The sequence below is a fragment of the Tinamus guttatus genome, unplaced genomic scaffold (assembly GCF_059628265.1).
Source record: "Tinamus guttatus ecotype Peru unplaced genomic scaffold, ASM5962826v1 Tinamus_guttatus_pri_ptg000563l, whole genome shotgun sequence".
NCBI classification, from domain to species: domain Eukaryota; kingdom Metazoa; phylum Chordata; class Aves; order Tinamiformes; family Tinamidae; genus Tinamus; species Tinamus guttatus.
Window position 1 is genome coordinate 414,471 of NW_028289097.1, and position 68,422 is coordinate 482,892.

The 68,422-nt window shown below is 52.1% G+C and overlaps 5 protein-coding genes across 5 annotated transcripts; all 5 read right to left on the reverse strand.

Moving 5' to 3' along the window:
- Positions 1–6,744: 6,744 nt before the first annotated feature.
- TNNT2 (troponin T2, cardiac type) lies at positions 6,745–16,903 on the reverse strand. Its single transcript, XM_088534533.1, has 17 exons — positions 16,866–16,903; positions 15,886–15,896; positions 15,752–15,769; positions 15,069–15,098; positions 14,111–14,167; positions 13,471–13,501; positions 12,757–12,794; positions 12,150–12,171; positions 11,099–11,159; positions 10,843–10,959; positions 10,394–10,471; positions 10,023–10,133; positions 9,472–9,581; positions 8,898–8,988; positions 8,215–8,255; positions 7,469–7,474; positions 6,745–6,806 (listed from the first exon to the last, which is right to left on the reverse strand). The coding sequence occupies exons 1-17, from the start codon at positions 16,901–16,903 to the stop codon at positions 6,758–6,760; spliced, it is 909 nt and encodes a 302-aa protein (XP_088390659.1). The 3' UTR covers positions 6,745–6,757.
- Positions 16,904–21,281: 4,378 nt separating this feature from the next.
- LAD1 (ladinin 1) lies at positions 21,282–30,549 on the reverse strand. The gene is made up of 10 exons (XM_010213472.2): positions 30,208–30,549; positions 27,287–27,427; positions 26,172–26,670; positions 25,405–25,548; positions 24,644–24,693; positions 23,684–23,756; positions 23,164–23,295; positions 22,697–22,786; positions 21,575–21,652; positions 21,282–21,318 (listed from the first exon to the last, which is right to left on the reverse strand). The coding sequence occupies exons 1-10, from the start codon at positions 30,243–30,245 to the stop codon at positions 21,313–21,315; spliced, it is 1,251 nt and encodes a 416-aa protein (XP_010211774.2). The 5' UTR covers positions 30,246–30,549; the 3' UTR covers positions 21,282–21,312.
- Positions 30,550–37,980: 7,431 nt separating this feature from the next.
- On the reverse strand, positions 37,981–41,112 carry TNNI1 (troponin I1, slow skeletal type). Its single transcript, XM_010213465.2, has 6 exons — positions 41,062–41,112; positions 40,574–40,705; positions 40,396–40,485; positions 39,898–40,074; positions 38,357–38,467; positions 37,981–38,087 (listed from the first exon to the last, which is right to left on the reverse strand). Exons 2-5 carry the CDS (start codon positions 40,697–40,699, stop codon positions 38,360–38,362), a joined length of 501 nt encoding a protein of 166 aa, XP_010211767.1. The 5' UTR covers positions 40,700–40,705; positions 41,062–41,112; the 3' UTR covers positions 37,981–38,087; positions 38,357–38,359.
- A 12,317-nt stretch (positions 41,113–53,429) lies between these two features.
- On the reverse strand, positions 53,430–54,661 carry PHLDA3 (pleckstrin homology like domain family A member 3). The gene is made up of 2 exons (XM_010213473.2): positions 54,301–54,661; positions 53,430–53,551 (listed from the first exon to the last, which is right to left on the reverse strand). The coding sequence occupies exons 1-2, from the start codon at positions 54,650–54,652 to the stop codon at positions 53,430–53,432; spliced, it is 474 nt and encodes a 157-aa protein (XP_010211775.1). The 5' UTR covers positions 54,653–54,661.
- Positions 54,662–59,769: 5,108 nt separating this feature from the next.
- CSRP1 (cysteine and glycine rich protein 1) lies at positions 59,770–67,083 on the reverse strand. The gene is given in 5 exon segments (XM_088534426.1): positions 59,770–60,196; positions 60,544–60,637; positions 61,989–62,099; positions 62,874–63,052; positions 66,945–67,083. Coding segments are annotated over 5 exon segments (573 nt in total). The 5' UTR covers positions 67,057–67,083; the 3' UTR covers positions 59,770–60,119.
- Between the last annotated feature and the right edge of the window lie 1,339 nt (positions 67,084–68,422).

Consider the following 68,422-nt stretch of genomic DNA (forward strand, 5'->3'; position numbering starts at 1 on the left):
AAGCTGAGCAATTGTGACTTTTCCATAGCTGCCAAGAAATGCCAACAATTTCCAGAATCCCTTAGTTACATTTTGCAATGATGATGTTTGGATGACTGCAGTTAATCACAAGGCTCAGGAACTTGAAGTGCTAATTGTCTCAAATGGCAAATAACCAGGTGCACAGGAAAAATTCCCTTCCTGCCACACTGTGTTATCCAGCCAGGACCCTGAGTCCATGATTTTACTCTGTCCATCTGAGACGTGCACACTTCTGCCTTTCCTTCTTAGCTTCTGACAGGGCAATTCCATCTGAATTTCAAAGCGTTCAAATCACTCTCTTGGACAAAATCTCAGAGGTGGAAAAAAAAAGCTTTCAAAGTCAAACTTTACATTTCAAAAATATCTTGTTCCAGAAAACTGGCAGAACTTGAGAGCTGCAAAATTTATGTGAATTTTGTTTTCTGCCTATTTCATTTTGTGGCATGGCATAGAGCTGATGTACTAGCAGATTGCTGGCATTACAGCCCTGAAACCCTGCCTGAACAGTTACAATTATTCCTCTATTTTTACAGTTAATCAAGGGAACATTTGGTTCATAATCAGAAAAATCAAAGTCTTTCTCTAGATCAAAGTGTTTTGTCTTGGTAATAACATCCAAGTTAGATTTATTGCTCTGTGAAGGCAACACTGTGTTTATTTACATGTGCAGACAAAAAGTTTGAGTGGCTCATAAGGATTCTGAAATCAAAAAAGCAACGTGAATAGAATAATTTGAATATTTGCATTGTGCCACAATCTTGCATATCAACTGCGGGGCATAGAAGGGAAATTATAAATCAAAGTTATATAAAGACAGTGCAGGATGTTGCAGCTCAGCTGGGGTTTAAAATCAAAGTGCAAAGCCATGTCAGGCTGAGCAGAGACAGGAGCTTGAACCTTCCGTGTCCCTCATGAGTGCTGTGACCACTAAGGTATTAGATAAGGGATGCGTTGCCTTCACACGCTGCTCTTCCCTGTGTCCTTTATTTAAGGCTCAGTCTTGGAGGCAAGCCAGGAAGAAAACTGTCTCCTTGGTGGATCCAAGCACCGAGATGCTCAGCAGCATCAGGATTGATGGTTCATCAGCCTCAACCCAGGCAGCCACAAAGCTCCGAGCGGTGCTCTAGCAGGCAGGGATTCAGGCAGGCACGATGGCATCCCAAGCAGGAGGCAGGCAGCCCTGGGCATCTCATGCTGCGCTTGAATAACCTGCAATAGACCAGCTGCCTGTGTATTAACGGGACATATTGTCACAGGGAGACAAAAAAGCAGAGCCCACATTTCAAAGCACTTTGGATATAAGTTTTTGGCACGGTTGGTTTGGAAAGGAGAAGTTTTTCAGGCTGTGCCTTTAGAGACATAGACCCACTAAGAGTGCTTAGGCTTTGGTACATCAGTGGTCATTTCCTCTTGAATTGTGTGAGTGATGTAAATATGATAAATAAAAAGAGAGTATTCTGTGAAGGCAAAATACAATACATCTCCACATGCATGTGCATGCAGGGCCTGGTACTGTGGCTGCATGTGGGTGTAGGGGATTTCACCTGCATGCCCATGTGTGCAGATGGCATGGGCATTTTAACGCCCATGTGTGCATATTTTTGTCTGTGCATCTGTATGCAAGGGAGCACCCAGCTCTGCACGCTTTACAAGAACTAGCATTTTTGAGTATTTAACCATATCTGCAAGCTGTGAGTATGGAGCTGTTTTTGCCTATTTTGCAAATGTTTCTGCACATGGCAGCCTAGTGAAGTCCTTCCTCTGTGACTTGCAAAGCCACAGAAGTGGCATTCATAGACTCTCCCCTTCTCCATATACCCCTCATCTCTGAGAACTGACTATCCCCCTGCCCCTGCCCCTGCCCGCCAGAGCCTCATCGGGAGGGACTGCTGTTGCAAACCATCACAGGAGCTTAGGTGCTTGGTATCGCTGCAGGTCAGGACATGAGACACAGAACCACCTTCACCAGTTGCCCCTGGGACCTTCTGGATCCAAGGCCTGACTCCTGCTCTCGTGACATCTCAGCATCCCAATGCTCCTGCCAGTGATTGCTCCATTGCTGCCCTGCATCATAGGAGAGCATAGATCACACCTGGGACTTCAAGTGAAACCTGGGCATGAGAGCACATGCAAAAGCAGTGACTCAGACATCTCCAGAAAGCTTATTTTCCTTCCACAAAGCACCAATAAAATGCAGCTTCCAGACAACAGTTAAAGCCTCTTCCTTTCCAGCCCAGAACATTGTTGCTGCTTTGTCAGCAGGACTTGCCTTATGGACATGGGTGGTTGTGTGCCTACAGTGCATTAAAGATCTAATTGATGAGTTAATGCACCTCTGGAATCAGCTTAAACTGTGGCAACTTTAAACAATTAAAGGAGATTAATTGATGCCTATGATTTAGCTACTATAGGCAGTGATTTATAGGGCTTACCTATTAATTTAGAGTTTTACAGAGAATTAGAAAGTAAGCATAAAACCTTGCTATGTCAGATGCTTGCGTGAACAAATGGACCTGCCGTGTAGGAGACTGCACCAAGAAGGGCCATCTCATAGCCACATAATGACCTGGCATGCTGGAGAGCAGAGCTCCAGCTCTGGAAGGTGTTTCAAATTCAGTTCTCATATCCTTTTTATCTCTCTTAAGATATGTCCTGTTGTCATCCTTGATCTACAAAATCATCAGTCAGAGATTACTCTCTCTTTAGTAGTCTTTGCCTAGCATTTGCCCATTGTGTGCAGGGGGGTTGGACTAAATGACCTCTAGAGGTCCCTTCCAACCTTAAGCATTCTATGACCTTGGCACAAATTCTAAGCAAAAACGAGCTTTGCTGGCCTTTAATGTTCTGGAAGTCACAGGGAACATGTTCCCTATGTGAGGCTGCATCTGGAGAGCTGGAATCTCTGTGTGCCAGCCATGCTGCTCTTGCTCACACTCATGCGGCATCAGGGCCACCTCAAAATTAATGTGCAAGATGAGGGGAGTTGTTGCTCCAATGTCTCCAAGGTGGAAACAACAGTATCCTTCATCCTGTGTGGATACTCCAGCTGCATGGAGCCAGTCCCCATGTTAGCCTTCGGCACTGCACACCAGGTCCTGACCATCAGGCTACTGCATCATCCCACAAGTCCTCGTGGACCACCCCAGCTACATTACGGACTGTAATGCTGGTAGCCTGGGCCCTTGTGTAACCTTGGCTTCTTGGGACATGCCTTTGGTCAGCTGGCCGCAGGACACCAATTCTGAGGAACAGCTGGACCCCAAAAATCTCCTGTGCGATCCTGGGCATCACTGCCTGCTCTGGTTAGTACAGTCTAGACAAAGACATGAACAGGTTGTTTTGTCTGTAGCGATAGTGTCAAGACCCAGCTCTTCAATATGTGTGTGTGTGTGTGTGTGTGTGTGTGTGTGTGTATCTCCAAGAGTGGTCCTGAAGCTTGTGTAGGTGGATAAGTGTATGAGGCCACCTTATGCACAGCTTTGGTTTAGCACCATCATGGCAAAATAAAATATCCAAGCCAATGTTTCACCATCACTCTCTATGCAACAATTGCATCCTCTTTTGCATGCAACCATTCCATGGTGCAGGATGCTGGGGAGGATCCTGGACTGGAGCTGCACCAACAGACCAGAAGGCAGGAACAAGTGTGAGAAGTTTGTGAGGTTCCTGATGCTGCAGTCCAAACTGATGTGACAGCAGTGTTAAAGACAAGAGGAGGAGGATCTCTGCATTAGGATGGCAGAAGCCTCCGGAGCTTCAAGGTGTGTTGGATCTTGCCAGGTCTGAGGAGGCCAGAGGCCTCCTGCATGGTGCCATGGGCTGGGGTCCCATATTGTACTGAGTGCATGGATGCAATCTGGATCCTGCATGGTGCTTTGGTTAAATATGCCCTAGAGGTCCCTAGTTCCTTGCGTTGTGATCTCAACATCCAAGATGCTGACCAGCACGAAGCACCCAGCACCAGCGAGCCTGGGCACGGGACCCTGCAGCCACCCGCAGCGCTGCGGAAGATGCCACCCCTGTAGCATCCGGAAGGCGACGCAATGGGCTCTTCTAATCCTAACCCAACCCTAAACCTAACCCTACCCCTAACCCTAACCTAGCCCTAACATAACCTTAAACCTAACCCTAACCTAACCCAAAACTAACCCTAAACCTTAACCCTAACCCTAAACCCTAACTCTAATCAAAAAATAACCCTAACCCTAAACCCTAGGCCCAGCCCTAACCCTAATCCTAACCCTAACCCTAAACCCTAACTCTAACAATAAACCCTAAGCTTAAACCCTAACCCTAACCTGAATCCTAATCCTAAACCCTAACCCCTAACCCAACAGTGACCCTAGCCCTAACCGTAACTGTAGCCCTAGCCCTAACACTAGCCCTAATCCCAAACGCTAAACCTAACCCTAGCCCTGGACCTAACCGTACCCCTAAACTAACCCTAACCCTAAACCCTAATCCCTAACCCTAGTCCTAGCCCTAACCATAAACCTATCCTAACCCTAGCCCTAAGCCTAACCCTAAACCCTAACCCTAGCCCTAACCTAACCCTAAACCTAACCCTATCCCTAACCTTAACCCTAACCCTAGCCCTAAACCTAACCCTAATCGTAACCCTAAGCCTAACCCTAAACCCTAACCCTAGCCTAACCCTAAACCCTAACCCTAAACCTAGGCCTAGCCCTAGCCCTAACCCTAACCTAACCCTAAACGTAAACCTAACCCTAAACCCTAACCCTAGCCCAAACCCTATCCCTAGCCAAATCCTAAACCCTAACCCTAAACCTAGGCCTAGCCCAATCCCTAACCCTACTCCTAACCCTAGCCCTAACCCTAACGTAACCCTAACCCTGACCCTAGCCCTAAACCTAACCCTAATCCTAACCCTAAGCCTAACCCTAAACCCTAACCCTAACCCTAGACCTAACCCTAGCCCTAGCCTAACCCTAAACCCTAACCCTAAACCTAGGCCTAGCCCTAGCCCTAACCCTAAGCCTAACATAACCCTGACCCAAACCCTAAACCCTAACCCTAGCCCTAATCCTAGCCCTAGCCCTAAACCTAACCGTAATCTAACTCTAACCCTAACCTTACCTTAACCGTAACCCTAACCCCTAAACCTAAACCCTAACTCTAATCGTAGCCCTAGCCCTAATCCTAAACCCTAACCATAACCCTAACCCTAGCCCTAACCTTAGCCCTAGCCCTAACCCTAAAGCTAACCCTAAACCCTAACCCTAACCCATAACCCTAACCTTACCTTAACCATAACCCTAACCCCTAAACCTAAACCCTAACTCTAATCATAGCCCTAGCCCTAATCCTAAACCCTAACCCTAAACCTAACCCTAATGTAACCCTAACCCTCTAACCCTAACCCTAGCCAAACCCTAATCCTAGCCCTAGCCTAACCATAAACCCTAACCCTAAACCTAGGCCTAACCCTAGCCCTAAACCTAACCCTAATCCTAACCCTAAACCCTAACCCTAAACTTAACACTCAACCCTAACTCTAACCCTAATGAAACCGTAACCCTAGCCCTAACCCTAACCTAATCCTAACCCTAACCCTAACCCTAAACCCTAACCTTAGACCTAACCCTAAGCCTAGCCCAAGCCCTAGCCCTAGGCCTAACATAACCGTAACCCTAACCCTAACCCCTAAACCTAACCCTAACCCTAACCACTAACCCCGCACCACTCTGCTCTGTCCAGGCATGTCCTGCCCAAGGAGCAGTGCAGAGCTTAGGAAGGGTTGCAGGGCCAGGCGCCCCGCGCGTGCCGACTCACACCGGCACAGGGAGGTGCGCTTGGGGTGCCGGCCTCGGCGCGTGTGGAGCTGGAGCTGGAGCCAGGCCTGGCGGGGGGCAGCCGTGCTGCAGGAAGCCGGGGACGCCTCTGTGCCCCCGACGGCTGCAGTGCCGCATCCACAGGGTCCTGCCTTTGCCTGCCCAAAATGGGGGGGTTTCAGCCCGAGCTGCATTTTCTGCAGGTCAGATACACCTGTCGAGATACACGGCGGCTCCTTCCATCGCCTCCTGTCATCATTGCAAGCTGTCAGAAACATTCTGAGGAGGCAAACTAAGTCAGCCCAGGCCCCTTTGGGCATCATTCCATCATCCAGGGAGCAGAGGGCTTGGAAAAGACTTGCTGGAAGGTGCCTCTATCCATGCTGCTCCACAGCCCTGATGTGGAGAGGAGTGAGGGGCTCTAATACAGCAGGAACAGAAGTAGCCCGAACTAGGATCACCCCAAACTTCCCCAGGAAACGTTCTTCAGGCCTTGTTATAGAAACCTACCCAGGAACTCAGGTGTGAGAGGCTGCAAGGCCAGACATGTTATTGAGGAAGTCCGAATAATCAGGATACCCAGGTGGCCACCGATGCCCTTGTACCCCAGTGCCAGGAGAGGAGTCTGCAGTTGTGTTTGCCCATTAGAGCATTGCTAGGACTGGTGCCTCTTCGCCCTTGGAGCTTCAACATGGAGACAACATGCACACCCCCTCACCAGTCTCTTTATTTACAGACACAACATCAGCTCGAGGGGTGGGAATGAGAAACAGCACCTCACAAGGACCTGCCACCCTGACAGTGGTGCGACCGCAGCAAGGTCCTTGTCAGGACTGTGCAGGTGAGAGAGGGATGCAGGCTCCGTGACCTAGGGAAACCAGCTGGCTGGCCGAAAGGTAAAATGTCTCTCCATGGCTAAGCCTCACCTTTGCCTTCTAAACCATCTATTTCCACCGGCCACCCACCATGGTCTTCCCCCGGGCAGCCTTTGACCTGGAAGGGAAGCAGAAAGGCATTAGTGAATGTGAAAGGAGAGAAGAGGTGGGCTCCATCTGAGAAGAACTGGGGTCCATGCAGAGGGTCTCATCGGGCCGATCTGTCTCTGGTTGATGCTCACTGCCCACCAGGGACAGAGATCTCCAGGAGCATCTTGCTCAGGTTAGGCCTTGGGACCCAGATTGGCCTGTGCTTTGGGACTGCATGGGAATAAGCTCATGCATTACACCAGGTGCTTCTGAATAACCCCGATTCCCTTCCTATGTTCCTCCCTCTCAGGGATTCCACAGAGAACACATGAAGGATTCAGATCTCTGTCTGCATAGGAATAATAGCAAGTGCACAATCTCTCTCTCAAGTACTAGAATCCACAAGAGCATGTTAGCCACGACTCACTGAACCACTCAACCACCACCAAGGGAAGAGCTGCCCTGCACAACAGTTAGCAGGGAGGAAGAGGAGGTGGGTCAGATGCCTGGTGAAGAACATTTCTGGCCAGACACTTTATCCCAAGAGTCACTGACCCTGCTCTGCCTGCTGCTCACCAGGATTGCCTCCTCCCCTCAGCCCTGCTTCATTTCTAACTTCATTTCAGCCCTGCGTGTCCATGCAGCTCAGCAGTGGGAGACACACAGCACTCATGAAATGCCTGTACTCACCCTTTACTGCAGGAACAGGCCATGTTGGGGCAGAAAAGAAGAAAGACTAAGTGTAAGCAAGAGGGAAACTGCCATCTGGCACACAATGCAGGCTAAACACATATCTTCTGAGCAGACATGGCAGGATGGGATTGTAGGACCAATGTGGGATTGTAGGACCAGGTGCTCCTGATGGTGAGGGGGGGTGGGTTAAATAACAGCCTCTTCCCTGAGAATGCTATGAAATGTCCCCAGATCCTCTGCAAGGGACACAGAGGCAGGATCCCCCTCCTTGCAGAGCTCTGACAGCCCAAGAGATTTCCCTTCCCATACATGTAGGAGCTTCAGGATCTTCTCTGGGATAACGGACAGAGATACCCTCTATGCAAGGACAGGGACTGCTGCAGGCTGACAAGTCCTCTAAAACACTGCGGCTCCACACCAGAGCCTCATGCAGAGATCCAAAGATCTCTGTTCGCAATTCATCCCTAGCAAGACCTGGAGGGAGAAGATGATGGAGTTTGGAGGCAATGGGGGCCCTTAAAGGGAGCAGAGCAGCAGGGACCAAGGCTGCTGGACTAGACCTGCAGGTCCATGAGCAGCAGGTACCAGTGGCACCAGGTATAGGGGCAGGAAGAAAAGCAAGAGGTCTGTGATAGCGACAGACACCAGGAGAAACACAGGGAGGGAATTGTGTCAACCAGGACAGGGCATCTGGAAGGGCAGGAAGAGAGGAGGAAGGATGTCTGGCCTGGCCATTTACTTACACTTTCTGATGATCACTAACGCGGTTTCGGAGAACGTTAATCTGCAAGAGAAACACAGGTGTATGGTGAGGACTGGCAGGATGATTCATCCAGGGATTGGGTGAAGGTGGACCACGGCTCTTTCCCTTCCCTAGGGAGTTCTTGTCTGGCTGCACAGGTTTAAGCACAGGCACCCACGAGCCCCATCCACTACTTCTGGTTCCAAGCCAGGCCAAGGAGCCTCAGGTACTGCCATGGATGATTCTGGGCCTGAGAGAGCTGAGCACCAGAGGACTAGACTACCAGAATACTGGAAACTGCTTAAGGTAAATGCAGTACAGTGAATCAATGCAGTGAAAAACCCATGACAGTGTGAGGGATGTGCCCCCAAGAGCTGGAAGCCACCAGGCCACCACGCAGCCCAGCTCATAAGCTGGGAGCCCTGGCTTTATAGAGCAGGGATTGACTGGAATTCATTTCTTTTCCCCCTAGACTTCCAGATATCCTCCAGCATTTCCTAGATTTATGCCCAGCATTCACTACCTTATTCCTAATGAAAGCACAGGCCTTTTCTTCCGATGCCATCAGCTTTCCTGTGACAGCATCATGAGCCAAACAACCCACTTCATATCCCAAATGGGGAAGCAAAGAGATGGAGGAGATGAGAGTAGAAAGGGTCGCTCAGGGATGCCTTTGGGTCTCACCTCATATTTCTGCCGCTTGAACTTTTCCTGCAGGTCAAATTTTTCAGCCTCCAGATCACGGATGCTTTGCCACAGCTCCTCGGCCGTGTCTCTGTGGGAAGAACTGACTGTTGTGAGTGCACAAAAAAGTGGGGCACGGCACATAGGGTGTCACTGCAAGGGAACAGGGAAATCACCCTCTTCGTGGCATGAACCATATCTCCTCCTCTCCCACTATGGGTCTTTCTGAAGGCTCCTTGACCAGCCAGGCAGTAGCTGGCCAGAAGGTGATGCCAATGTCACACATACGCAGCGCCATGGGTGAGGTAAGGATACACAGGGGACACACAAGTGTCACGCATGTGAGTGTGGCTCCCTCTGATGGCCAGCACCGCCAGCAGCAGCGGTGGCCCTGCAGAGCCACGGGTGTCCATGCCCCGGGTGGGATCTTGTGGCCAATCACCCAGCTGTGCCATCACCCTGCAGTCCATACCGCAAGCCCAGGGCACCCACCCAGACCCGGGCAGTGCTCCAGGGGGTGGGATTTTGAGTGGGGGGCTCCGTCGCAAACGCCCCTCCTGCAGCCCATTCTCACCTTAGCTTGTCTTCACCAAGGTGGTCAATGTTCAGGGGCTTCCGCCGCTCACTGAGGATCTTCTTCTTCTTCTCCCTCTCTGTTTGCTTCTTCCCACCCTTTTTCTCTGTCTGAAGAAATCAGCAATCACAAGGAAGGAAATCTGCCCAATCACCCCTCCTCCTCTCCTCCAGCCCAGCCCCAGCTTCTCCTGTCCCTTCCTGGCTCTACCCCAATGCCCATCCCTTGTTTGGCCTCCAGTGCCCTCTGCTTTTGGGACATGAGAAGCACATGAGTTCAAGGAAATGTTGACAATACTGGACAAGACAACCCTCCACAACCCATCTGGCCCTTTAACAAGTCACCTTTCTGCCCACTCGTGCTTTCCCCTGCTCCTCTTCACCCTTTCCCCATCCCTGGGGCCAAGGTTGGACTCCCCTAGCATGTGGGCTCGCCTGGCATCTGCAAAACGAGGCACTAAACTCAATTTGACCTTCTGACTAGCCCCCAGTTGAGCCCTTCCTGAGGGCACCAGCAGCCTCATACAAATCACCCTTGGGACAGAATGAAACCTTCTGCATGTAGCCTCCAAAATGCAGCATGTTGGAGAAAGCTTTCTTCTTCCGGGCCTCTTCTTCGGCCCTCTTCCTGGCCTCCTCCTCCTCTTTGCGAGCTTTCTCTTCCTGCAAGGGTTAGAAGTGGGTTAGGAGAGGATGGGCAGAGACCTTGGAGACAGGGGCCCTGTGCATCCTGACAGCTCCATTGTGGGACTTGCACTAGAGGAGCTGCCGCAGCAGGGCTGGATGCACAGAGGTGCTCAGCAAGGGAGCATGGCCACAGCTCAGGGATAGGGAATGCCAGACGCTCTGGAATGGTCTGGTGAAGGGCAAAGACAGCCTTGAGGGTGCACTCGATTCACGCTGGCCCCAGGAGACAAACTCACAGCCATGCGGGCTTGGCGCTCCTTCTCCCTCTCACTGCGGATGCGCTGCTGCTCTGCCCTCTCTGCTCGTCGTTGTTCCTGTGGAAGGAAAGGGCATTGGCCTGGGCATGCCAGGGAATTTTCATCCTCTGGAACACATCTCTGACCAGAAGCCAGGCTTTGTGAACCCCAAGGGCAGATATCCTGCTCCCACTTCTTCCAGGGGAGTGCATGGACTGGAGTCCACCATGGAAAGTGCCGGTGGGGCAAGTCTGCAGCATTGCACTAGCCAGACAAGGGAATTTCCAGGTACCAGGACACAAAGACCTGGCTCAGACTTCAGGCCATCTCTTGCAGGGACACAGGATGCCTCAGGTCTTGCTGTCGAGGCTGTGGGGAAAAGATAGTGCCTCTTTGCCCACTGGGGAGAGGGTAGACATAGTGATAAAGGGACAAAGCAGCAAGCATACAATCCTGTCTTTGAGGGACATCAGCTCTTCTTCCTCCTTCTTCCTGCTCTCAAAGTGGGCTTCGATGAGGGCCTGCAGTTCATTCAGGTCCTTTTCCATACGCTTGCGGTGGATATCCTGCACCAGACAAAGGAAAAGTGGAGACTGACATTCGCACAAGTAAAACCTGCTGGAAGTTGCAAGAGCTGATGGGCATGGTGAGGAGGAGGGATAAGAGAGGAACACCCCATGGAATGGACACAGGGGTACTACTCACATCAAAATCCACTCTCTCCCCATCTGGGATTTTAGGGGGCACCAGGTTTGGCATGAAGAGCCTGCAATGAAAGGTGATTAGGAGGGCAGTGAGCCAAGTGGCCTGGGGCAGGATGGGCCTTTCATCTGTGCACTGATGCAGCCAGCCCAGAGCTCTGAGCTTCATGGCCACCAGGGATGCAGAATGAGCATGTTTTGAGGACAGCAAATTAGAGCATGCTAGGTGAAGGCTGCCAGCTGGACAGCCTGGGAGGAAGACCTCTACCATTCCTGGGAAGCACTCCAAGGTGCCTGCATGGCTGGAATAATGCTGCAAGCAGCAGGCAAGTTCGCTGGCCTCGTCTCTTTGCAAGGGGCCCCAGGACTGGCTGCCACTCATATTGCTCACTTGAAAGAGTGTGGAGGAACTATAAGATCCAGCATAACCTGACACACAAGTCACCTCCCTCTCATCACCTACAGCATCGAGGGAGGGCAGGAGACCCTCAGTAGGGGCACATAAAACGTCAATGTATGTATGACAGCTGTATGAGATCACAGCTGAGGTCAGATCTCCTTCCCAAACCACAGCATCCAGGTGCTTTGTGAGAATATTCTAGGTTCCTGGGAATGGCCTGTGGTCCCCTTGCTTCAAGCATCCCTGGTCCTGTCCCAGGGATGCAGGTGCTACAATGCCCCATCCCACTCCAACCATGGCTGGGAGTGCAACGGGAAGGAGAAATCCTGGCCATGCCAAGGGCTATATCCCAGGGTGTGTGGAGGAGGACACAAATGTGTTCTAGCTGCAAAGTGGGATTGTAGCTGGACTTTTTCCAACAAACACATAAAATGCTTCAAAAGTGCCAGTCATGATCCATTCTCAGGATTCCCTTCATATTCCCTATTTGTCTATGTGTTCCTCTCTATTTTTTTTACCTATACTTTTGTGTTTCTGAGGCCTCAATATCCCTTTACAGATCTCAGTGGTACTAAGCACATCACAGAGCCTCTAACCTAGCACCAGAAAACTCATAATTCACACCTGGAAATGGAGAAAATGCACCAACACTTACTTGGGCTTTGGTTTCAATTCACCTGCAAGTCCACAGGAACCAGAGAGAAAGAGAGCATTAGTGGAACAGAGGCATTTGCTTTCACACTTCAACCCAAAGCCCAAAAAACTGACCCAAGCTGCCTCTTTCCTGGCAGCACAGGCTATCACCCTCCTGTGGAAATGTACATGTGGAGACATCCAGCTTTGAGAAATGTGCCAAGTTCTGGGATACCCACTTTGCTGAGGGGGGTCCAGAGCACCCTCTCTCCCAAGATTTGGCAATTTTGCAGGTCACTTGATGGGCAGGTCCCATCCCAGCTGCCTGCTCAGGCCAGGTAAGCCAGCCTGCAAGCACAGATGGAGCTCAAGGCAATTGTCCAGCTCACCAGTGTCCTGCTGGTCTCTCTGCTCGGATCCCCAATGCAGGTGGGAGCCCCAGCATTCCTGGGACTCGTGATCTGCCAGGGCTCGGCCCAGGCAGGAGCAGTGACACCCCCAGCCTGTCTTGAGCCCCGTTCCAGCTGAGCTCTCCTTTCTCAGCTGTCAAACTAAGCAGAGGACTATGGTGATGGGTGTAGGGACACTCTTCTCCCCTCACCCCCCCAAAATGAGGATGGATACTTCACCTTCCTCAGGCTCCTGCTCTCCTTCCCCCTCTCCACCTGTGGAAAACATGGTGTTTTGGCTCCAGAAGACCATTCCTGATGTCCATCCAGACCAAGCATGGCAGCAGGGCAGTTCAGACAGGTTGTTCCCCCCTACCCCATGCTTATTCTCTCTGGAAAACCCATGAAGGAGTCTAGGGCTTTGGAAAAGATCTTCATGGTTTCTGTGGGAGGTGACCCAGCTGCCAGGACTCCAAACTGAGGTTTCAGGGCAGATCTGGCCTCAATAGGATCTGAGGATCCCGATTTGAGGTGAGCAGGAGTGTTGAGGGGCTCCAGGATGAGTGGGGCTGGAGCAGATCCCTTATGGATGTTGCTTTCCCCCAAACAGGCTGAGAGCACCTCAAAACCCCTCAGAAAGAAAATGGACACCTTGCAAGAACTCAGGCTGGAAAAGTAGGAGCACTGCCCTTTCCTTCTTCATTTTGGGTGAATTTTTTTAAGGTAGGCAGCACAAAGTTATCATTCTTGCCTCCTGCAGGCCCTCTGTTGCCCTACAAGACTGGCAAAAGAAGGGGCCAAGGGCAGTTCTACTGCGTTTGCTTCAGGTTCGCTATTATAATCATCAGTGAATTTGACCCTGAAAATCTTCATGATAAGGAGCTAACATCCTGTGGGTGTGGGATCAGGACTGAAATGGCCAAAAATGGTCCCTTCTCCACTCCTGCTATATCTTCTCCTGGTGCCTTATTTTCATCATCTTGTTCTGTTTCAAAAGCAATAGGGAGAATACAGTAAGAGCATCCACAGACATGTTCTACCACATCCCCATCCAGCATGAAGGGGTCCCAGCACCCTGCCTTCCCCACCATGTTTTCCACATCAGATCTGATCCTGCCCCACCAGAATTTTCAGATCTGGGACATACATGAGATAAATTCAGTTTACCCCAAAGAAGTTTCATGAAGTCCAGAGCTCTTGTGTGGATGTGTCTGTGAGACACATCCAAGCATGACAACACCAGTGGATTTCCCAGTTTGAGGAAAAGGTGACCTCTTATTGAAACAGGCTTACCTCTCTTTTGGCACTACTTCATTGTAGCAGACATGAACATTTTGGAAGCAAGTCAATCAGCAGAGAACAGTTATCCTCATGCTTGTGCACCCAAAGATCTCGACATTTGGTAGGATAAGGAGAGGACAGCTCAGTTTTGCCGCAGAAAAACGGGAAAGCAAAGCTTTCTCTTGTGACCTGCTGTCACAAGCAACATGGGGCCATCTCAACCCATGCTTTGCAGCACAAGAGGGAGAGCTAGCACCCCAGCAAAGGGCAGCAGCTTTTTGGAGCCAGCTGAGCCATGGAAGCCACCACACACCTTCTTCCTTGGTTTCTTCCGTTTCCTCTTCCACTTCCTCTACCTGTTCTTCCTGATCTGTGGGATAACGGGCAGTGTGAGTCCCACAGCTGGAGCTCCCTCTGGCTCCCTACAGACTCAAGCAACAGGACAGGCTGCTGCATTGAGCCAACCATGGACAAACCCAGGAGAGAGGCTCAGAAGTGGAGGTAGACACAGGAGAGAAAGAAAAAAAAAAGACAGTTCAGAAAGGAAAGGAGCCTAACTTTTAATCATGGGCTGGTCTGTGTGCTTAGGTAGGGAAATTTATTTATTTATATTTTTATATATGCACCTTCTAGGCTAGTCCCTGGCTCCCTCTCCTACTCTATGTGCACCTCTGCACTGCCACACACTCAGGTACTACAGAGTGAAAGGACCAGGCACCATCCAGGGCTGCTCTTGCAGAAATCCCCACTATACAGAGATACTAAATCAAAATACCCTCCTCCTCAGACCACAGGGCAGGGTGGGAGCAATTCCTCTTGCTGTCCTGTATCCAGCAAAAACAAGCCCTGCCGGCATTAGAGAAGGTGCCTTCAGCTGTTCTCCGTCCTATTTATGATGCTGATGGAGCATCTTTTCCACTGGAGGGAGCAGTATCCTCACAAGAGTCCTCCACCAGCCAGAGTGATGCTGGGACCCGCAAGGTCTGGGAGGCCCTGAAGAATCCTTCCCATATCCCAGGAGAAAGAAAAAGAAAGAAGGCACAACAAACAAGCTGTGGGCACATTTGCTTCAAGAAGGAAAAGTAGAAAACACAGAAACTGAAGCAGATGGGCATAGCACAGCACAGCATGAAAGTGGAATGCAACGAGCAACATAGAAGTGGAAGAATGAAAGAAAAGCATTTCCCAAACAGGGAAAGGCAAAAGGACATGACAACTCACAACATATTTAGCACAGCAGCAGAGACATTAAATAAAGGTGTAATAACTACCATCTTCTTCCTCTATCCATTCTTCCTCTTCTCAGCCAGGGAGGAGTGAAAGGAATAAGTGGAAAGGTTAGTCAGATGTTATAAAGCTGTGGAGTCTACTATGGTACGCAGTGAGATGAGGACTCTGGTATTGCACGGTTTTCTCTCGTGCTGCTTTTTTGCTTTTAACACTGTGGATATTTTGCCGTGCAGTAGCCCAGGCCATCTCGCAGGGCTCTGAAGCACTAAAAGCTTTAAAGCTTTGCTCAGCAAGGCCCACAGTGCAGCCCAGCTCAGCATGCACAGCCCAGCTGAAGTGTCAGAGCTGCTGAATGCACAGCAAGATTTGCTTCCTCATCAGACTGAAGCAGTTGGAAATTTATGCTTGAGCATAACTAACAAATTCAGCTGAGGCTCCAGTTTTAGGTAGAACCTAAAACTGTGGCATTTAGGAATAAGCAGCAAAAATCTGAGTCTGCATTTCTATCGCCTCTTCCCTGTTCACTTTTGGGTTTTGATAAAAGAACTCCCAAGAACATCTGGGCTCCACCTGAAACATCACTGGGAACCATATGGAACGTGATTTCATAGACCATTTCTGCTCATGATTTATCCATTGCAGTCAAAAAACTTACCACCACAAACCACTCACGCAAAAGACTGAACCAACAGCTATAGTCTCTTGGTCCTTGTAAAAGACCTACCTTCTTCAACATATTCCTCTTCATAGAGCACACATGTGCAGGGGAGAGAGAAGGCAAAGAACGTATAAGTTATTGAAGTTGTTCTAATCATTTCCCAGTTTCAGCCTCCACGTGACTGCAGATGCTCCTCTTACCTTCCTGCTCCCTGCAAAACACAATGCAAAGTTAAATTGATCCACTGAGCTAAACTGACCAGTAGTCCAAAAGGGAATTAGGAATTCCTTCAAGAGTGGATCAACCTTTTCCACAGAAACGGGCAATGGAATTGTGGCAGACCGGTGTGTTGCAAGCAGTAATGTGATAGAGGGAGAGGGAAAGACCCAAGTCATCCTGCAGGCTAGGATGCCAGGAGCTGAAGTGATTGACTTGCACTTTGACACTGGTCACTGTTTCGCAGCATTAACTTCTTTGAGAAGATCAAGTGACTATGGCCCGCAGCTCTAGACCCAAGATATCCCATGTCCTGCCTTAGCCCCCAACTCCTTTCCTGCCTTTGGATGAGCTGCACAATCCGTCCTTTCGTGTGCACAGGGAATACCAGATATGGGGGACAGACCCATTGATGAGATATGGGAGGCTGTGGGAGCGCTGAGAAAGAGGCAAAGGATTCAATCAAATCTACTTTTTGACCTGGCAGATGAGAAAAACCAGGAGCTTTGTTCAGGCTGGCTCCTATAGCCACACAGCTCCAATGTGGAGCTCCTTCTCTCTGGGGCACAGGCAGTGCCCTCTCATCCCAGCAGTTCCTATTGCTCCCAAACTCAGACCTCCTTGTAGGAGGCTCTAAGGTGGAACTAGGACCCCCACAAGCAACGGAATGATGAACTTGTCCTTTTCCCAGCTTTGTCTCACCAATTTAGATGACATCACTTTTAGTGGATTGTCCCCTTGCTGCTTTTGTATGCATACAGCTCCTAATGCAAAACTGCCACTGCAGGGAACCTCAACACTAGCTCAGCAGAGGAGCAGGCAGGCACAGGAAAGGCTCCCAAAGTGAGACAGAGTAAAAAACAGAGCTGATGCACCATGAATGGCACCTACAAGGGGAGCTGCAACCCTGTGGAAAGGCAGGAATAAGGAGGGGATAAAAGATGTTTAGAAACATGGCACTTACTCTTCGTATTCTTCAACAATCTCTTCAGAGTCCGACATGACTGGTTATCTAGCAGAATTCAAGGCAGATTGGAAAGAGTGAATGTCAGGAGCTGAGACAAGGGCAAACACCCCCTGTACTGTGGAACCTCCCCAGAGTGTTTCTTGACGTGAGCTGTCCCCAGCCAGGCTGTGGTATCTCAGCTGAGATAAAACCCCCTTTCCCTTCCCTCCTGTCCCAGGATCAAGCTCAGCTCAAATAAGAACCGGGAGATTAGACACACTTTCATGCAACACTGATAACTCTGGAGTGGTGTCCAGGACACATAGCCTCGCCAAAGTGACCACAGGGTGTTGGATTGCTCAGAGCATGGGAAAAGAACCCAATTACAAAGCTCAACTTGCTTTGCTTCCCTTAACATTTGTAGCCTGGTTGGGATACAGAGATTTGCCCTGTTATCTCAAATTTACAGCCCTGAAAAGCCAAAAACATGAGATGTCAGTAGAAAATCCTACTCCAGCCCTTGCAGAGCAGAGAGTGCCCTGGGCTCTGCTATAGCATCATTATTCTTGTCTCTGATTCTGAGCTGCTGAAGGATACTGGATTAGTTACATCTTCCTCCCATACCTTTGCTTCTTCTTCTTCTTCTGCAAGGACAGGAAAGCACCTTGCAAGTTCCTCAGTCACAAAATACCACAGAAATGACAGATCTGGCTTTGAATAAGATCTCAGTCACCTTAAATCCTCTTTCCTCCACTCCATCTGGGCCTTGTCTTAAGTAAGAGCACACCTGAATCTACTCAGAGTTTAATTATTTCCAAAACCTGGGATCGAGCATGGCATTTACTAAATATGAGGTTCAGTCTTGTAACAGCATCACAAAATACCCAGGAAAAGAGACAGGGCTGGTGACAGAAGTGGATTTAACAGAAGCTGCTAAAGCTAAATCTTTATCTAGATTTAGATAAAGTGGGAATCAGTCACAGCCCGATTTAGTAATAGAGTTAATAATTGGTTTTAGGAGTGCAGCTAGAGAGGTAGAAATGGCCATGCTCCTCTTCCCAGAATGTCTGTGTCCTTCCCAACCACGCTCAGGTGGACTCCAACACGACATCTACTCATCATCCCACACCTGTCCAGCTTCCCCGCTGATGCTGCATCACCAGCTCCCTCCTTTATGGCTCTGCAGCCCATGTCTGAGCACTGCTTAAAGCCTCGTCACACTCTCACCACCGCTCACATTCATGCCAAACCTGGGCAAAGTGGAGATGCAGCAGGACAGTTTAAGGCAGTTCTAGAAATAACTTCCATGTGCTAAACCACCTGTTCCCTGAGCAGCTCCGCTTCACATCTCCTCTTATCAGATGTCTGGGAGCAACTGGTCCTGGCTGCATCTGTTCAGCATTTATTACTCGTGATGGGTGGGACAGGCCTCATGATCACTTACTAAAGATGCTGACCGCCTGAATCCGCAATGGGAATGTGCAGGCACGGGAAAGCTGCATTGCAGTATGAGTGCCTTTGCACACTGAGCTCTGTAAGAACCTCACTTCAGAGCCATGACTCAGACTGTGCTTTCTGGAGACAAATGATGTCAGGACTCATTCTCATCTGCCTTGGTTCTCCACCTGCATTTTCCATCATCATTTCAGACTTTTCCTTCTCTGCAACAGATCTTAGCCTTGGTTCTAAGCACTCAAGACTTGATGTGATCTTGGCACAAGGGTGTAGATTCTCTCCAAGCCGGCGTAGTACAAACACATATTTGTGAAAATATATTTCTACACTTCCCTTCACATCCCCTTTCATACATCCCCACAGAGCAATTACTGACAAACAGCAGGAAAACAGGACTGCTAAGCAAATACATAAGAAAAGCTAACGTTATACGGCAAAGGGACTCTTAAGAGTTATTTATCTACCCTAGAAACAGGTTAAATCTCTGGATTAAAGCTATAAAACCTTGTTCTTAGGGAGGTAATAGAAAGGAGCAGATATATTACAGAGTTACAGAGCAAACATTACTGATGGTAAGTAATCTCCCATTATCAGCTGTGGGTTAAATAGTGCAAATATCCTCCCCCTCCTCCAAATCCCCTGCTCTACAAGCCTGGGGCAGGCTGCTCCCTCCTCTAGTGTGAGTTTTAATCCCCCATAGTTCACAGTCCCTGCTTTCCTCCAGGCTGGCCATGATCTCCAGTGTCACATCAATCCCTCCAGCATTGGTCACCTCACTGCTGTCCCACACGGCCAGGTCAGGTCACACACACAAGTCTCCTGCCTCTAATCCACCCTGGCTGACAGGAAACCAAGGGCCATCACATCCATCCTATCTCACCCAAAAGCACAGGGAACAGGGACCTTTATCAGGTGTCCCCAGCACTGTGGCAACCAGGATCCTTCTCAGCCACCTTGGCATGAACCAGGGGTAACTTGAACGCAGCAAGATGCATTGCAAGCAAAAAACCCACTGAAGAGGGTACTGATGCTCTATCTGAGGACATGCCTTGGTGGCAGAAGGACAGTCACTCATCCAAGCAGAATCATGGCCAGTAACTGCAAGCCAAATCCTTCTCAGGTGTTTAGCCGCCGCTCTTTCATAGCAGCGACTGAGCATCTTTAGGCACGAGCAGACGCGCTCTCCCCGCCTGGCGCCCTTACCTCTCCCCCGGGGTGCAGGTGAGATCCCACGGAGCCCACTGGAAGCTGGCGGGCGTCTGAGAAATGCTCTTGGGAAGCAGGAGGCTTTAAGGGGGCTCCAGAGCCCACCCCCGGACGGGCAGCGCCGGGAGGAATGTGCCCGGCGCCCAGCGAGGAATGCAACACTTGTGAGCTGCTATTTTGGCAGCCACAGCCATGGCCCCCTCTACAGCTCCCTCTTCCCCCCCTCGGGAGCCCATATAAGCCCAAGCTATTGTGCAGCCTCAGAGATTGGCTATTTTAAACCCGCCAGACCAAGATACGCAAGTGCTCGAGGGGCTGACACAAGCCAGGCAGCTGTCACTTTCTAGGGTTGGGGACGCTGATAAGTGAGTGCTCCCACAAGTGGAGGTCTGGACCCTCTGCTATAGCCCAACCACCAGCTAACGCTCAGCCTCCACACTGCTCCCAAGAAGCTGTAGCACAACGGCATGGGTCACACCAAGCTGGATGCTCCACCAGGATGGTTTCTCGGGAGCTCCCAGACACATGTGTCTTGGCTCTGTCCACCAAGACTGCTTGGTCTGCACAGCACTGACACCAGCACAGGTGGGTTTTGCCTTTGTCCCTTGCCAGAACAGGTGGGTTTTGCCTTTGTCCCTTGCCAGAGGAAAGGAAGCACCTTTCCTTTTCCCAGAGCTGGAGTACGCCAAGCAGGAGCATCTTAAAAAGAATCTTTTTATTATTATTATTAGAAAACAATATAATGAATGGAGGAAAACAGGTCCTCTTCAAAGCCTTACAAGCAAGATTAAGTTTAGGGTGAACAATAGAGTCCCACACTGAATTTAGACACTGCAGTAGCTGCTAGAGGCACAGCCCTAGCCCACGGCCTGGTCCCTGCACGAGGACCTGAGCATCATTTCATGTGCTGGCCTCAAGAGAGCACCTCATGTCCACTGATGGCAGCTGTTCCCAGGCAGGCTCAGCAGGCCAAACAGGCAGGAACCAGGTAACTTTGGGTCCCCATAGCCAAGGATAAATGGTTCCTGAGGAGTGGTGAGAGGGAAGATAAAGTTTGCAGGGGTCTTGCACTCCACTAGGCCCAGGACTGGACCTGTAAACAGGTCATGGCTATTCCACCCTCCTCAGAAAGGTTCACTGCTTGTAGGGGGCAGGAAATGAGGGGGGTAGGATGGAGGAGGGCAAACCTCCTTCTCCTGCTGAACTGTTGCTGGAGTGGAGCACCAGGGCCATCAGGTCTACCTCCCTCCATGAAACATTTTCAAATTAAGCCTTTACAAGCAGCTTTCATCTGTGGCTGCGTCTCCTCCAGCAGTCACAGCCCGGGAGAAAGGTTTCATCTGCCTGGTCCCCCACCTTCACCCCACATGAGGCTGCCACCAGACAGGGACAACATGGTCTGCAGCTACAACTGCCCTGGCCAGGCAGCCTCTCACCCACCACCAGGACCTTGCTGCAAGGGACGTGTTAGTTCACCCTTTGCAAGCAGAGTTATGGGGCACATTCCAGGAGCAAAACACCGGAGTATTGTGGGGAGACGGGGCTGGACTCTGCCTTCAGCATCTGCAAAGGGCCTCAAGGCCTGGATATTCACAGACAGGCAGCGGGGGGAAGACTGGAGGCACAGGAATAGTCTTCCAGCCTTCCTTCCCAGCCCACAAGCAGGGGACCCCTGGCCACCCCTGGGATCCACCCCACATGGCGTGCAGGGGACTCTCGTGGCAGTGGGCTGCTGGGTGATGGGTATGGCCGGGTTTTGTTCTTCAGAGCAAAAGATCATCTTTTCCCAGATCATCTCATACTGTTACAGCTGGAAAAGAAACCAAAAACAAAACAAACAAAAAAAATCAGTGAGTTTGGGTCTGAAGCTGCAGTCCCCAGAGGCAGCTGCTTTAACCAGGACTGCATATGCCCCAAACAAGAGTGACTGATCACTTGAATTACAACATGTCCCATTTCTCTTCCTCTCCCAGATCAGACACGTTTCGCCCTTATGTCTGCCCTCAGTGGCTCCCCCTCCTACTGACTGTCCCATGCACCAGTTCTCAGAGCAGCTTCACACGTACCTTGGTGTCCCCAGAGGAGTCTCTGGGCTGCTTTACCCAGACGTCACGCTTTATCAGGCTGTTTACTCTCCTGATGTCCTGCAAATAGGAGAATCATAAGTGGCACAAGTGGTTTTTATTTTCCATGTATCATGCAGGATTGCCTTGGCGTGACCTGAACCAGACCTCTGCAGCATATGTGCTCCTGGTAAATCAATGAGCCTTGAGCTCCTGCCCCTGGTAGATCTGTTTCCTCAAAATCAAAGCACAGCTCCAACTCCTAGACATGGATGGTGGCGGATCAGTGCTGTAGGAAGAACCCGTAAAAGAGGTGCAGGCTTCACCCTGGAGTGACTCTGGGAGTGAACCACTTCCTAGCAGACACAGAGCTAACACAGCCTCCTAGTACAGACACGTTTGGGCAGCTCTGATCCCCGCATTTCCGCACTGGGGGTGCCTGGACTTGCCTTCTTCAGTTGCAAGGCTGGGCTGGAGCTGCCCATCCTGGAATCTGCACCCAGGCAGGACACTCTGTGCTACAAACGGTGGCAAAAAACCAGCGTATCCTTGTAAGGGGTGACCTCTGCCCAGCTCTACAAGGGCTGGAGTCCATGCTGGATCTCTCCTTTCCAAGCACAGAAAATTACCTGGAGTTCAAAAAGTCTCCTGCCTGATTCATGCTTGGAGTCCATGTGCCCGGAACAGCACTAGCAGCACTGACTCCTCTCAGCTGAGCATTTTGCACCCTCTGATGCCGAACACCCTACTTTGGGGGGCCAGAATCTGCACAGGGAGGCTTCCTCATGCTCTGGGAGATGAACACAGATGGTGCCTGGATCAGGGCATGCTCCCTCCTTATCCTACCAAGGGCTGCGGCAGCTACCTCGAAGGCTTCTGGGTCAAGATCAGAGCACAGCAACAAGCAGAGCCCTGGCATCTCCCCATGGTGGTCCTGAAACACCTGAACCAGCTGAACAACAGGCAGAACCTGTCCTTCGGAGAAGGCTGCAACCCTGGCAAAGCTCCCTCAAACCTTTTAATGAGTGTGACTGCTCATTCTCACCGGGTCTGGGCTGTCCCTGCTGCTCCCAGGGACCTGTCCCTGCCAGGGCTCTTCCCCAGGATGTCAGCACAAGCTGGTACCTTGCTCTTTTCCTCCTTGCTGGGCTCCTGTGCTTGGCTGATCCACAGATTAATGCGGGATGTCACCGATCCCTGGATCTTCAGGTTGTCCTGTGGCACAGAGAGGAACCAGGGTTACAGCACCAGGTCTCTGGTTGCACGAACACAGCCCAAGGCAGTGTCCAGGACACAGGGAGTCTAAGCAAAACTGCAACAGGCAGAAACCAGCCTACACCTTGGCTACATCCCAGCTTTTCAAATGCCAGTGCATTGGCACTAACCCACACACTGCCAAAATGCCGTTTCAGTGGCCGTGCCCTAGGCCAGCCCTCCCCAGCACTGTGCAAGAAGGTCCCAGCTCCCATCCCTGGCTGTATTGGGACAGCCCACTGGACTGTGCATTGGGTATCCAAACAGGGGGTGCTTGCCATGACATAGGACCCTGTTGTGGAAAGGACATGCAGGAAAGTCCTGACTCCTGGTCTTACCTTCCTGACAGCAAGGGGCTCCGCTTTGGTAGGAGCAGTCATCTCAAAGAAGTTGCGCTTGCTGGCCACCCCTTCTGAGGACAGCGTGAGGTTTTTCTGAACGGTTAGAGATGATTTTGCCAACTCTGATCGCTAGGAGGAGAGACGGGTGTGAGCAGGAGTTGTGCTGCACCCAGGCAGTCTGCCCTGGGGAGCATCATACTCCATCAAAAAACAAAGTCCTCCTCCCTGCACATCCACATATTCATGGCTTTGCCCCACTGCTCCTCACAATAGGACCATGCACTGACCTCACTACCCTCTTCAAGTGATGTCTGCCTCCTGCTCCTAAAACCCTGAGGCCAATCTTTTTATTTATTTCTTTATTTTTGACTGGGACAGTTTTGCTCAGCCCCATCTGGTTCTTTGTCTCAGCGCAGCCCCCAGCTCTCTTATTACCCTTTCAGCTCTGGACAACCTCTTTCCCTCTCCTTATGCATCTCTCTCATGTTGGTCCAGCTCTAAGGAGAGTTTTCGATACCTGCACGGCTGAGTTGTACTTTTCCAGTTTCTCTTCAATAGTGGTGCTGTTTCCTGGGATTCTCAGACTCACACTAAAAAAAATAAAATAAAAGGACAGGAGAGAGTTAAATACAGACCCCAAGGTCTGTGATGCAGCCCATGGTCCTGGGGGACTCAGCTTGCCAGGAGGAAACCTAGTCCAACCCAGGTTCCCAAGTAAACCAAGGCAGCTCCTTCCCTGCCAGTGACAGAGATATCTGGGTTTCACCACCTTGCTAGGACCCACTCTGTACTCTGCAAAACTGTGTTTAGCTCCTCAGTTTACCTATTCGTCATCACAGCCAGGTCTGAACTATGTCTTCAATCACACAGAGGTCAGGAAAGCTCTGCCCATAGCCAGCAAAGCCTTGCTCACCTGCTGCACAAAGGTGGGAGAGAGCATCCTACTCACAGCATTCAGACCTGAGCCCTCAGTTCCTCAAAAGGTTCTAACTCAGCAGTCCAAACTCTGCCACAGAGATGTGGAGGATCACTTGATCAAAAAAGGTTTAGGCTGGAAGCAGCCTCCAAAGGTCTCTGGTCCAACCTGCTCCGGGCATGGCCCATTCCAAAGCCAGACCAGGTTCCTCTGGGCCTTTAAAGCTGACTTTCAAATATCTGCAAGGATGGCACTGCACTGCTCTCAATACTCCACTGCTCCTAACAGTGCAGCTGCCACCACCGAAGCTACATCAACCAAGAGACCTTGGGGACAAGCTGGAGGATCCTCTATGGCTGCAGTCTTTATGGTGGTCATTGGTCTGTGCTCTCAACATTATTGCCTGGTCATCCGGGCACCATGGGGACCAATGTCCAGCAGAGCTTCTCTAGGGCTTTCACTAGAACGGTGCCAGGTCCTGTTCCCTCCTCCTCCCTTTGAAAACTGGGGATGACAATCCCTGCCCAGCAAAGCCTGAGCAATGTAAACAGAGCTGCTGACCTCCTTGTGAGAGGGCTCTGATTTTCTTCTCTCTCTTTTCTTGAGATCACCTGCAAGACAGAGAAAAACAGAGATACAGAAGCAGTTCTTTGTCACAGAAAAAAAACGTGGGAGAAAGTGGGTCAGATCTCCTATCTCCAGGCAACCTCAGTTTTCATCTAGAGAAAAATCTCACATTAAAGATGTCCAGAATGAAGATATTTTGCAATGTTCTCTTATGCCCCTCAAAATACTATAAAATTCAGTTAAACTATAAAAGAGAGGACCTCAACAACACTATTGCTCTTTCCAGCCTCTCTAAGTAGTTAATTCCAGAGAACTTTGGCTTGATTAGAGTTGAAGAAATTCCCAGGAATGTAACAAGGAAGAGGAGGGAAGATGGATTTTATTTTGATCCTGTTTTCTCAGAGAAGATAGAAATGCCAGAGGGTGGATGATGGTTCTTGTGATTCTTTGGGAAGTCCAAGGACAAGCGAGTTCTGTTCTTTCAGCATTTCCCACAAGCTTCCATGGCAGCACAAGGTATATGAACATGAGCTTGTCCACAGACACAGTTATTTGAGTCAGACAAGAAGAGGGAAACAGGAGAAAGACTGAAGGAGAGCTGCAGTGTCCAGATCCGGGATGGAGTGTTAACTCACTTTTGGGAACAAGCCCTGCCAACATTGCCTAGAGATCTAAGCAGCACTTCCTTGATAAGAGCTGAAGACATTGCCTTCTCTGACATTACGAGAATCTTTTCCACTTGCTTTAGCTCTTACCCGGAATGAGACAGTTCTTGGGCTGCTTCGTCTGATAGAGCTGCTATAGGTGACACGAGTTGAAGAAGCTTCTGACTTTTCTGCAGGTTCATCTTGGGTAGGAATCCTCTGTGTTGCTTCCTTTGGAATACTCCTGGGTGGATGCTAAGCGAAAAACAGACATGATGCAACCATGCAGAATTTGCAAGGAAGTTTCAGGCCCAGGAATCTGAGCAGACAGGGAAGACTCTGGTTTGGTGGCAGGATCCTGATACTCCAGACCTCAGCTGTCTCAATCAGATATGTGAAACCCTCAGCCAAACCCTGCGGGAAACTGATAGAGGCTTCCTCGAGAAAGTCATCTAATAGTACATGCAATGAGGAGAGCAGTGGGAGAGCAGTGGAGGCAGTGGGACCCTGTCCCTGGTGCCACCTCATCCTTCTTCCAGATCAAGTGCAGAACACACTCCAACTATCCATCCAGGCAATGCATACCTTCTCCCTCGCGGATGCTGTTTGGCCCATGACATCAAGAAGCCCCCCAGTGCTCAGATATCAAGAGCACATTCATCAAAAGCACACAGATTGTTTTTCCTTCCTGATACTTTTGACTTTTGGCTTTCTGGCTTTTTGACTTTCTGACTTTTTGACTTTCTGTTCTCTCATAGCACTTGGGACTTCACAACAGAGTCACCTCTTTCCCTCCCCCTTCTAGGGCTGGAAAACAAGAAAGGGTTCACTTGTGGTGGGGAGCCACAAGTGCCACCTCCTTTCCAAGTCCTTCTCACCTGCTCACCAGGAGACAAGGTCACCACCGAGACTGTCTTCTCCTCTGTGCTGCGGTTTCCTCCTCCCGTCAAGGTCTTCACTTCGCAGGGCCTGCTCCTCTGCTCCTGCACTGTCTGAAGCTGCTGCTTCCCTACCTCACTCCTCTGGTCCCTCTGCTGTGTACCCGTGGCCTGTCCCTCTTTGTCCTGGAGCCGTCCCCTTGTTATCACCTTCCTCTCCGAGACTGGCTCCGGGTGCTGGTCTCCTGATGGTTCCTCTCTGGCCTTGGCTGCATCCTGACCCAGCTTTCCAACCAGGACATTCTCCTGCCCCCCAGGCTGTTGCAGCCCTGCACTGCTCACTCCTGTCCCCGGCTCCTGTTGTTCCTTCTTCTCTCTCGGCTTTTCAGGAATTGCCACTGGGGGCCTTGTCCGCCTCCCTTCTTGGGTCTTCAGCACGCCCAAGAGCTTGTGCTCTTCCGCTTCCTCTGGAGACACTGCCTTCACCTGGGTCTGAGGCCTGAAGAACAGAGACAAGAAGAAGAAAGAAGAAAAAAAAAGTAATAAATATTTATGTTGCATCTGAGCAAAAATGCAGGACAAAAATAATATTTTAACTTTTTTAATGCTGAATGTAAAATAACCTGTGAAAACCTCAGCATGCTGGGGTGCAAAAGGGTGGTCTGTTATCCTGCAGGTTAGGTCATGGGCCACCTTCCTAGTTCAGCACAGGTTATGCAACATCTGGGCAAGGTTTGCAGGAGACAGGAGGGTGACTGGCCCACGTCTGGAGATGGGAGTTTGCTCTTACCTGCTCACACTGCCTCCTTGGCACCGCCAGCACCACACCTGAGCTCAACCTTAGTACTGACTCACCATGGCATACTGCAGGATGTGACTGTAGGTGAGATCCATGCTTGAGTCTACCAGAAACATACCCCTCTTCTGTTCTACCTGCGAAACTCATCTGTCTGCTCCAAAAGCATCTTTGCATCCCCTGGGCTTCCTCCAGCTCAGTCCACTCACACTGAGGACAGGCTCTCCCTGACTGCAGTAACTTTGGCCAAGAAAAACATGGCAGCAAGTGCCTGCAGGCAGCATCATGTGCAAGTTAATGCTAACGGGACTCCACACACCTGCTGGGAGCTAGATTGACTTCTTTTGAAGGACTAGGAGGGTCTTCATCTGTTGATGTGGAGGACAGCAAGCTCCGATGTCTTCGCCGACGTTCCCTTTGCTGCTCCTCTTCATCCTCAAGGGTCCTCTGCCTGGCCAGGCTGTTTGGGATGAAACACAACATCATGGGGAGGTTCAGTGTCCTGGACATGGAGGCAATCCCAGAGAAAGGAGGCTGCTATATCCTGGGTGGCAGCACACCATCAGGCAAGGGACCAGGCCTTGAGGGAGGTTGTTGTGCCCCAGCAGCCTTGCAGCACTGCTCAGGGCTGGAAAAGAGGGACAGGTCACCTGGCCAGCACAAACCAGGTGTTGCAAAGCTGCCTCGCTCCACCCAGCTGAGACAGGCATTTCCCAACACCAGCGCTTGACTTTACAACTCCTGATTCCTTCTGCTAGAAAGAGCATTCACTGAAAAGGAATCTCTACATTAAGCAAGCTTTTCTGCAGAAGGGTGTTTAACCTGTAAAGCAGCAAGGCTAGGATGGTGTTTTCCCAGCCAGGAGCGGCAGATCACCAGGGTCTGGCTCCAGAGCAGGACCTTGGATGGAGGCATGACAGAGCATGGACCCTTCCTCAACCCCTGTCATCCCTTCTCTTCTCAGCACTGCATTCCCACCATCCACTCTACTCCAGCCATCTCTTCAGGAGAGCGCAGCACAAATTTGGGGGTTTCTCAATGGAAAAAACACATAGCAAATTTTACTGACCCCTCTTGGTGTCTTAGGTCTGGAGCCAGGACTCCAGTTTCATACCAGCTCAAGGTTTCCTTTGAATTTGACTTTTAAGAATGTGAAATTCAGAGCAGGCTCAGACCTGTGGTATCACTAATGTCACTGTAGATACAGTGACTCGCAGTCTGGTTACAAGTTACTGTGTAATAAAATCTCGGTCATAAATTAAACCACATTACCTCCTGCTCTTCCTGGTCTATGGAGGTGGAGGAGAGTGAAAGGATAAGAAAATCAGGGCAGAAAGTAAAGGGGGAAAGTTGCACACCACAGGGAAAACTCAGCATATCAGCTCGCTGCCAGTGGCCAGACCCACCACCCTTGGCCATCAGAGGATCCCCAGGGTGATCCTCAATGCCAGATCTTGCAGCAAGGATATGGAAGGATGGACTGAGGAGCTGCCCCAGAGCCTAAGGGAGTCACTGGACTTCGTTAGCACCCCAGACCTGCTCTTGTCCTGACAAGGGACCCTCCTCGTTCAGCTCCATGTGTCTTTACTGGCAGCTGTTGCCTCTGTGGGCCTTAGCCTGTGAATATTTATATATGGCTTATCTGCATCGGAAAGGCGGCACGGCTTTGTTTGCATGGCACACCATGATGTCCCAGCAAGACGCACTGTGGCTGTCATGCCACGCACAGATTCCCATGGGGAAGGGGATGTAGACACAGAGGTGCTTCCACAAGTGCCGTGTCTCATGCTATAACGGTATGGAGCACTCTGCTTTATGCCAGAGCCAATTGCTTCCTTGTTTTGCATGAACAGGCTTCTTCCAAAACAGAAATGAGATTTTCCTGCTTTGGATTCTTTGGACTCCTTCAGAGGCAGCATTATCATCATGCAGTTTCTCACTATAAGTAATTAAGTAATCTACACACTGGGCTACGGATTTGTTTTGCCAATGCTTCCCTCCTCTTTTCCAAGAGGGATTTATTTTTCATTGTCTTATCCTTTTTAACATCAAAGAGATGAATAAGAAAAGATTTTACACCTCCTCCCCCCTTGTCCTCTCCTGCCCTGTTAATTATTAGTGCTCAGATGGTTGACATTTATGCTGTTTTAGTTAACATTGTCCCTTCTAAGGAAAGAACAGAAATTGCCTTTCTGGGTTATAAAACAACCGGAATGCTGGATCCTGCTAGAGCTACATTCAGGTGAGGTCAGGGTTAAAGCATGGCTTGGACAACCCAGGTCTGTATGTCTTTTGGATACAACCTCTGTGCAACAGAGTCTCACGTCATTCCCACTTCCCAGCTGTTTGTGGAGAACAGCTTAGTAGCATGGTGGCAATGGAGATGAGCGATTAAATTGGCAAAACTACAGCTGTTTTGGGGGTCCTTATGGGCATCCTGTGTCACAGCAAAGCCATTGCATGCACTCAAAGTATGATTTGGGTCGTGTCTTCCACAAGAACATGGTTGTGTTCGCTCACATTCCCTGTCTGCACAGTCAGGAACCAAGGTCAAAGCCACTTTCCCTGTCCCTGCAACAGGTTGGGAAAGAATTCCAGGTCATGGAGGCTTCAAGGTAGCCACAGACACCTCTGAATCAGTCAGCAATGCCCAGGAGCCTCCCCTGCCCAGATTCTGACCTGATCTCTGCCACCCAAAAGCTCTTTTTAGGAAAGGCCGAGTGGTTACAGCGATCGTTCAGAGACTGCAGATGAATCAGGGCTTACTCAGCATCAGATGGACAGAAGCTGCAACCCTCCCTCCCAGGCATGGAGCCATCCCAGTGGGATCACACACTCCTGTGCTGCATGGACACAGGGTGAGCGCAGAACCCTGCAGCCAGCTCCAGAGCCAGCCTGGAGGCAGAGAGCCCAGTTGCCTCTCTAGACCAGAAACAAAGCAAAGGCCAAAGACACGTTTCCACCATGGTTTTCCTATTCAGACATGAGCATCCAGCTTCCCCAGGCAGCAGAAATGAGACTGCCTCTGATCTTGCCCACGCATGAGAAACTGCAGCAACGATGAAGCACCCGGCAGGACTAGCACCACCTCCGCCTCTGCAAGCAACCCCCCGGCACCGCCGCTGCCCCTTGCTCTGCACCAGCTTCAACACTTCTCATCCTCCCTTGCCTAAGGCTTGTGACGCCTGGAGCCCACCTCAAGCCAGTAGAAAGGGTTAAGCATTAAGCCACAGCACCTACCTGGAGAGATCAGACCAGTTCCTTCTGTTAAAAGACATTCTTCCTTTCCGCAAGTTTCAGAGGGCTCCAAAAACTTGCACGAGCATCAAGGCCAACGCATGCACGAATCCCCAGGGATCTGCACTCCTCGGAGACTCTGCGCCCCAAGGAAGGAGGGACTCCCTCCAAGGTTATTTCCCTGTGCACCTTTACCCTGCCTTGCAACCCATTTACCACTGGGCTGCATCACATGGTCTCTTATCTACCTTGACAGAGGCAAGGCTGTAATTTGCCGACTAGCAGCGCCGGGCGAAAGACGCCCTACCCAGGAGTGCCACGCAAAAGCAAATCACTCTTTGCTGCCTGGTGTGCCAGGGTTCGAATGGAGACCCAGGCTCAGGGTTTGATCCATCCTGGTCTCCCAGGGTTTCGGAGGCAACTCCCTGCCTAGAACCTGTTTTACCAGCTATACCCTCCGCCTGTCAACAACTCCTCCAGCACTGGCCTGTGGAGGAGGTGAATTACCTTGGGCTGAGTGGGAGGAGGCAGCAAGTTGATCCAACACTGGCTCCCAGGTATCCAAAACAGTCATTAAAACACCTCCACCTGGGTGCAGTCCAACCCTTTGCAGAGAACAGAACATGGGAGGGTGCACCGGTCTTTGCAGCCTTCTCCAGACATCTGGGTTTTAACACTCACGGCCTCCCCTTAGTTGTGACTTTTAGTATAAGAAAAGGCAAACACAGATTTCAGAGGAAGACACAGAAGGCTGAAAGCACCTAGGTCTTGAGGTGCCAAGTCTGGGGGTGGGCGATAGTGCAAGTTTTGGGGTGTTGAAGCTCTATGCCAAATGGCGACTGTGACCTGGCTCTCCTGCACCTGGCCCTGTCCTATTCCCCCTGTCCTCCCTCTAGGCCAGGACTGGGGCTCTGGCTTTCCACACTCCCTTGGAACAGGGCTACCCTTGCATAGGTCAAGTGTAAAAGCAGTGGGGGCACTGCTCATGGGAGTGGGGTATATTCCAGATAAAGTCTAGCTGAGTTTGATCCTCTCTTTCACCTGAGTGGCTGCAGCTCCTCTCAGATGAGTCGAACATGCTCAGGTCTGTTGGGTAAGATGAGGGTTCAACCACTCCCAGGACTCCTGCAAACCCAGGTTCCCTTCTGCATGGCTGCTGAAGAGATGTGGTCTGGCCCTGGTGTGCAGCACATCCAGGACCCTCAAGGCTGCTGCATGCACTGGATGGGGCCTGGGTCACCCAGGTGATGTTCACAGTGGAGGCCTGCAAAAGAAGATACCTGGGACTGCTTATGAATTCAGCCCCTGATTCCTTTGAGACACATCCAGCCTTGCAACATCTTCTTCCTCTTGCCCATCTGTACATTAGACCTTTTCGTCTCTCCAACTGGTGTCTGAGATATCAGATCAGTAGTATCTTGTGTCCACCCTGGGTGGTACACTCCAAGGTAATGATGACACATCAGCAATAATCTAGTATGGTCCAAGGTCCTGGTGAAAGGACTCATTCCCAGTACTATTAGACCTAAGTTACTGGCTATATTTCTAGGCTTGCCATATGTGCCGCAAGTCTCCAGCTCTTACGTGAGTGCCTGGGACCTTAATAACCAAATGAACTATTTTAATCAGAGATTCCTGACTAAAATCCCATTTTTAAAAGAGTGCCCTGTCACATGCACCACCTACTCACTGCAAGTCTCCTTCTTTGGTTTTCTTCCTTTTTGCAGTCACCAATTGTCTTTCAAATGATTTCATACACAAAGAAAGTCCATTAACTAGTATTATAAGAAAACAAATTTACTTAAATAACCTTGCGAGTGTCCTGCTAGCTGCTGGCAATCTATAAATAGCAGTCCAGCATCGGCATGGAGCTGTAAAGCAATAAACCTTTCTGATTAATGCGCAATGAGCACTTCACTTGCAAAGCTCATTGCCAAAGGATATCACTGGAGCAAAGGACTTAACAGGATTTTAAAATGGATTAGACTTAATGTAGTGAAAGAACACCCCCAGCTAGAATCTGCACAGCAAATGAATACAAAACCTCACACTTTGTGATTCCTCTTATTATTAAGAAGAAATTCTAGATAGTCGTTTAATGGCCTGGGATTAAGAAGAGAACAAGCATCCTTGATACTCATCCCTCACACTCCTCCCATCTTTATTTTCAGCTCAGAGGCCTTCTGACTTGAACATGGTTCCCTATATATTCCTATATATTTAAGAACCTTAGTGAATTTGCTGGGTTTCCTTCGATCAGACAAACTGTTTGTATAAAGCAATATTCTTCAGCACAGTTTCCCAAGTCTCTTCTCCTGTGGGAAAAGCTCTCACCATTTCCAAGGCTTGCACTGGCTCCTGCTGATCTTTCTGATAATTTTGGTGCTGAGGAGTGCAAAGAGGCTGATGTGCAGCCACTTTCTCCAAAACACCCCTAATTTTAGAGACTTTTCCAATCCACTCCACCTCTTTTCCAGACCGAAGAGCCATAGGTGACATAGTCCTCTCATACAAAGCCTCTAATACACATACCTGTGACTACCATCACCAGTATCTCTGGTCTTTTTCCATCCTTTTGGAGATGAAGAATCAGAAAGTGTACAGTATTCTAGGTGTGAGCAATCTAGGAGATAACAGCGTATCTGGAGCCTGAAATTTTACATGTGAAGACATGTGAAGACAGATTTTCACCCATGCATATCATTTTATACTCCACTGAAGCTCATCTGCCATTTTGTCACCTGCCTCCCAAGTCTTGTAAGACCCTTCCAGATGTCTTCACCGTCAACCTTTGTATTTGTACTGTGAATAAACCAGGATTATCAGCAGGCTTTGTTTTCAGCCCTTTTCCCAGGTCACTCAGGCATACGTTGAACAGCAGAAGTGCACCAGAGACCCTGCTGAAACTCCACAGGTGACCATGCAAGACTGATCATTTACTCCTCCCTCCTTGCTCACTGATTATTTATCTATCCTTGTGTTTTTCCTATTATCCATGGATTCCTAAAGGCTTTTTATAAAAGCATTCTGGAAATCCAGGGAGACTGTATCTACCAGATCTCCCGTATCCATGGACTTGTCCATCCCTGCAGAGAACTTGTTCATCCCTGCAGCAGCTTGGTGACACTGGACTTCCCTTTACAAAAGCCCTATTGGCTGCACCTGAGCTCTTCACCAGCCCAGATCGTAATGCAGCTCCAGAAAGCTGGAGGTTATGGAATTAGGCTGAGGTAGGGATGCTAGCTAAGGGAACCGGTCTATCATTTATCTAGATCTGGTCTAAAAACTAGGCTGCCAAATCTGCTGATCTAGAACTACAACCAGGAGGGGAAAGTTATGTGATCCTTGGCAGAGGGAGGAGTGTTGCAGGAGCCTGTTGTGTATAAACAAGGTTGTAACACGAAGCTGCACTTCTCTTCTGGCACCTCTCTGGCCAGGGGTAGCTTTCCTGCATGAGGAGCTCAGAGAGGCCAGATCTCCATCTGATGCAGATCAGAAAAACCTTGCTGAAGAGAGGTACCCTTGGTACCTGACAAGGGGCTACACCAGTATCAGCTGGGGTGTTTTCGTTCCCTTGAGAATCATGTACTGTGTCTCATTCCTATGCAGAGCCTGTTTCTTTGGCCACAGGGGTGTGGAGAGCTTCCAGCACCCATAACTGCAATTAGGACATTCCTCAATCTTGCACAAGGCCCCAGGGGTGAAGCCTGCACTGCCACCCTCTTTGCCCTTGCTCTCCCAGGGCACTGGGACCCAGCTCTGCTCCTCCTCCAGCTCCGCAGGGTCATCCCTGCGTTGCTGCCCATGATGGACTGGGGAGTCAGCACTGCTTGTACTTCCCCAGGAGGCAAGGACATCAAGCTAAAGGAGCTTTTCGCCCTTGCTCAACTGTAGTCCTTGCAGCTCATGTGGGTCCAGGAGTGCAATAAAGCATCCCTCTGCCATGCAGTGATGCCCTATGGATGCCAATGTCCTTCAGATTCCCATTTTCCTCTGCAGGCTGGATGAGATGCCACCCCCTCTGATGCCCCAAGGTCTTGTCTTCTGATGGAGTAGCATGTTTCACCTCGCTTTATACAGCCAGGGAAGGAAGGGGCCGCAGAGCTGCTGTGCCTCCAGGATGACCAGGTTCCTGTGACAGCGGGTAGACTCGGCTCAGCCGAGCCAAGAGTCCACCAGGTTTCTTCTAATGAAGCTGCATGTGTTGTGCTGCTCAACAGCTCGTTGCAAGGTGTAACCACCTCCCAGCTCTGTGCAGACACCGTGGAGGCCGCAGGGGGCCATGCAGAGGTAATGTTTAACTTCCCTGGCATTAACCCCTGCAAAGAGCAGGGCACTGCAGGCAGCCCAAGTGCGGAATTCAGAGGCCATGGGCTAAGTTTACCCCTTCCTTCCCTGGCACGGGTGCTAACCCTTCTCCAGCTGCAGTGCTCCGGCCGTCAGCTGAGCTGCAGACACGCTCAGACAAATACTTGGGCCCAGTGCAAATGTCTCTAGGCACTGGCTGGCTAGCAAGGAGGTCACGGAGCATCCTCGGAAAGGAACAGACCATTGTACAAATAACTAGGAGTGATATATTGGAAAGGCCAGGTCAGACCAAGCCCTTGCCTATCTATCTGCCTCCTTGCTAACACACAGCTGCAGTTTTCACAGTGAGACCTTCTCGGTGGAAATACTGAAATCAGAGAGAGCTTTCAGCATCATATTGTCTTTCTAGGGAGAGGACCTTGTAAGTCACTGAATTTTGATTGAATTTAAGCAAAAAGGAGTCACAAAATGTTCCCTTCTCTTTCAGAGGAAAGAAATGGACAGCTGGCAGTGCCATGGGATTCCCTGCAGAAATCAAAGCTATGGTCAATCAAGGCCATGATGCAATTAAAGCAAAGTACATCCTGGTATGAAAGGTATGACAGCTCACCTTGCTTCCCCTTGCCAATAGGGAAAGCTGGGTCCCCATCTGGCCCAGAGCAGAGAAGGAAGAGAAGTCTTGGCTACAAGGTCATGCTCCGAACAGAAGCATGAGGCATTTGGACTGATGCACGCTCCCTTGGAGACTTCATCCCTGTAAAGAATTGGGGTTTTTCTGTGTTTCTAACAAAACTGAAATCCCTTGGCCTGGGTGTTGCCATGTCTGCTTAGTGACAAGTCAACAGTAAGAGCAGAACATGGCAAGTGGGGGACATTGTATGCCATCGGTCATAGTTGAGAACATAGATGAACTTAGAGAGCAAAGAGTATTTCTTTTGGTTTAGTTTTGTTTGTTTGTTTCCCTCCCCTTAACCCAAAACACAAGCTGTGCTCTAAGATAGGAGCGTGGGGGCTCCAGGGATCTTGCTGAGTGTGTCCTTGCTGCAGAGCCAGGCTCCTGAGGCTTCTGGGTTTTGCTCTGTGGCAGGTTGGGGTGTTTTGGTGCAGATCCAGAAACCAACCATGAGCTGAGCACAGGCTGGGTGAGGGAGGGACCTGGGACCACGTCCCATAGCAGCCCTATTGCCTTTTATCTCCCTGCCACCCCTCCCCGCTCTGCAAAGCCAACCACCTCTTTCTTTCAAACTGCCCAATTAACATAATTAAACAAAGCTCAAGAGCAATTGTTCTCCACCAGGACTTGGCTTGCTGCTTTCTGCTTGTTTCTGGTCTGAAGAACGCTTTGTTTCCATGAAATCACTCTGCATTTTCCAGCTATACCAGTTGGTCAAGTGAAAGATATTACCTCTCCCTCCACCCCTTTCTTGCTGTGCCAGGATCACTGCGTAGTGTGTGAGTTCCCCTCGGGGATAGTGTGCACAGTGAGATCTCAGGACACTGCTTTGACGTGGATCCCTTGGAATAACAAGCTCGGAGTGGTGAAATTGCAGCCAAAACCCTTTGCCGTGGGGCTGGTCAGGCCATGGAGGCAGCTCTCGCACCCTGTCCCCCCGCCGCAGCTCTCAGGGTCCCACCTGCAGCTGTTTGCCCCATGGAGCACGCTGCAGCCCGCGCATTTCCAAAGGGCATTTCTTTGGTGCAGGGCGATAATCCCCGAATCGCTTGGCAGGTCAGGCTCATGCTTGCCAACTATGTGTGTTGAGATGCCTAGGGTGAGGACGGGCGGCTGCATGCTGCCTTCTGCAAGGGCAGCATGTCCTGACACTGTGTGAGGCTGCAGATGCTCTGCAGAATTACGCTTGGGAAAGTAAAAAACGTAATAAAAAGCCCTTGTGGCCCATGCGATCACTCCAGCCATGCAGAGGATGGTCCTGCTCCCAAACTAGCAGGATGCTGATGGGGATGGGGGGAGAGGAGTTTGTTTCAGGTGGAAATAGGGAGGCTGAGCCTCTGCATTTAATAGGGGAGGAGAGTTAATGTGGATTTTCCAGATAACAAGCACCTCCTATTTAATCCCATAGGTAGATTTGGGCATGGTTCTCATATCAGGTCTCAAAATCATTGTCCCTCCTGTTTAGAGACCTGTACTTTGCTCTGAGTTCACAGTGCCCCATATACTTTACAAGCTGAACAGGGATGGGGTTGTGCTGCAGAACACCTGAGGTGTGGCCCAGGTTTGAGGTTGTGCACGCTGCTACTGCTCCGTAGGGACAAGGCACTGCTACAGCATACTAAGAACTTAGGACCTGGTTAGGTCTCAACCTCTTCCCAATCGGCGTCTCTCACAGTGCAGCCAGGAAGAAGCCCCTTTTTGGTCCAAATTCACACCAATTCTCACCTCTCCTCCTTCCATCCCTGCTGCTGGGATGGGACAGTGCATTCCTGGCCTGGTTGCACACTGGCTATAGGCTTGTGATTAGGAAATCATAGGCCTAGTGAGGCATCCTGAGCTGTTTGGTCTCAAAGGTGGATTCAGCTCATGCTCTCCTGAAACCGCTTGGACTCATTGAGAGCAAATTGCAGCTCTTCCCGCAGCGCCAGTGCTCGAGACAGGAGCTGGCAGGAGCAGTGCAGCAGTGCATGGGGAGGGTCAAGCTCTCGAGGCATTTCCAAAAACAGAGAAGAAAGCAGGGTGGGGGAAACCTGCAGACAGCCGACTCCACACTGAGGATGCCCAAGATGTATTGACTTTGCCTGGGAGATTGGTGCATTTTTAGAGCCCAGCAAGTGCTGCAGTGCACGGGGAGAGAGTGGCCCTGCATTGGGCCAGGGGTTCCCAATGGGACTAGGAGGGACACCAGGAAAAGGGGGCCTGCAGCCTTGCTGGGAGACAGGGGCGAGAGAAAAAGGACCCAATGAGAGTCGATAGCCTGGGAGCACGGTCAGTGCGAGCAGCAGCATGGGGATGTCACGGGGTGAAGGAAAGGATGGGTGTATCTTCCTCAGCAGGAGCTGCAGCCCTGACCGTTGCTCCCGTGTTGCTTCGCAGAAGAGCACACGCCACGCTCTGCCCGGGACACCGTCCTTTAATGCATGTACAATTGCACAGGAGCATCTCAGGCTGCACGAGTCAGAGGATGGGGGAATGGGAGTCCAGCAGCCGTCTCCTGGGCCTCTCTGCAGCTGAGGGAGGAGAAGGAGAGTCCCTCAGAGCTGCATGCCCGGCACAGACATGCACAAGCTGCCCATGAGAAGACGTGACTTGCGTTGTGCCCGCTGGCAGAGGAGCACCAGCAGCCCCGTGGCTGTGTTGGTGACGCCTGTGGCACCTGAGAGCCCTTGTGCTGGGGCCATCCCGGAGCAGGGCTGGTTGCACAAGTAAGGTAAGACCTGCACGCAACTGCAAGCCAGGGTGGGTGGGAAGGAAGAGGGTCGAATCTCCTTCCCAAGCAGATGTCCACACAACTGAGCTCAGTGGTGAATTCAGGGTAGGGGCATAAGGAACAAGGAGGAGCAGTGAGGAAAGGGAGGCAGACAGCAGGATCGGGGAGGCTCTTCTTCCTGGCCTGATGCTCCTGCAGAGAGAAACAAAGCAGGGCAATGGGGCAAAAGAGGAGTTTGGCTCGAAGGTGCCAAAGCTGATGCCAGAAGTGTCAGTGGGGCCATAGCTGCCTGCCCATGTTGGGGACATGTGCTGGAGACCCATCCCCTGTGCTGGGATAGCCAGGATATGAAAACCCAGGAGAGGAGTGGGTGCCTTCTCTGCATTCACCCAGCCACAAGCACCCACTGGGGCCATTAAAGCAGTCCGGAGCACGGGGGGAAGGTGGGCTAGTTGCCATACCTCTCACTGGCCCGTGGGGGACTTGGCAGCATCGAACATCTTCTTTCGGCCCTCCATCCCCGACATGGCCTCCACGTTCTTGCGCCAGTCGCCCACTTCCACGGGGCGCTCCTGCAGAACGAGACGGGGTCGGCGATGGGACGGACTCTCTGTCGGCCTCGTGCTTTTCTCACCCGGCACAAAGGCCGCGCAAGGAAGACATTTTTCTGGGAATTATTCCAGATTTATACCAGCCTACTGGGGCAAATGCAGGTAAACACACCTTCTGCAGAGAGGTCCCATCCCACATAAAACCCAACTCCACCTTCTTGCAGCTTTTGGAGAGGAATGGGGTTGCAATGAGAGCTGGGAGGCCATGGCTGCTCTGGGAGCATGCCCAGGTGTCTGCTTTGCCAACACGCAGGTGCTCATAGATTACAAGCCATGCCCCCAAATCATCTCATGAGATCTAAAATAATCCCAGATCTGTTCACAACCTGGCACTGAGGCCTATAAACACAAACATTTTCAATCCAAAGGACTAAAAATGTACTCTACTATCAACACAGGGGAAAAAAAATGGAAAAAAAAAAAGATAAAAAGAGTTCTCTTCAATCATCTGAGCTGGAACCTGGGGTTAAAACATGGGGCCCAGTGAGAAGAGGCTCTAGGAAAAGCAGCAGAACTCTTCTGGGGGAAATCTCAGCATCTCATACCCTGCTGCTGTCCAAAACAGAACAAAAATAAATGCAATTCCTGAATGCAGCATAGAGCAAGATCTCCTTGGGAATGTCAAAGCAGTCTACTCTGAGGGATTAGGATGGCCCAATATGAAAAGGAACATCACAGACTGCGTGTCAAAGTCCGGTATTGGGACCTCTTTCTCTTGAGAGTGCTCTTGCAGTTGGACTATTCCTGCCCGGGCTTTTCCAGAGGGGAAAATCCTTGTGGGCAGTGGTCGACATTGTCCATGTCCTTATGGTGGGGCACCTGCCTCTATGCCTGCCCACACACCGGGGCCAGGCTTGGACATTGCGCTACCTCTCTGGCATTTATTGAGAGTTTTCCCCCTTCCATCTCTGCAAAGTCAGTGTGAACTGTGTCATTTATTTCAGACTCGATATGGTCACTGCACTGTTTTATCTAATCTGCACTTGGGAGGTTCCTGGGTGTTTTCCGAGTGTAAACAGGAGCTCTCCTTATTCCCGGGAAGGTTGAAGACCAAGCTCGGAAAGTGCAGCCTGATAAACATGTGAAGGGGTCTGTGCTGCTTTACTCCACCTGAAAGTACTGCCAGGCTCTGGGAGAGAAGATGGTTCTGGACACAGCTCTGAATGTCACCTGTCATCTTCCACCAGTTATCTGGCCTAGCCAAACAGCTCCTTCGTGATCCTACAACATCTTGGCATTGTCCTCACAAGGACAATATCCCTTGCTATCCTGGGGGCACAGGACTTACAAGAGTTGAGCATAACCCATGAATGCTTCAAATGAATGTAGGAGAAGAGTAGGTGCAGCCCTAGGAGGTCTCTCTACCAGCAAGCTCTGGAAGAAACACTCACCTTCTCTGTGTCCTCCTTCTTGACAGACTTCAGGTTGGCTCTCAGATCCATGGAAACCTTGTGCTTGGAGCCCAGCAGAGCCCTCAGCATGGCATCAGCAGAGACACGGACTCGCCGAAGAGGAGGTCGCTTGAACTTCCCCCGGAGGTCTAGCACTTTCAGTTTCAGGTCTTTAATCTGCAGGAAACAAGGGGAAGTGGGAGTCGTTGTATGGCAATATTACACAAAATGCTCCTGCGTGATGCAGGAATCTTTGCGTGCTCCTAGGCCCAGAGTCCTCCTGCAGCAGGCAGGACACCTGCACTGAGGGGTTGTCCACCTGAGCCCAGACCTGCAGTGGTGGCCTTGTCCCAGCCCACCTGGATGGTGGCCATGCCACATGACAGACCTCTCAGAGCCTCAGCGAGACAGGCCAACCAGGAGAGCAAGGAGGTTGCCTGTAGACCCAGGTGACACTGCGATAAGCCTGGTACATGTCCCACACACTCCTGTTCCTACCTCCCGGGTGTTATGGTTGCATTTTGCTTCGATGTCATATCTCTCTTCATCCACGATTTCAACTTTTGCATGCAGCTCCCTGCACAGGTCCTGGGGATCAGGCACCACAAAAGAGCAGTAAGTGGTGGGTCCTAGTGCTGCCAAGGACCTCACTTTGTCCTCAGACCCCTAGATTTACCTGGAGTTGGCTCAAGGAAAGCCCACTGGTGTGCAGTGGTGTGATCCGCTCAGCCAGATATCTTTCCTTCTCCGACTGTTTGTCAATGAGCTCCTGATCCCACTCCTCCTTCGCCTTTGCCAGCATCAAGCTCTAGGGAACAAGCAGAAAGCAGAGGACTGAACGGACAGGCTCCTCTGAGGGTTATCCCCTTAACACAAGGTCTGTAGGATGACAGAAAGTCCCAACCCTTTAGCAACACCCGCTTTGCTGTGGTTGTCCTCCAAAAATCACCGTGAAGCTGCAACACACATCAAAAAATCCCTACGCCCTTTGTGTGGTGACATTGGAGGCAGGGGAAAATGGGCCAGAGATAACTCTGTGGTGGTGGCATTCCTGATGGGTGCTGACGTGGACACTTCCATTGCATCAGTTTGCTCTGTTGTTGTTTTAAGTGATTTCCCTAAGCCACAACAAATCCTAGGGAGTTTCCAGCCCTTAGGACTCACCTTTAGCAAGAGTTTGCGTGAGGCAGTGATCTTGGACTTTCTCTAGGGGAAAGGGAGACAAAAAGGATCTTTGAAAACACCTTACAGCAAAAGCAGAGTAACATCTAGATCAGTCAGGAAAGGAAAGGCACTTACCTCCCTGCAGGGAGGCATCCATTCAGGAGCGAGCAATAAGGAAGACAAAAACAGAATAGGGCATAAGTGAACAGGAATCAAGAAGAGAGTGAATGTCAAGAAAAGTATTTGGCATGATTACAGTTGGTTTCCCTACTTTCATATCCAGTAGTTGCAACCTGTAAGTGAGCCAGGCCTGCAGCCAGGCTGAGATAAAGGTAATCTCCTGAAATGCAGCACAAGTGGAGAGACACCTTTTAGAAAGCCAAAATGCCACTCAGGTCTGCACACAGGGTGTCATTATGCCCTCTTGCAAGCCCCAGCTGGCTCCCTACATTTTGGGTCACAACACTCTCATTCATGCATTCCCGTTCAGTTTGCAGACTGCATTGATTCTCTTCAGGTCTCCAGGACTGAGGCATCTCCATGACATTGCTCGATGGAATCACATGCAGGGTGATATCACATTATACGACAGGCTGTAAGGAAGAGCCTCACAGTGGCATTGCCCATCAAGAGATGACCTATATCAGGGTCTCTGACCTAGGAAAGCTCCAAGTTTTCCCTCAAGACATCCAAATGACTAACTGTTTTTCTTCAAAGAACATTTTTTTACAAAGGGAATAGCTCAGGGGTCTTGAGCCTGGACCTTTTCTTCAAGCTGAACCCTCTAAGGATTGGGCAAATTCTGCCAGCACAAGCAACCCCATGGCCAGCCAAGAAATCCAGCAAAATCAAGGGGAGAAGGTGCTACTTACGGCTCTGGCATAGTGGTGTCACGCTGTTCGCCTGCAAAGAAGGAAAGAAGCTGAAATGATATTGCTTGGAACAGAAGGAAAGAAACGCCTGGAAAGACAGAAGCTGGAGAAAGGGTTTCTCCTTCCCTGTCTTTTTCTCCTGCCGCTTCCCTGCCCGCAGAGGACAGGCTGTAGGGTGTCCAGCCATGGCTTTGGGGCCCTTCTGAGGTCTGGTGCTGCCCCGTGCTGTTGGTGGAGGGAAGCGACTCTGCAACCAGTTTTTCCATCCGGGTGTGAAACACAAGGACAAGCTGCACCGCTCCCAGGAGCTCATATTCCCAGCAAGCTGCAGCCTGTCTGCAGCCCGCCCTGCGGCACTGCCGCGGGAGGAAACCGCTCTCCTGCTCCCCAGGGTTTTTCCCAAATGTCTGAGTTGCTCTGCCCCTGCTGCTGGCTGTATCACCCACTCCAGCTCCTGGCAAACGGCTGGAGGGAAGAGAGGCTGGAAAGCCAACAAGAAATGCAGCATCTCCCGTGCAACATCAGGCTGGTTTAGTCTGTCCAAGAGGAGGTCAGAGGGGAGACAAGAGCATCCTGCAGCTCCCACCGTGCAATTGCAATAATGTTAGAGCCAAACACTTCTGAGGAGACAAAATAGGGGCAAAAGCCACAGATTGCAGCAAATTGGCTGAACATATTCCACAAGGTTCCTGGTGAAACACTCATGATTTCATATTTTACATTCACTTGGTAATCCTATTCCTTGGCAGCTGCTTAAAAATGTACTGCCTCTGCTCACTTCCTCCTGTGCTGCCTTTAATGCTTCCCATTCCTGCCAAGATGCTGGGGCACCACATAAATTTGAGCTGTAGAAAAATCTGTGGGAAAATGCCAATCTTTTTTCCTTCTTTCCAATCAGGAAAAAGGAATATTTCCAAACAAACAGCATTTTTTTTTATCTAGTAGTGAGTCTAATCCTATTACTATGAATTCTATTACTCTGAAATAGCCAATTTGTGCTCGAACTGCACAAATCTCAGTGTGTCATAAGTTAATTTCCCAGTCCAGGTGGAAAAGCCACCACCTCCCTCTGCCCCTCTGTCATCTTGTCCCTGTGCCTTCCTCAGCTCCCCCACTATAATTGTGTCCTAAAGAACTGTAGGTAGTTGGGAAGAAAATGCCACTGGGATTCCATGAGGAATCATCTTTCCTAGAGCCTTTATCAAAAAACTTATCAGTCAGATGTAACCAGAGGCACCAATTCCACGCTTTTTTAGAAGTTCCTTGGTGACACAGCGAATCCCTCAGAAGACATGCAGGGAAGCCAAGACCTCTTGGCTGGCACCAGCATATTGAGGGCATTGGGTCTTATCCACCTTCTCCTGACCTCTTGCAGGCAAGGCAGAAAAGTGTTTGACTCTCCGCAGGAGGGCAAGGGTTGGGAAAAGCCACCACCTCCCTCCCCATGAGGGAAAAACCCAGGGTCCCTAAAGTGGGACCCATACCAGACCCTGAAGTGGCGCTCTGGGCCAGTGTCAATCAATTTTAGAGCTAGATTTTTCTAAACTGGTTTTCCAGAGGGCAGCCAGGGCTCAGCTTTGCTGGTCTGACACATTCTGCAATCCTGGATTCGGAGCTGCTGAGAGGGACTTGACCTCTCTGACAGGGACAGGAGGATTGGGACATATTAATTCCAAACTGTGCTTCTATTCTCCAGTCATGAAAAGCTTAAAAAGCATCAGAAACCATCAAATCATAGAAATCTCAAGAAGAATTAATCCTTAGTGCAGTCAGCTGGGACAACATCTCCCGTCCTAGGTGGCTGGGGACACACCATGAACGCGCAAACTCGCTACCGCACACACTGCTCGTAGCCCCATGCTGCACATTCTGGCTCCAGGTTTCATGAAAAACACACAAGAGACAGAGGGAGGAGCCAGACCCCAGGCAGGAGACAAAGGCAAACGCCTCCCAAAATAGCCCTATTTATCAGTTTTTAGGAGCTGCATGGAAAATCAACCAAATCCCAGCTCCAAAGCCATGCTGGTGTTTCAGAAAGTATTTCTCTTCATGGCAGTCTCACCAATCCTTTCTCCAAGAGGGGAGAAAATGGTGACAGGCAGCAGAGTTCTTAGGGGAGCCCCTGCCAGGCTGAGCTCACTCTCCTGCTCTGAGGAAGGAGGAGAAATTCACAGAAAAAAATTAATAAGCCGAGGGCATCTCTTTGCAACGCCTCAAAATGCAAATCCCTTTGGCCTCACATTAGTATCAGTGTCACCTGCTCTGCAAGAGCACGTTCAGGGCTAACGGGACACCCCTTAGGGCACCCAGGAGTCACACACGGGGGGACACGCGGGGCCTGGGGCAGGTTCTTACCTCGGGGCCGGGCAGGAGGGGACGGTGGTGCCTGACGTCCGCAGAGCCGCACACTGCCAGGGCTTGGCGAAGGAGGGGGAGTATGAAATCGCAGCCTGCCTGCAAGTGGCCAGTAAAAATAGCCCAAGCACATACCCCCTCCTCAGCGTGCGTGCCTGCCGCAAGCATGAGCACCCCCCAGCACTTTGCATACGCCTGGGCCGCTATCTCAAACACTGAGCGACAAGGGCACGTTGCGCCCGCGCGTTGTGCACCCGTGTGCGTGGTGGCTCCGGGACATCCACAGGAGCCTCACGTGTGTCCGTGGATCCTCGTCCCATGCTGTGTGCAAGTGAAGCAGTGTGTACGAGCGCTTGATGCGCTCATTGCTCACACGTAGGTTGCACATGTGAGCACACCATAGCAGCACGGTGCCAGCCCCTCAGCAAGGCAGGGTCCGTGGATCTCAGTCTCTCTTTCAGTCCATCTGCTGTGCTGTTCTCCCACGCAGGCATGAGTGTGTTGATATCAAAAAGCCACCAAGCTTGCAAGGAAGCAGAAGTCATGAGCTAAAGCACTTTAATTATTTTTTTTCCCAGAAAATATCTCAAGGACAGTGAAAGGGGATATCCAAGGTTGCTCAACATCTGACACGGTGATGACACCCATGTACAGGGTGCATGTGTGCTGGGCAGTGCCGCATCAGAGATAATAAATGAACAGACTGATGTTCCCCGCAGCCCTCAGTGTGCACAGAGGAGCTCCAGCACCTGGGCATCCTCCAAACTGCATAGGGAGGGTCTGCAGAGCTGGGGCACCTCAGGGCTGGCAGGCCCTGCTGGCGCTGCGAGAGCAGGAGGGCAGAATCTGCCCAGAGACAGGACGGGGCACATCGACGAAAGTGAACTGTCTGGAAGAGCAGAGCAGGGAGAAGGAGATCCAGCCAAGATGCAGCTGGAGGTAACTTCTAGCTGGAGGGTTTGTGAGGGCTCAGAATGGCGCAGTCCCCTCTTTGGGGAGCAAGACTGGTAGGACCAGAACAACCCAGCAGCAATCCCTGAGACAAGGCACAGCTCAAGCAGTTCCCTGATGTCTTTCAGCAACTCAGGCCTTGATGTTTTCCAATGAAATCACTGAAAAGCAGAGAAAATGCTGCTATGTCACCACCTTGCCCCTGCAAAGCCCCTATGGAGGGAGACTTTGAGCAGGAGAGGACCACTGGGGCAGGGGGCAGGCAGCACCTGTTCCCTGGGATATTTTTAGGGGCAAGTTTAAGCACAAACAATTCCCAGCGTGCAGCCTTGCAGGAACAATGCCTGGCATTTTAATTCCTGAGACTATTATGGTCACGGAGGGACCCATAGTCCCAAGCCCCATTGTGGAGAGCAAGGACAACCCCCATGTCCGGCCGGGTGCACGGCTGGTCCCCGGCCAAGCACCCGCTCTCCCTGCCCTGAGCTCCTTCCCCCTGCTTCGATGTCAAGTGGGGCAACCGTGTCCTGGGGTTGACCACGCAACAGCCCCTGCGCTGATGTGATCTCAGCAGCCTGGGGCCACATTTCTCACCATCCTTTCTTGGAAGCCAGTGCAGTGCCGGTGGCATTGGTAGTGACAGCCCCATCCTTGCTCGGCCTGCACTGAACGAGCGCCTGCAGGCCCAGGAGAAACCCTGTGGAGGCCTGCCCTCCTTGGGGACCCCTCCAAGGACATTTCTCCTCCCTCATCTGCACACACCGCTCACTCAAAGCCACCGTACGGGCCAGGGCAGCAAATCTCCCTCCCAGCTGGCGTGCACGGCTGACAAGGAGCAGGCTTTATACCAGCTCCTCTAGACCTTTATAAGGCAAAAGTCCCAGCAGGGCCATGCCTCCAGCATCTGGCTGATATCAGATGCTGCCACTTTCCTCCCATCTGCCTCAGGATTGTTTTCCGAGCACAGAGGAGCCAAAATTAGCTGGTGACAAAGGCAAGCTGCATTCCTCACGGCTCTGCCCTCCCTGTCTCTCACCAGAGGAGGCCCAGCCAGCTCCCGCTACCCAAAGGACAGGCGCTCTTTTGGATGCCACTTGCTCCAGTCTCAAGTTTCCTTCTCTGCAGGGATCCTGCACAGGGGGAATTCAACAGGATAAGGGATGGGGTGACAACAGCATCCCTTGGTTTGAGGCCCAAGCCCTGTCACATGAGGACAGCAGTGTGAAAGGGAAGACAGGAGCTCAGGCTTTCCTCATCTCTCCTCTCTGACTGATGTGATGATGATGTCCCCATCCCTGAATCACCAACCTGACTTGTGGGGTTCTGCATCCCCGCACAGCTCCACACGCTGCCCTGGGAGGGAAGAGGGCTGGCTGGAGCAGATGGGCTCTGAAATGGGTCTAAGGCTCCCTTTTCCATGAGAAAACATCTGGGCAGAACTGCTTTCTTAAAGCAAAATAACATACCCCTGCTCTTGCCATCCGTCCATTCAAACAAGGGTTCCCCTAGGGTGCTACATAGAGGATGGAAGCCAGCAGATGCATAGGGGGGCCTGACTAACCCAGGACCTGAGCCCACAGGGACAGCCAGTTTGTCCCTAAAAGCCCCAGCCACACACGGAGGCTGTTGTGTAGGTCACCAAGGCACCTGTGTTCAGTCTCGTCTCTGTGGGCAGCTTGCAGGTGAAACCCGCTCCTCCTGTTTAGGTGGATGAGGGCAGTTTCCCTCTCCCTCTGCTCAGCCCTGGAATACCCTGTGCCAGGGCTCTGCTCAGCAAGGGACATCTGCCTGGCTGAGCCTGCTCGATGCTGCTGCTTCCTCAGCCTTTGGCATCAGCCCCACAAACCCAGCAGAGGCTACCACAGCGGCTCTTCAGCTTTCGGATGAGCAGCTTGGGGGTCGTTTCTGGCTCCTTAAGGTGGTGGATGCCTAATTTCAAAGCCACTTGACCTCCTTAGCAGCTGTTTGGCCATTCCAGGTGAAGCCTTTGTAACCTAAAGCCGATCTACACCTTGATAGAGGGACCGCTTTCCCCCGGAAGGCCCCCAAGCCATCCCACCCATCCTGTCCTTGCCCTCTTCCAAGCACTGTGCTTAGTTCATCAATGTCAGTGGCATTTACAAAGATAATGGGCTTCCCAGGGCAGCTGGGACAGACTTAGAAACAACAGCTGAGCTTTTGTTGTCCTTTGGGACAGCACTCTCCAAACATTTCCATCTCCACCCCTCAGCTGCCGTGTTCAGAGCCAGCCTAAAATGCTGGAACAGACTGCAGGACCCTACCTGCTGCCCCTGGGATCTCATAGGGCTGCACAGGAGGAGGCCCCACAAGCTCGCTGTGCTGAGGGAGCAGGTTTCCCTCAATGGAATTGCTCCACGGATCAGGGACATGTAAGCAAGAGAGTCGTCTCCTACAATCAAGGTCACTGCAAGACTGGAGAGGAGAAAGGAGAACTGCAATTTCATGTTGGAATAAAAACATCCTTATGATTTGTCCTGATAAGAAGGTCCACCGCTGGGTGCTTATTCTGCAGACCATCTCATGGCTCTTGCACCGCATGAGTTGCCAGAAGGGACACAGCAAATCCTAGTCATTCTGACTATTCATGACACCAACTTGGGTGATTTCAGGTCAATGATTTTTGTAGCGCTGTAAAAGGGCCTTCAGCCTACTAGGTCTGTGGGTCTTTCCAATTTCATGTGATGCTACCAGGTTTGGAAGCAGAGCAGGCCATGGGGGTGGCTGTGGAAATGAAAAGCAGAACTGCATTTGGGCAATCATCACAGCCAGACCTGGGAATCATTGAGGGCCTGGGCCAGACCCCAAGTTTGCCCCATGGGGCTCTGAGATCTCTTGTATCTCAGACCTCTGCCCTGCCAAGCTTCATGCTGTTGCATTGCCCCAACCAGGACATCAGGATCATATCAGCCTCTTAGGAAAAGCCAGCAATAATTCCCAGACATAGGGAGGTTGGTTACCCCAGCAGGATCTCCAATAGCCAACCAGTAACCACCTTTCACCAGAGTGATGGTTTCTTCTCTCTCCTTTTCAGTTCATCCTCTTGTCTCATTAGAGATCTGTAGAGGTTCACAGCTAGTTCGTCCTTGTCTCAAAGGGAGAGAAACTGCCCCTCTGTTTGTGCTGAGAGATGGCACGTTCTCCGAATGGGATTTTATTTATTTTTTTGCTCAGCTTGAATGTTTGGAAAGGCTTGAACTGTTTGGAGAAGTTACTAAAACCTCTGCCCTGTGCCTCATTAGATTAGTGCATAGGGAAAACTTTATTAAATAAGGGGGAATTATCCTCTCTGAGATAATGAAGACGTTATTTAAGTGGAGTTGGGCCACCCAGCAAAGACCATAAGGTTCCTGTTGTCTTGCCAAGCAATGTAAAATCAGGAGGAAAACTGAAATCTTGCCCCATCGATCTTGTCAAGTCTTACAAAGTAAAGGAAGGATATTCACTGTTCTGCTTTAATGAGCTGACATGGTTCATATACGATGCCAGATTAAATAACCTAAAAAAACTGTTATATTTTTCAGTCTTAATACTTAAATAAATGAATAAAAAATAAAAGTAGTCCAATAATTCCAAAATTCAGTGGAAAGGGACCTCAAGCTTCACACTTTTAATATTACCAGGTATTTTCCAGGCCCTCTGTTCTGTCTCTGAGACACTCAGCACATCTGAGCATCCCCTTTCCTGCAAGGCTGATCTGAGCCTGGTGACTCCTGTTCCAGGACCCTGGGTGACAAGCCGGCTGCTGGCGTTTATTCAGCTCTGTTGCTGCCCTCTGCAGCTCCAGCAATGCCTGACTACTATTTTTGATGGTTCTTGTAGTGCCAGACAGAGATGTGAACCCTGTCCCTTGCCTCCCATGGGCTCGGGATGAATCGGAATGGTCACCACAGTATGTTCATCATTTACTGCCTTCTACATCTCACTGAGACACCATCTCCAGGATCCCAAATCAGGACATTTAGGAAGGGGAATTCCCTGAATGTCCTGTGCCCATACCCCATGCAGTATCCCTAGGTGTATATTATGGGCAACACTATTTCTTCCTACACATAGAATCAGGAGGAATTTATCCAAAATGGCCAAAACAGTCCTAGTGATAGTATGGACACTTAGCTCTCCTGGAGCACCCACGTGCAGATGTAACTGTAGTGGTTGGACATGGCAAAGCTCCCCAGCCTGGTGCTTTATAAAACACATTTGGGATTCCAGGATGAAATTCAATAATTTAGGAATCGCAGCTAATGATGGTCAATGATGAAATAATTTGGGGAGCATCTAAAGGAAGACAGCACTTGACCCAAAGGAAAAGAAAAAAAAAAAAAACAGGGAAGATTTTCGATAATTGTGATATCCTTGTGATCTAATTGTGAGCTCCCTATGAGGAAAGACTGAGGGTCCTGGGCCTGTTCAGCTGGAGAAGAGAAGGCTGAGAGGCGACCTGAGCAGTGTCTAGAAGGACCTCAAGGGAGGCCGTGAGGAGGATGGTGCTGGCCTCTTTTCAGTGGTGGACACCGACAGAACTAGGGGAAATGGCCAGAAACTGAAACACCGGAAGTTCCACAGGAGCTTAAGGAAATTTTTTTTAACAGTGAGGGTGCCAGAGCACTGGAACAGGCTGCCCAGAGAGGTTGTGGAGTCTCCTTCTCTGGAGATCTTCGAACCCGCTTAGACGCAGTCCTGTGCCACGTGCTCTAGGTGACCCTGCGTGTGCAGGGGTTGGACTAGATGATCTCTAAAGGTACCTTCCAACCTTAATGATTCTATGATTCTGTGATTCCTTCACCTTATCTCAGGAGAAAACACCCACAGCCTACACAAATGTTCCTGGGAGGAGCGAGGCCCTGCCAGCCTTGCCGTGGGGCACGCGGCGGCGCAGGAGGTGCGCCCGGCCCTGCCTGCCAAGAGGCCCTGGCAACACCGTGTTCTCCAAACCCCATCCCGTCCGTGAGCCCCATTGCCTCTGCTGGGAGCCCGGAGCGTCCTGCCAGCCCAGCTCCCTCCAACCCACCCGATGCTGCTCAGCATTGGTGTCTGAGGAGCGCAGTGTGGACCTCCAGCCTTTGCCCACCACCCCTTGGTGGCTCAGGCCGCTTTTCATCCACCTCCCCAGCCCCTCTCTCCCTGATTTGGCTACCCAGATACTGCAAGATGTGCCTGAGCGAATGTAATTGGTCTCTCACCTCCTTCATGGGGTCAGTTACCTCATCCTGAAGGCCATTGATTGCCCCACATACACACTCCCAGCAACCATTCCTGGAAAGCCAGATGTGGGAGCTGGGATTTTATTTGGCAAAAATAAATGGACCCAAACTTTCCCGCACAGCAAACAACCTGCTCCCCAGGCCCTGTGCAAATGGTGCCAGCCTGGCACCCGCAGGGGCTCTCACCCCGTCTGGGTGGGCATCGAGGGCCTGGAGCAGCCGCGGAGGATCTCCAGCACCTGGGCATCCTCCAAGCAGCACAGGGAGGGTCTACAGGGCTGGGACACCTCGGGGCTGGGAGCAGCTGAGCCGGCTTTTCAGGCTCCCACATCCAAGTCAGGCAGCTCCGGAGCACCCAGCTCCATTTAGGAACCCACCACTTGCCCCCAGCTCTGTCTTGTGTTCCCCACCATCCCGAAGAAAGGGTGGCCAGGGTCAGGAATGGGCACCGGGATCCCAGCTCGGCACCTCCTGGGCGATGGGGGCTGTGTTGGCTGCCCAGATCCATTTGGCTTGATGGTTTGTTTGGTTTTTTTTTGTGTCTCTGCATGACCTTTTCCTCTGGAGCAACGCAGGAAAACTGTCCCAGGCTGACAGTAAAATGATCCTGTCTCCCAACCCACTCCCACTGCACACTGCTGTGCTGATCTCTCACCTCCCAGGCTCCTGGTGCTGGATTTAGCCTCTGAGTCCATCTTGAAAGGCATTTGCCTCCACACAGCCAGATCTGGCAGATTTGGGTCTTTGCTCAGATGGAGCCAAGGGTGGGGATAATGGGCAGGGGCATCGGCTGTGCTGGCTGTGCAAGGTGATGAGCAGCTCAGGACAGGGTCAGAAAAGGGCAACAGCTTGGTCTTCCCCATGCCAGGACCTAAAGATTTGACTCACACTCCAGTATGTTCCTCAGCTCCTTCTCTTGTTTGGGCACTGGGAAAACAAATATATATCTTTATATATCTCTCTATATATATCTTTGCAGGGAGTGAGAGCAGAAAAGCCAAAACTCAGGAGACAGGCTGACCAAAGCTAAAACAAAACATGGAAGACTTCAGAAAACCTGATGCTGGGTGCTGCTCCTCTGTGCTTGGAGGAGCTCCGGGCTCAACTCTTATCCAGCCTGCATGCTGGTAAGATTTTAAGTACGTCCCCACAGCTGGAGGAATGACATGGGATATGGCCACCTTGCCCCAAGGTGACTGTGAGCAGGCACAGAAACACCCAGCCTTGGGGTTTCAGCTTGGACAGGCCGCCTGTCCTAACTGACACACTAAAGTGGGAAGGAACTGGGTGCTCCTAGCTCCCAAGTGATCCAGAATGACCTCGAGCCCCTGCTGGGACCAGCCATGAGAGGTCCATGACCCACCAGGGTCAAAAATCCTGGTATCCAGCACCTTCTCATAAACCAGCACCATGTTTTGCTCTCTCTGTCCCCAGCAAGGACGAGGGATGATGGACAAGGAACAGGCCTTGTGCATCTAGGGCTCGCATCTGGCCTCTAGCTTCAGCTCATCTGTACCTGAATGAGGGGGCCAGCAACCACATGGGGGAAGAGGAGCCCCCGGTTTGGACTCTCCCTGAGCAAGCAGAGGGTCTTCTCAGCCAACAAAGCCCATGTGCTCTGCTCAGGGAGGGCCGGGTAGTCCTTCTTGAGCATAAAATCGTGAAGCAAAGTGCTTGTCCCTGATCTTGGCTGCCCTGAAAAAGCCCATGTGATCCAGGCCCCAGCACGGGGTGAGTAGCCTTGGGCCCTGCCAGGGGACTGTGCGACCACCCCTCACCCGCAGCCGGCTGTGCCACGGGGCTCCTGAACAGCTCAACGTGGACAAGACCCCCCGGCGGCTCCGTCCCTGCCGCGGGGTCGAGCAGAGGCCCCCAGCGCGCAGGCCCCGGCTGGCCGCGTGCCGCCAGCCCCCATTCCCACGTGGCCGGGGAATCTCCGAGAGGATCCGCAGCGCCGCCGGGAGCCGGGCTCGGGCTCAGGCTCCAGCTTGCGGAGCCGGGTGGCTCCGGGCGCTGGCGGCTGCACTGCCTGTTGGGGCAGAGCCCCGGCGGGACCTCTCGCTTCCCGCTGCCGCTGCCTGCAGAGCCGGGCGGGTTCACTCCCGGGTTGCACCTGCGGGCAAGGGCTGAGCAAGATGGGTGACCGGAGAGGCTTGGAAAGGCCTTGGGGGGCTTCAGACCCCACATGTGGGGTATCGGGAGATGTGGGGGGATGCCCAGGGGTAGGGGGATGCCAAGGACACAGAGGCTGGAGCTCTGTGCAGGGTAACCACAAAACAAAGTGACAAGAGGGTAAGCAGCAAAAAGGCGTGTTTGATACAACGTAAGGGATCCTCTGGGTGTGAGGAGGTGGGATGCCTGTTGCCTTTTCCCGCATTGCCCACTGGCCCGAGGCACTAACAGCGAGGATGGCGCGGGGTGGGAGGACAGCCGGCAGCACAGTCATGACAGCCCATGTCACCAGGGCATCCGCACAAAATGACCGGAGATGTCCTGTCCGCAGCAGCTTGGGGCAGCCCCCCAGCCCGTTTGCAATGTAAAGGCTTGGGGGAAAAACGTGTCTCTGGCTGCATCAATCCCTCCTGGTGCCACCTCACACATGAGCCAGCACTCACTGTGTCAATGCTTCCTTAGAGCTCAGCGTCATCCATCCTTGTCCTGTCCTGCAGGAGAGGCCCAGCAGGTCCCCATAGCCCATCAGGGTCCATCCATCCAGGAAGGCTCTGCCATGCCACCTCTGCCATGTCCAGACCTCGCTGGCGGTGGCTCTGGCTGTGTCCTCTTGTCCCTTCAGGCCCATGGGGGACGTGTCTTGACACCGCAGCGATGCCAGCGCAGCTCCTCGGTGCCTCCCTCCTGCCCCGCGGTGACAATCCCTGCTGGAGGAGGCGCAGCAGGAAACCAGCGCCTGCGCTGGCCTCACCGGGGCTGCCACCCGCGGGCCCAGGCCGCAGTGAGCGCTGCGAGCTCATTTCCCCACAGGGATCCTGTTCTCCCTGCTGCTTGCTGAGCTGAGAGCCGTCTCCATCCTGCCCTTGGGATGCTGCGTGTCCGTGGGCTGGCCAGCCGGAGCCATGTCACACTGCAGCACTGCAGAGAGAAGGTGTGTGTTACCTTGAGGCTGGCACATCCGAGCGGAGCTGAGGAGCAGGGCTGAGGTCCACAGGACCCTGCTGTGATGCCAGCCTAGGCTGTCGCCATGAGCCTGTGCCCAGGGCCTGCCCTGAAGCTCCAGCACCTCCATCCCCGGCGCAGAGCAGGACAGCGCAGTGTCCTTGGGAGCACTCAGCACCCAGCAGAGCAGGAGGCCGGTTGGGGAGCTCCCAGCGAGGTCCCACAGCAGGACCATTGCCCAGTGGGCAGGGTGGCCTGGGGCTGCCCCGCTCGTGGCTGCTCCTCTGCCCCGGGGCCACCAGCCAGCACCAGAGATGGGAGCTCAGCAAACTCTGGAGCGGGCTTGGCCCCAGGAGCGAGCTTGGCCTCCGGGGGAAACCGCAGCGGCCCAACCCTGACCACACAACGGGATGGGAGGGCCGGGTCAGCCCGGCTGGAGGAAAGACCATGAGAAAGGCCCATCTGAGAGAACGTCAGGAGATTAAATCCCAGCGGGTGAAGCTCGAGCATCTTCAGGGGGAGGCAGAGGGCAGAGCAAAGTGCCCAGGGCCATAGCCCTGGCCAGGGACATCAGACCCCCACACAGATCCCGCTGGGAGTGTCCCTGTCCACAGAGCTGCTGTGCTCCTGGGTGGCTGTGCTGTGAGCTGATGGGCAAGGGGGACATCCTAGAGCAGGTCCCTGCACCCACGGAGGCCCCGGGGGCGCCATGGGGAGCCGCTTACCCGCTCTGCAGCTGTGCCGGGCCCGCACGATCTGGATCGCCTGCTGGTTCTTGAAGCGGACGAGGCCCATGGTGATGGCAGCGTTCCAGCCCGGGTCCTCCTGGGCGCAGCGGAAGTCGATCTCGTGGCTGTCCTCCATGACCACGGTGAAGTAGATGTGCCGCTCCTTCCACTCCACGCACTCCACCGCCTTCATGCGCGCGAAGCTCAGCTCCTTGCGGCGCGAGCCCTTGGGCTCGAAGAGCTGCAGCCCCTTCTCCGTGAGCAGGCAGCGCTTCTTCTTCCAGAGCTGCAGCAGCCCCCCGCTGCGCTTCTCCAGCAGCCCCTCTCTCAGCACCTTCTCGGGGGTCATAGCAGCTCCTCGGCCGGCAGTCCCGCGCGGTCCTCAGCTCCTTCCGCCGGGCATCACCCGCCGGGGATTTCCAGCCCCTCCACGTCGGAGGCTCCAGCGCTGGGACCCTCCGTGGCAGCTGCCCCAGGTCCCCCGCCGTCCGCCCCTGTGTCCGCCCGCTTGCCGGCAGCTTTCAAAGGGTGGAAGCAATTAGGTGCCGCACGCCGGCTGCGATGCCTATCGCCGGGCTCCGCTGCCCCGCGCAGCCCGTGGGAGCCCGGCGCCGCGCTGCGGGAGCTGCCGCTACATGCCCGGCCGCTCTCCCGCTTGCATTCCTTCCCCGCCTCGCCTGGCCCCTCCTCGCAGACTCCCTTCACGCCCAGGCGAAGCCCGGCCAGGCCTGGCGCGGCCCCGGGGAGGACGGGGGCACCGCAGCCATCGCTGGGCACGGCCACGGGGACGGCGGGGGTGCGGACAGGGCTTTGGGAGCTCGGAGAGCTGCAGGGCTGGCCTGGACGTGCCAGCTGGGGCAGGGGGCTGTGGGGTGCAGAGCCCCCCATGGAAGGGGGTGTGGGGGTATGGGGCAGGATACGGGGTGCAGCAAAACCTGGAGCATGGGGCTATGGGGCATAGTGCCAGCCGGGCACAGGGCTATGGGTGCTGGGAGCACCCTGGCAGGGGCTGTGGAGGCCTCACTTCCAGGAGAGGGCACTGGAGCCCGGAGGCGTGAGGTTGCTCCAGGGACCCGTCCTCAGGACCCCCTTGGAGTCCCTGCGCCCAGCGAGCATCTTCTGGCCTCCTGGGGCTGGCACGGGAGGAGACGGGCACGGTGGCACCGCCAGGGCCTGACCGGGTCCGCCCTGCCCCGGGGTGAAACACCCGTCTGCTTTCCGGCCCGTCTCGTTCCTGGCCATGATGGTTTCGTCTGTTCCCGTGCCAGGGCCATCCCTGCCTGCAGGAGGAGCTGGCCCTGCTGTGCTGGGCCGGGCCGGGATGTTCAGGGGCTCTGGCATGGGCCATGGTGGGGGATGAAGGCCATGGGGGGATGAAAGTCGCAGCCCCCTGACTGTGACCCTGAGGATGCTGAGGGTGCAGGTACCTTCACACATGCAGGAAAGGAAAAAAATCCACCTGGGAGAGGCTTGGGATGTCCCCAAGGTCTCAGTCCAGGGCTGGCAGCCCCTGGGCTCCCTGGCACGTGCTCTTCTGCTGCCCAGGCACTCATCACCTGTGTATCCACCCCAGATCCCAGCCATCCCAACTTGAAGGGCCCCCTGCATCCCAGGTCGAGGTCCTGCACCCGTGTGGCCCCCCATGTCCCCCATCGTCCCCCCGCGGTGCCGGGTCCCGGCGCAGCAGCTCGGGATGCAGCCGGCAGCGGGCGCTGGCCGGGGGGCAAGTCTGCAGCGCTGATGAGATGCACCTAATTATCCCTCATTACAAGGGCAGGGCAGCGACTGCCAGAGCCAGGAACTGGTTCATGCTCCCTGGGGCCACCCTCGCCATGCTGGCGCAAATCCCGTGGTCCCAGGAGCCCTGGTTTCGCTCCACAACGCAGCCCTGGTCCCCCATGGCAAAATTCAGCCGAGGAAATGCAGGAGTATCTGCCTATGAGTCCTGCCAGGGTGGTTGCTGCTGGCTCTGGTCCAACCGGCTGGGATGTCCATGGGCAATTCTGGGCACAGGTCCTTGGGCAGGACCCACCGCACGGGGTATACGGGCCAGCCTGAACTCCTTCCTGAGGTGAAGGCTGCCAGGAAACCTCCCCAAGGTCCCAGCTCCACTGCTGCAGGTCTCCCACCTCCCAGCTGCCAACGGAAGCTCACTTTCCCTTAGCTGTGAGAGTTTCAACAGAGTTTTTCTCTGCTCCTCCGTTTCCCATGGCCCATTTCCAGAGTCTCGGAGAAGCCCGGGAGGCTGGTGCTGACCTCCATGCCCTCGAGCAAACCGAACAGGACGCGCTGCGTTCCGGCAGCTGGCAAGCAGCAGGCATCGCTCCGTGGGCTCCCCACACGGCTCATCCGCAGCCGCAGGTGATGGGGCTGCTGGGCAGGATGGGACATCCTGCCCTGGGACAGCTCAGCAGCTTGGGTGACATTCTCACCAAGCTCTTGAGCCCAGGGGCTGAGATGGGGTGGTGGCCGCAGGGCATCCCTGTCACCACAGGCAAGGACTTGCTATGCAGGGAGCTGAGGGGCTCAGAGGTCTTCGGCACATCATCCCACCCGGAGCAGCATAAGGAGCTGCACCAGCTCCTCCAGGCTGCAGAGCTCGGCTGTGAACCCACCCTCTGCTTCATCTCTTGGGCCACAGGCTGGGGTCACAAGCAAGGAGCAGGGAGGGTCACGTGCTGCTGGGGGCAACTCACCTCTGCGGCCTCCAAAGGGCCCCGGTGACACTCGGGCACAACGTGGGCAGGTTCGTGTCCGTGCAGCCCAGGGGCTGGGGGCTGCGCGGGCAGCACTAACCAGCAGAGGGAAGCAGACGGCCGCAGCTGCCCTGAAGGCTCCCTGAGCCCAGCCGAGCTTCCCCCAGGCCTTGTCCCTCGGCCTCCTCCACTCCACCTCCTGCCCCATCCATGGGCACAGCTGCAGTGATGCTCAGCCTGGGCTCTTCACGGTGACACAACCACACTAACACCTCGAACGTCAGTCCCCATCACCCTACAGGCTCGTGGTGCCCTCAAGCCACCCCAGAACTGTTCTCTAGAGGATGATGCAACTTCAGCAAGCATGCAGCACCACACTGCAAACCCTCAGAGCAGGATCACTCTGCGAGGACATTGCCCACACTGCCAGCTGGGAACTTTGGGGCTGAAAGCTCAGCAGAGACCCACTCTGCAGCTCTCCCAGTGAACGCAGGATCTCAGCAGGCTTTTGCTACCATGCTACACCCAGCAGTCATTGGTGCCCCATATGGTGCACCAATCTACCTTGACCAAGAGATCTGCTGCCAGGGAAATACATACCCTGTGAGCACCTATGCAAGCCCCCCTTCTGCTTCCTGCTTAGAGCAGCCACCTGGGTTTGCTGCCCAGCAGATATCATCACACAGCCAACGTGGCCCAGCTGTAGCAGGGGACGGAATGACACCACATATCAGGGCAGGCTGGGGGGAGACTGGGGGAGAATGATGGGGAGCAGCTCTGCAGAAGAGGTCCTGGATGTTCTGCTGGACAAGCTGCCCAAAACCCGGCAGTGTAGTCTGGCAGCAATGAAGATCAACCATGTTCTGGGCTCCATTACCACAATTAGAGGCAGCTGGTTAGGGGAAGTGATTAGTCCTCTCCAGTGAGCATTCAGGAGACCACATCTGTCCAGTCTGGGGCTCCTCAGTGCAAGAAGAAATCAACAAAACTGAGAGGCCAGTGAATAGTGACCAAGATGATGAAGGGGTTGGAGTTTGTGAGATAGAGGAGAAGCTGAGGAGCTGGTTTTATTCAGCTCAGAGAAGAGACGGTTGTGGGGGTCCGAATTTCGGCCTACCTAGAGAAGGCAGAGCCAGGCTCCCCTCAGAGTTGCACAGCAAGAGAATATGAGACAACAAATACAGGTACCACAAGGAAAATTGTGATGGACATAAAGAAACCATAAACACAGAGCATCCCTGTGACAGGGCTCACAGCTGCACGGGACCTTCATCACTGAAGGGCTTCCAAACGCAACCACTGAACGGAGCCTCAGACAGTGATCAATGTGACCTTTGGAGTCAGCCCTATTTTCAGCAGGAGATTTGACTGAAGATCTCCAAAGGGCCTTTCCATCCTACATTTTTTTCTATAATCCTGAGAAACTCAAACCCAGAGTTTCATCCTGACTTTGACCTGATGTTCAGGGGCCCTCAGTGGGATCCCTCAGACTCACAACCTGCCAGTACCTCTCCTCTCTGACGCAATCTCTACAAGCAGGGGGAAAACAGAGACTAAAGACAGGCTCGTTCTAGGAGTTTTATTGAATAAACAACTTTGCCTGGATACAACCCTTGCATGTGGCACATGCAGCTGAAATGCTGCAGCAGAGCATCCACCCCACACACAAAGAAAGCATGAGGACTCCTAACCCCCCCAAACCTCCTCCAGGGAGCAGAGCTCCTGCCAAGCCAGTTAGCTGAGTTTCAGTCTCCTCGAAGGAGGTGCTACGCGAGGCTGCTGTGCGACGTGTTCTGGATCCTCTATGGCCCCTTTGCGGCCAGGCTTTCTGCTCCACAAACCTAAGCAGCTATCATAAACTCAGAGCCTCACCCAAGCCCCCAACCACAAACAGCTACAATTTGGGTCACAGAGGGAGTGATGGAAAAAAGCAGGGGGAGGATTTTTGGAAATGCTTAAAAGGGTTACTATTCCCCTCACTTGGCTTACAAAACCTCATGCAAAAGCTGAGGGTGTGCTGAACAGGAGACCCATCTAAAGGTTTCCAGGCTCTAAAATGAAATTAGAACTACACAGCTAAGCCTGACTTTTGGTTTAAAAAGTGTGCTAAAATAAAAGGAGCTGAAGTCCTTCTTCCTAGAAGGACTACTGTTACTATTGTCTTCTGAAAATGTTTTACTGATCCCATTTATGCTGCACATGTTTACAACCACCATACTTTAAAAAGATAGAATATCCCTGTGGAGTTTGCAAGCCAAAGCGCGATATCAACTCTGGTTCTACAGGAGAAACACAGAAAGAAAGTAAAGAAGGTGGATGAAGATGAGTTAAGCTGGGATGTTTCTAAAATCATGGGTTAACAGGGCCATTAAACACAGGATTAGGTGGAAAGTTCCCAAGTTATTCAGCAGTGCTTGGCCTGCCTGCTTGGAGGAGCACTATGACACAGCACCGACAGGAATTTTGATATGGTTTGCACACGTTTTGGGTCACTGACAGACACAAGGTCTCTTTAGGGTCTCCCAGAACCAACAGTGAGCCAGCATTGGGCTGGAGGGCAGCCAGGCCCAGCTGGTGCAAACTAGCAGAGCTCAACGACCACAGCTGGGCTATGACAAATCATACTGGGCCATCCCTGCAGTTGTGCTTTAATTACAAGCCATGATTAACACATTCCTGTTTCCACTCCCATCTGTACCTCCTACTCAGGTCAGCCAGTGGATCTCTTCAGCCTCAGACAGGGAATAATCTTTCTGGCACAGCCAGGCTTTGGTCAGCTTTGATGTTTATTACTTGCTCTGTGACACAGCACTGCATGGCTGGATGCACATCCTGGCAGGATGAGGCACCTTCATGGATAACGTGGAGCAGAACGTTTTTGGAGGTGTAAGCTGTGTTCCTCGTCTGTATTTATACCAGTAGGGCCTGCCGAGGCCGATGGAGGGACCCCCATGGCTTCAGAGAGCACTGGGTCAGGTCAGAGAGGAATGAACTCGTGCTATGAAGCAGCAGGCAGTTATTGATTGCTATAAGGGTGCTCACTGCGAGTGCAGAAAGGGTCAGGCAGCAAAGACTGGTCCGGACAAGCCAGAGCGCGCAGAGTGCCGGGCCCGGGGTGCCTCACTGCGAGTGGATGAGCGCCCCAGCTCCCTGCCCGAAGCCAAAGCCCTTGGGCCCAAAGTTCTTGGCGTAGCAGCCTGCAGAGAAGGGAAAGAAGAGTCAGGTAAAGCCATTAACACAGAGAGAGCACCTGAATGGGAGCAGGTCCCTCTTTTGAGGCAGGTACTACCCAAGCAGAGCTGGGTTTGATGTGTGTGTTGGTGAAACAGAGGCCCCGAATGTAGCAGGGAAATCCCCCAGCAAGTGCCAAGTCAGCCCCCAGATGTTGCTGCTGGAGGTCACCACGTCCCCACGCTTCCATCCCATCCCCGTTCCAGGCAGTTATTTAAACCTCCACTCTTTGGATTCCAGGATGAACTGCTGTGGATTTTGGGAGGACCTGTGACTGTGCCAGTGGGGAGGCAACAGGGAAGGTGGTGCTCACCTTTGCAATAGATCTCCCCATCTTTGTCTGCCAGGGTGGTGGATTCCAGGCTCTTGCCGCACTTGGCGCAACGGAAGCAGGACTTGTGCCAGGACTGTGGGGACAGGAGGAGAGCTCAGTTAGAGAAGACACAGTGACAGGAGAGCAAAGCTTTGATTATCACGTGGGGTTCCAGCCCTCCACAGCAGCCACAATGGCCTTCTTCAGGGTCCCTGTTGTTGAGTCATCCCCATAAATCAATCACCTTAGATGGTCCCAACCATCAGCAAGATGGACCCTCTGAGGCATCAGTCCCTTAACCGAGCAGTATTTTCCTCTGAGAAATGCAGTCCTTTTGCTTACACCCCAAAATCAGTAAACATAAAATGTAAAATTAGTAAACTTCTCCAAATAAGTAAATGTACTGTTGCTGTTCCCCAGCCAGTGGTGACATCAGGACTGGGCCACCTGCCCCTATTCTACTACAGCTCCGAGGAAGGCAACAAGCAGATATTAAGAATGCAGAAATCGGTGTTTAAAAATAAAACTCCCCCGTGGCTCTGCCTGCAGCCAAGGGATAAATCAACTCACAGCCTCCGAGCAGGCTGCAGAGTAGCCAGAGCTACTCATGTAGGAATTTAACATTAAGGAAAAAAAAAGGTTTGAAAACAGGAAACCTTTTTTGGAAGAAAATGTGAAATTGGGGCTGGAGGAGGAGGTAGCGGATGGAGTCATCCAGCAAACATTAGCACATGAAATACATGCTCTGGAATCCTCTCTGGTTTGCTTGAATGTAACTGCTTTGCCAGGTCTGGTTCCTCATAAACAGTGAGCGTGGAGCCAACCAGTAGGTCTAGTGCCTGGATCATGATTTTAAGGGTAAGTTTTTCTCACCCTGGGCTGACCCCCAAGGCATCCATCAAGAATTCCTCTGCTGCCAGCCTGAGTATGACGATGCTGGGAGCCTATTTCTTGCAACTAAATTCCTCCCCTCTTGCTCCAAGGAGAGAGGGGAAACACAGAAATCCCCGAGGGGACAGATCACTGCCGAGGTCAGCGAGTGTCTCGGCTTCAGACTTGGACTGATGCCACTGCTCATTCAGTCAGTGATGGCAGTAGCCATGTCCTGCATCAGTGTTCATCCTTCCAATGCTTCCAGCTCCACTCTGGGACCTCCACTCAGATCTCTGTGGAACAATAGTCCAATTATTTATTATAAAACATACTTCTCTCCAATTCCCTTTTCTGGAAGAGTGAGATGGCTTTGAAAACCTGGTTCTCAGGTGTGCTGAGGTCTCATTTAGGCACCAGGCTTCCACATGAGGTCAGCACATGGGACTCCAAGCCTAACCCCAGGTCTTGGCAGTCTGGCCTCTAGGTCAAGACCTTCCGCGCAGGTCTTCCTGCTACACAGCAAGTCATGGCCTGCACATGCCCCCAGCCACTATCTACATCCCTCTTCTCACCTTTCCAGCTCCAATCACCTTCTCAGCTGCATACACAGCTTGACCACAGCGAGGGCATCCACCAGGAACTGCTGGTTTCTGGGTCATTCCGGAGAAGTTGGGTTGGTGTGGCTGGCCCCTGTGGAAGGGAGGGAGGGAGGTCATTAGCAGCATTGCTGAACATGAAGGAGGAAGGAAGAGCTGTGTGATCATAAATCCCAGTCCAAGTTTGGAGGGCCTAGAGCTTAGGACACGATGGTGTTGAGTCCCACAGAAACTTCAGCCAGGTGGTGAGCAGCAACAGGGTCAGCAGGGGACAGGGACAACACACATGAACTACCAGGTCCTCGTGCAGATGACAACTTCAGGGCAGATGTGGGCCTCCTGCCCCAGCTACAGGACTCAGCAAGCTCCCCAACAAACTGGCGAGCAGCTCCCTCTGCCCTGTTAGCACAGCAAAGCTGTTTCATCAGCTAGGTAAAGCTGTAGAAGGACAACCTGTTTGGCCCTGCAGAAATTCACCTAAGTTCCCTGTGAGCTACCTATATGATGAGACAGGAGGAGGATGATTCTTCAACTTCTCTGTGCAACCAAGAGAGCTGGTTTAAGCCAGGCTTTATCATCCCCACTGAACACATGGACTGGCCCAAAGCTCAGAGTTTGTGTCTCTCAGCTAGCTCTGGGACACTTTGAGTCCCAAAAGCAAGGGAGGAAAATGACTGTGTGTCACAGGGTGGCCCAGGATTTTCTCAGAGGGGCAGAAAAGCAATGTAGACCATGACATACTCTAGATTAAGAAACAGTGGCAGTTTAGCATGGTTTGCTGGCATTGCAAGCAGTAGGATGTGAGGGAGAAGGTACTGGCAACAGACCCAGCTTAAAACATTAAAAAAAAAAGAAAACCACTTAAACTCACTCTTCATATCTGATTCCCAGAGACTCGCCCTTGTCCGTGCTCAGGGTCCCTGCTCCCTGTCCGTATCCATAGCCCTTGGGACCGTACTTCTTGCCATAGCAGGACTTGCAGTAGATCTCTTCTCCATGCACAGCAACAGTGGTGCTGTCCAAGTTCTTCTTACAGACCACTAGAGAAGAGGGCAAAGTCGTTAGCCTTGTGCACCAAGAGCGCGGTTAATTAGTTGGAGCAAACAAGTCCTCACAAGGGAGAGCAGAGCTCAGCTTTCAAGGAGCAAGGGAACCCTAGACAAGATCACTGCTAATACGGAGTGCATGCAAAACAGGCTGGAGATAAGGATCACAACAAGAGCACTGTCTGGCTTTAAAAGGAAGCAACAAAAGCAACAGGGTTGATAATAAGGAAAAAGCTGTTAACCCTATCGATGCTGGTATTCGTGGTGGAAAGAGTTTAGAAAAATGGGAGTTGTACTTAAGCCAGCGCCTAGCTGCAACTCTGCATAAAGTCCCAGTCCACTGCAGATGCAGCTGATAAATAATATTTTTTACATACATTAAGCTCTTGCTTATAGCTGTCTCAACACCATGAAACCACAATGAAAGATGTTCACGCTACCGTGTGTCACCCCTCATGAGCAGGATGAGCAGCCTCAGCTGAGGAAGGCCAACTCAGCTGGGTGTTCAAATCTTTGGGATTCCTACAGGCATAAGAAAGGAAGCACTACAAGAGCTGAAAAGCCAAATAAGCAGCAGGTGATTATGGGTCCCCAAAGCTCCTTCAGTTTCCCCCTGCCCTTCGGAACAAGGGGAGGAGATACCCAGATGCACCAGAGATCTACACCAGCCTCAAAGGGCTTCACCAGGGCACAGCAGCAGGGCTCAGGCATCCAGCTGGGCCGGTGCCCAGCCGAGCTGGGTGCTGGGGGCAGCCCACACAGGCCGCTCTCCCAATTCTTTGATTTTCTTGACTCCCATCCCAGCTCTGATCTCAGCCTCCACACTGGCTTCCAAACCCTTCCTGGAACACAGAGCTCAGCAAGCCACAACGGGAGCGCAGCCGAATCCAAACGGTGCTCCAAGGTACCTCTGGTGTTTACCTGCCCCAGTGCAGGACCAAGACGCCTGGGGCAGAGTCCACAGAGCTGGCAGGCAGCCCCAAAACAGATCCTGTTGCAAGTGCCCCACAGCCCTCCCCAATCCTGCTTACGTGCCTTAAATGTCAACACTCCCAGCAGGCTGCCTGCCCTTTTGCCAGAAGAAAAATTTCTTGCCCTTTACCAATACTGCAGGAATGCAAACAGAGCAGAGCACTCCTCCCCGAGCAAAACAAACCCGCGCTAAATACGGGGGCGAGAGGCAGCGATCCTCAGCCCAATTACTAAATACGGCGCTCGCGCTGCCTCCGGGCTGTGGAGAAGCCCGTGTGCTGGGGCAGGGAGGAGGCGGTGGAAAGGAAAATGTGTCCTGCCACCTAAGGAGGACCTCTCAGGGCTGTCCCCTGGGCAAGGGCTTCCCCACGTCACCTCAGCTGGAGCCCTAGGCCACTTAGCACTGGGAAAAGAGCACTCATGTCCACTCCTGCCAAGGAAGCTGCTCTAGTCAACTGGTCCCACCACCTACAGCTGCCACGATGTGCTGGCTTTTGTTCCTGCTTTATGGAGATGATCAGGAGCAACTGTGTATGGAGACAGATCATCTGCAACTGAAATCAGCCCCTTTCACTGATAGATTTATAGGGCTTTCTCCTAGGAGGAAGGATATCAATGCCTTGTCCTCCCCACCTCCACCCTGGGCTGATTTAGACCATCTCTAGCCTACACTTTCCATGTCCATCCATGTTCACTGGCCGCAGACGTTTTATGAGGCAACAAAAAAACCGCTTTCCCAATCTGCTTCCTGGAAATCAAGTCCCAGCTCCAGGGTTTCTGCATGGCTGGAATTCCAGCACACTGCTCACAGCATTAAGGACCCTTCATTTCTTTCTAAGAGCAGCTGAGACGCTGCAAAGTAATTTACACAGGAGCTGCTGTTCCTTTTAGAGACTGAACACTGGCCTCATTGCATGACATTTCTTCCTTGTGCTATTGACTCAGCTGGAACAACGCCACTCAGTCAATCACCGTGTCCCTTCCTGAATCTATCTCCAGGTCTAACACACTGTAGTAAGTTTGGCTCCTTTTATTTATTTATTTTTTCGAGCAAATCAGGCCACAGTATTTGTTTTTCCTCTGCTAAAGAGAATGGGTTCAAATTCCCTGATGGGGCCCAAATGCAACACTGGGGAACAGGCCAGGAACACAGCAGGCATTCAGGGCAATTCAGCATCAGAGCAGCTTGTGGCACTAGAAGCAGCAGACAGCCCTGTGGACCAGCATGCAAACCCCTGCCTGAACCGGGGAGCCTGCAGCAGGGCCAGGCAGAGCTGCTGGAGGTGTACATAGATCCATGAGGATACAAACCTGCCTTCTTCCCTGCTTTGGCCATATACTGCCTTCTTAAAGCAAGGTCGTGCCCAATTCCTTAGCATTCCCCACCCAGCTTATCAGAGGCTGCAGGAGGAACACGATTTCCTGGTGCAAAATGCAGCTGCCAGCAGTGCCACGGCCCAGCTGCAACCTGCGGCTCTCTGCCACCCTCCCCAGGCGGGCGGAGGCCTCTCAGCAATTCCCCTTTTGTCTCCTTGAGTCAAAACAAAAGAACGAGGTTGGTCAGACAGGAAACTCCCAAGTATGAGAACTGCTGGCTGTGCCGACCAGCACTCAGCCGGTGCAAACAGATGCAGCAACATCTGCAACCTCTGCATGCATCTATGCACACAGCATCCAGACAGCCTGGCCAAGCAGCACCCTGCATTTGGCTGAGTGGATAGGGGAGGACAGCATAAACTGCCCCATGAAGACATGGCTGTTTTTCCCTGGAATAGGCCTTGCTCACCTTAATTCTAGGTGTTTGCCTATTCACAGGCCCTTGCTCTGTTTTCTACCCACGTGGGAAAAGACCATCTGTGCTCCCTGCTGCAACGGAATGGTAAAATGTAGGGCCCAGCTGAGAAAGTGTTAAACGTCAGTGGGGTCCCAGGGCAAGGATGGCTCTGAAGAGGCAGCTCTACCCACTCCGCTCTCTGCTGAACATTGATAAATCATCAGTGATCGCTAGGAGCTTGCACATTCCTACTGATGCTTGAGAATCAATAGTTCTGTTATGGGACGATCTCCAAGGGAGGACGATAGTAATTTTTTATTCAGAGTACCCTGCAACCCACCCTGGATTTGGCTGTTGCAGATTTGAGTGTCGCTTTCAGCAATACACCCTTATTCCTGATATCCCCAAAGGGAATGGAAGGGAGCCTGAGGATCCTGCACCATGAACTCAAGTTCAAGTTCCTGCAGAGCACAGAGGAAGGGGCCACTGCACTGAGTTAACCCTCAGCCAGATCCTGTTCTGCTGCTCTTCTGTAGGGCTGACATCGTGTCAGAGATGCAGCCGTCAGGAGGGGATGCTTGAGACCCCCTGAGCTGTAGAAAGGCCAGGACAGGACCACATCTTCCTGCCATCTGGAATATGGAATACAGAACATGCAGGAACGTGCAGATCAGCTCCTAGGGCCCAGCCAACCTCACTAATGCAGCAAAGCCCCAGTAACGACTAGAGCTGGCACACCCCAGAGCAGTGCATGGGACATGCCACCTCCTGCCACCGCAGCTCTGGGAGCCCCTGTCACACACTCCACTGTCCTGAACGTCCAGAGACAGCCTAGAGGACTCAGACAAGCATTTCCTTGGTGTGAGGACAGATGGTCTCCGCAGGGAGGCTGGCTCAAATCACCCTGACAGCTTGGATGGCCCCTGGTGTCCCAAGATGATCTGTCTTTCTTCAGCAAATCCCACTCCCAAGGCCGGAGAGCAGCAGAATTCCTGCTGTTTGGCTCCCACAGCTGGGCTGTTTGTAGAGGAATCCTATCAAGTGTTTACACAGCCCATAAACAGAACATGATCCGGGCCTCCCGTCGGCAGAGAGCCAGGAAGCCGGGGCAGAGGGGAAGAGGGAAGGGCTGGTACTCACTGCACAAGAAGCAGGACTTGTGGAAGCTGTTGCCTTCACACTGCACCTCCTCAGCGAAGTACACGGCCTTCTGGCACACGCCACACTTCTTCCCTCCACCCCAGTTCGGCATCCTGCGGAAAAGGAACAAGCAGAAATAAAGTCATGGCAAGAGGCCACACAGGGCACAGGTCGGACAGCAGCCATCTGGAAGGGCTCCCTGAACAGGGGCCTGGGAGCACAAGTCCCATAGGTCTCTCCTGCAGCCCTTCCAGACGTGCACAGGCCGAGACCACCCTCGAACGATTGCTGATTGCTCAGAACAGCAGGGCTGCCAGTTAGAACGGAGGCTGCCCAAGGTGCCACCAATACTACGAGCACCATTTGCCCCTCGGGAAGATTGGTCCCGACAGCTAGGAGAGGCGGAAAAAGACAGCCCTGATGCGACTCCTTGGTAGGAAATAAATCATTCTATTTATCTTCACTTTTCCCTGAAATCTCTCTGGTGCCGCATGATCAAGAGGCCTCTTGATCTGCAAACTTGGTGCAGACACCAAAAATAAAGCAAGTGGCTAAAACAAGTGGCAGAGCCCCCAACTCAGAGACGCCTCAATACATTTGAAGACTGGGTCAATGGAAGCCTCACAGCATTCAAAAAGGAATCATCACGAATAACACAAGCTAGGAGTGCAGCTGAAGGACTAAATCAGAAGAAGCAGGGCCAGCAGAACAAGGCAAGTGATCAACCCTTTACTCAGTGCTGGGGAGGCTGCACATGGAATGAAGTGTCCAGCTTTGAGCTCCCTGTTTAGAATGGATGTGGAGATCTTCAGCACGTGGCCTACAAGGAGATGCTGAGGGCACTCAGCTTGTTTAGGAGAGCCAAGAGGAGGCTAAAGAGGATGAACAACAGCCTACAGCAGCCACAAAGGTGATGGAACCAAACACTTCTTGGCGGTGCCTGATGGTAACAAGAAACAGCAATGGCCAAAAGTTGCAGCTTGGGAAGCCTCCATAGGACTCTTCCCAGCAACAATTAACGATTCTCCATTTTGCTCCCGTGCGGATGGGAAAAAGTCACTTTCCCACACAGCACAGCCTCATGCTTCTTGACCCAAGAACTAAAGCAACAGGACAAAGCCCCAAAAAAGCCAGCAGCATCTGCACGCTACACACGAGAGCAGCACATCATGAGCATGTTCATGAGCAAGAACCCCTCGCGTCCCTCGATTTGGTTGCACTGCCATGACATGGGGCACCTGGACTACTGGGTGCAGTTCTGGGCTCCCCAGTACAAGAGGGACATGGAACTTCTCGAGAGGGTCCAGTGTAGAGCAACAAAGATGATGAAGGGACTGGAGCATCCATCGTATGAGGAAAGACTAAGCGAGCTGGGCCTGTTTAGCCTGGAGAACATTGAGAGGGGAATCTGATCAATATGTATAAATAGCTGAGGGGAGGATGTAAAGAGGATGGGGCCAAACTCTCCTTGGTGGTGG

What these genes read in the sequence shown, in the direction of transcription:
- TNNT2 (XM_088534533.1), bottom strand. Translation starts at nt 16,903, where the DNA reads ATGTCGGACTCTGAAGAGATTGTTGAAGAATACGAAGA. An exon ending in GGAAGAAACCAAGGAAGAAG is followed by an intron (nt 13,502 to 14,110) that starts GTGTGTGGTGGC and finishes CTTTTGAAACAG; the next exon opens with AACAAGATGATGAAAATAAG. An exon ending in TCAAGCGGCAGAAATATGAG is followed by an intron (nt 8,256 to 8,897) that starts GTGAGACCCAAA and finishes TTTCTCTTGCAG; the next exon opens with ATTAACGTTCTCCGAAACCG.
- LAD1 (XM_010213472.2), bottom strand. Translation starts at nt 30,245, where the DNA reads ATGTCTTTTAACAGAAGGAACTGGTCTGATCTCTCCAG. An exon ending in CAAGAACTGTCTCATTCCGG is followed by an intron (nt 24,694 to 25,404) that starts GTAAGAGCTAAA and finishes TCTGTCTTGCAG; the next exon opens with GTGATCTCAAGAAAAGAGAG. An exon ending in CAGAGCCCTCTCACAAGGAG is followed by an intron (nt 23,757 to 24,643) that starts GTCAGCAGCTCT and finishes TATTTTTTTTAG; the next exon opens with TGTGAGTCTGAGAATCCCAG.
- TNNI1 (XM_010213465.2), bottom strand. Translation starts at nt 40,699, where the DNA reads ATGCTGGCAAAGGCGAAGGAGGAGTGGGATCAGGAGCTCATTGACAAA. An exon ending in TTTCCTTGAGCCAACTCCAG is followed by an intron (nt 40,486 to 40,573) that starts GTAAATCTAGGG and finishes CCTGATCCCCAG; the next exon opens with GACCTGTGCAGGGAGCTGCA. An exon ending in AGAAGGAGGACACAGAGAAG is followed by an intron (nt 38,468 to 39,897) that starts GTGAGTGTTTCT and finishes CTCGTTCTGCAG; the next exon opens with GAGCGCCCCGTGGAAGTGGG.
- PHLDA3 (XM_010213473.2), bottom strand. Translation starts at nt 54,652, where the DNA reads ATGACCCCCGAGAAGGTGCTGAGAGAGGGGCTGCTGGAGAAGCGCAGC. An exon ending in CCGGCACAGCTGCAGAGCGG is followed by an intron (nt 53,552 to 54,300) that starts GTAAGCGGCTCC and finishes TTCTCTCTGCAG; the next exon opens with TGCTGCAGTGTGACATGGCT.